Source organism: Mus caroli, unplaced genomic scaffold (genome assembly GCF_978045245.1).
Source record: "Mus caroli unplaced genomic scaffold, Mus_caroli_1 scaffold_3, whole genome shotgun sequence".
NCBI lineage: Eukaryota > Metazoa > Chordata > Mammalia > Rodentia > Muridae > Mus > Mus caroli.
Window position 1 is genome coordinate 98,169,402 of NW_028227258.1, and position 72,089 is coordinate 98,241,490.

General features: G+C 39.7%; 1 protein-coding gene and 2 pseudogenes across 1 annotated transcript; 1 reads left to right on the top strand and 2 right to left on the bottom strand.

The window, feature by feature from the left end:
• Window positions 1–2,402: 2,402 nt before the first annotated feature.
• LOC115030691 (U6 spliceosomal RNA) lies at window positions 2,403–2,503 on the bottom strand (annotated as a pseudogene).
• A 3,057-nt stretch (window positions 2,504–5,560) lies between these two features.
• Window positions 5,561–25,847, bottom strand: LOC110291550 (vomeronasal type-2 receptor 1). The gene is made up of 6 exons (XM_021158760.2): window positions 25,537–25,847; window positions 20,715–21,006; window positions 17,662–18,534; window positions 9,758–9,988; window positions 8,198–8,321; window positions 5,561–6,813 (listed from the first exon to the last, which is right to left on the bottom strand). Exons 1-6 carry the CDS (start codon window positions 25,770–25,772, stop codon window positions 5,831–5,833), a joined length of 2,739 nt encoding a protein of 912 aa, XP_021014419.2. The 5' UTR covers window positions 25,773–25,847; the 3' UTR covers window positions 5,561–5,830.
• A 4,432-nt stretch (window positions 25,848–30,279) lies between these two features.
• Window positions 30,280–50,639, top strand: LOC110291830 (vomeronasal type-2 receptor 1-like; annotated as a pseudogene).
• The last annotated feature ends 21,450 nt before the right edge of the window (window positions 50,640–72,089 follow it).

Here is a 72,089-nt window from a genome sequence, read left to right on the forward strand (position 1 = left end):
TCAGATTTTCTGCCTGGTGTTGAAAGATCCTGACAGAATGTAAAAGGTAACAGAAGCCCTGAAATTGGCAAGATAGATGTCACTGTTAGCAGAACTAGCTTCACTGATTTAGAAAAAGAGAGGTGCACAATGCTCTAGCCACTCCTTGAACCTGTGAGTCTGTCAATGTTCTGACCAGGTGTGTGCCCATTGCTGCACCTCACTGCCAGGTGTTCGTGATATTGGTTGCTGGGAAAGAGTCAGGAAATCTCCCCAGCAACCATAGTTGGGGCCAATCCGGAGTGCTGCACCTTCATTAGACTCTTTCTTTGTTTCCCTCCCATAGCCATTTCTTGAGGAATCAATCATTTTAGAATAGACATTGTTTAGATCTGGAAATCCCCTACTCCCCCCTGAGGGCCTATAAAAACTGGGTCCTCTTTCCCCTCGAGGTCGACACCTCTACCCCTGCGTGGGATGTGAGTCATCCCCCAGAGCTCTGGCTTTCCCTGAATAAAGCCTCATGTGGTTTGCATCAAGCTTGGTCTATCATGAGTTCTTGGGTGTCCGCTGTTGTCCTGAGGCCTGAGCAAGGGGCTCCTCTTGGAGTCTTTCAGTGTGACTCTCTCATCTGAAGCAGGAAAGAAGTCATAAAGAGAAGGAGAAAAGCAGGATCATGGCTGAGGCTCCTGAGCTCCTCAGCTCGGCTGGGGATATACTACCTTGGGAGCCACAATGCCTCTGCTGAGGAGTTTTCCTCTCAGCAGTGTGGTTCCTGTGCTCCTTCTTCTCATGATGCTCTTCCACTGGGACACTGTCCCACCCCAGAGATGTGTGGCTCCCAGGCACCTGTGTCTCAGGATGACCCAAGGACACTCACCTAATTCAGAGCTATGTGGTTCCTGGGCTCCTGTGTCTTAGGATGCCCTTCCACTGGGATATCTTTTCCTTCAGAGATATATGGTTCCTGGGATTCTGAGTCCCAGAACATCCACCCACTTGAGCAAAAAGTACATTAATGGTTTTAATTAGGATATTGGAACTTACTTGCAGTCAGAAATTTTATTAATATAAATTAGTTACACATTAATTAACAATATTAATGAGCAAAGAATTAATCTTTTGGTGAGGGAGTTAAGCTCCCTATGCTCTAAATGTTTATTTTTACTAAAAGAGCCCATACATGTCACATAATGCTGTCTTGACGGTTTTGTTACTTCTCATAACTTTGACACAATAACTTGAGATTATTTAGGCATCTCCCTAAGGCCCATCATAAGCAACAAGCAAATGTTCAGATACAGTGAGTAACATCAGTACCAAATTCTTGTTAAAATTTTCTTACAAAGCAATATTCGTGGATGAACAATGATTTCAGTCTCACTAGAAATAAATTTTAAAATAAAATATTTTATTAATTCTTTTAGAATATTATACATGCATACAATATACTTCAATCACATCCTCCATTCATTCCTCTAATCCTCCCAGACCTACAACCCACTCTTTTACCCCTCCCAACTTCATGTGTAATTTTTTTATAACCTGAGTCCACTTTGCCCTGCCCATGTATTAATGGGTGTGGGACCATCCTCTGGAGTATAACCAACCTATTAGGGTCTTCCCACTTAAAGAAATTTTCTTCCTCTTCCAGAATCCATCAGCTGTTCATAGCTCTTCAGCTAGGAATGGAGAATGGTGATCTGCTAGGGTCCAGCCCTAGAAGTCAGGCAGTTTCCAGCAGAGGAGATAGTGATTGGACAGAGGTGGGTAAGGGTAAATGAAGCAGAGACCACAGCTGACCTTTAATATTTAATCTTTAATTAAAAAGAAATCATAAGTTTGTGTTTTCTGTGGAATCTGCATACATAAAAACACCATGATTGATGATATTTCTTCAATCTTTGATGATAATATTTAATGACTAACTAGTATAGTTTTATATCTTTCTTTTTTTTTTTTTCTTTTTTAACTACTTTGTAGGTTCTTTGCAGGTGGTTCTTCTGTCACTAACAATATCTTCTCTGACTCAGTTCAGCTCCTCCTGTCTCAACTGTAACCAACTGTCTTTTCAATTTCAACTGTTTCTTATTTTCATTCTGCTCATTCTCTTCTTCTTTTCTCTCCTCTGCTCTCTTTTCTCTTCTCTCCTCTTCTCTAATCTCTTTTTGCATCAACTGTCTTCTCTGATCCTAATCTTCTGTTTCCTGGATGCTAAATCTGCCTACTCCATAATCTGCTATTCTCTGTCCTACCACTACTTCCTCCCAGCTCTCAGTCTCTGATTACTTTTTAGACCTCCTCTTCCCAGAAGTCCAAGACCCAACTGACACTTTAGAGCATAGGACCATTAAAAGGGCCGGGCACATAAAGTATTTCATAATACAGACTAACAATCATGATGTTTCTTTAAAAAAAAAAAAGTACATATGGAACTCTTCACAAATTTGTGTGTCATCCTTGCACAGAAGCCATGCTAATCGTCTCTGTAATCCTGATGTTTCTCTATGCATGCAGATTCCACAGAAGAGGCAAACTTATGATTTCAAAAGAAATACAGATAGCATTTTTGTTCCTGGACAAGTGTTAGAAGTACAGAGAGAATAGGTATTGTGATTCTCAAATCATTTTAGACTATGTGAGTATTTATGACATATGACATCCTATTCTTCAGGAAAGTAAAACATTAAACACTTAAAAAAATTTCTGAGTCAGTCTAGATAAGTTCCCAAGGCTTGAATACTACATTGTGTTGGAAGTATAGCTTGTAAGGTCACCTATTTTAAAAGTCTGAAAGGTCCCCCACACTGCCGGCTAACTAGTTCTATTAATTTGCTTTTTCTTGGTTTTTTAGTTAAAAGACTTCACTGTAATTTAATATGAGCCACTCTGCTTGTGATTGGAAAATTCTTATAGTTCTTTTATATTAATTTCAGGTCACCTATATGTATTATTAAAGGTTACTGTAGGCAAACTAACTTTGTTTCTAAAATTTTATTTTCATGGGACAATGTCCTATAAACTACATGAAGGAGGAAGCCTGTGATCTGATCTGTTGGCAAATCTATTGTTTCTGAGTTTGCTTAGGGGCAGGTATGCCAAGAGAACTCTGGGGCTACTTAACTTTTTGTGCTTTTCACAAGTAAGACTCCTGAGTGGCACCAGATAAGGTTACTTCTTTTAGAGCAGAAATAATTTTCTTGGAAAAGACATGAATGAATCATAATGTAAAAAGACTCCCACAAATGTGACACACATAAATCTGAAACCCAAAGTGAAACACAGCACAATGACAAAGTAAGCATCTGACTCATCTCTTCTAGACTGGGTCAAACAGATGTGCTATCTTCATGCCTCTCCTGCTTATCACTAGTCATGGCTGTGACCCTCTTTCCCCTACAGGCTGGAAGAGTGACTGGGTCTTAATGCTAGATATAATTTTTAAATGATATATTTATCTAAAAAATATTCTAATATTGTAGAAAATAATTTAATGTTTGATGTGTAATTAATTACAAAATTAAAACACTACAAATAAAACTAAAATCTTTTGATGATTAAATATTTTTATTTTAACTGCCATCAGCCATTACTATAACAATATTCTGTGCCTAAACCAATGCGATAACTAAAAATTGTTTCACATAAAAACTGTAAAAAGACATATACATTGTCAATAAGTGTGAAAGTCAAAACAATATTTTTTGTTTTATATCTGTGATTTACTGAACTTACTGATTATTAGGAAAGTACATTCAATATGCAACATCTCAGAAAAGGAATTGAGGACATTGAGATTAAAAAATTTGAGTAGAAAAGCAATCTACATCATTTCAAATATATGGTCATCTAGCTTTGTTTGAAAATGGAAAGATATTGTTAAGGTCTTCCAAATTGTGTGAACAATTGAAAAAGAAGTTGATTTGTGGATTTTTATTTTCTATATTGCTCTATAATTTGAAAATCATTTTCTCTTTTCCAGAGTATAGCCCTATGAATGACAAGCCAAGTAAATAGACAAACAGAATAAAGCAATGCTGTCCAAAGAAAGCAAGTGTCCTCCTCTTCATAGTTGTGATATAAACTTATCTAATGATTATAAGGGGTATGATGAAGAACAGCGGGAACATATTGTGCAATAAATAGGTGAGTAGATGCTCATATAGAAAACACTGGTATGCAGTGTCCCTCAAGCAAATGTGACAACTTTGAATTTTACCAATACTTTAAATAAACTTCTCATTCAAATTATGGGAACGTCATTCCTATATCTAGTCCAGAATAATTTTTTTTGTTAAATCAGTAAATAAGTTTCTGACTTTCCCTGCCTAGCTAGTCATCATGGTATCACTTTCTGCTCTGACACACCTACAGAAGAAATCTCTGCCAAGTTTGAGGAACTAAAAATCACAAATATTAAGCTCTTTTGTAAACATACCATTTTCTGGTCTTCTTTACTTCTGTAGTCAAATGAACACATGTAATTTATGCTGTCCACAGTTCTATAAGTTCTGTTTGCCACATATTTAACTCATGTGCTTATAAAAATATATAGGTCATTTTTATGTTTCATGTTAAGGAGACCAAAAATATATCTATAACATTTACATGTGGAAGGTAAAATTACAGTAACCATATAGTCAGAGGGCAATTATCTATCATTGTATGACATTAAAAAATAATTTTAAGAAGTCTTGCATACTGGGGCTGGAAAGATGGCTCAGCAGTTAAGAGCACTGACAGCTCTTCCAGGGATTCTGAGTTCAAACCTAAGCAACCACATGGGGGCTCACGACCACCTGTAATGAGATCCAATGCCCTCTTATGTTGTGTCTGAAGACAGTGACAGTGTACTCAAATGTATAAAATAAATCTTTAAGAAAAAATAATCTTGCATACTAAGCCTTGGTCTAGGTAAATGTTTGCCATAGATCTTTACCATATAATCTAATTAAGACTAGGCTGGCATAACAACTCCCTTTGTACTTATTTCTCAGAAGAATGATTTGAAACTCAGACACTTTAGCACATATTCTCTCCCAGAAAAGCCTGGAGCAGGATCATACCTTGTTAAAGAGATGCATATCTATCATCATTAATACCTTAAGAGGAAACTGGATTCTATAAGTGTTTCAAACCCCTCAGTCTCATGTCTTTGAAAGCACAGATTATGTTCCAAGAACTCTTAAACCTTCTGCTCCCAGGGAAGGCTTCAGAATAACAATTTTTCATTTCTTGTATTTTACATGTACTACTGTTCTGACTGTAATGCATTATTGTGAAACATGTAGAGGCCTGGCACCCAGAAGAGGGAATTGGTGCCCCTGGAACTGAGTTGCAAACAATTATGAGCCAGCATGTCGGACAGAAGAAACTAACCTGGGTCTGCTGTAAAACCTGCCAGGGCTCTTAACAACTCAGCCATTTCCCCAGACTTCAGAGCCATAATGTTAAAATATAGAACTATTTAAGACAGGTATCCACAGAATGAGAAAAGGACTCTCTGAAACTTGTATTCTATTTAAAGTAAACGTATTAAAAAGAAACTCAAAAAACACATATGAGCCAATTTAATACAATATCTGATTAATCGTGTTTATTTATATCCTCTGTTTTAAATCCTAATGAAATATTTTCCAATTTAAATCTTAAGTGACGTTCTAATGTATGTTTAATGACATGTCACAGAACAAGATACCATTTACCAGGTTAACCTTACATCAATACACCCACAACTAATAAATATAACCCTACAACATCAGCACCTGCTTCAGATGAAACATAAAAATGCAGGTTGAGCAAGGGTGTCATGCTAGGTGACATCCCTGCATGCCACATGGAGTTCATAGCTCTACTCATCCAGAACAGTGGACACTGTAGTGTTGTTAAGCTCACTGCTCACAGAAGCTGAGGTCAGCTGGATGCTCCTGTCAACAGTCGGGACTCTTCCACCAACAGTTTCATCAGTGTTCCTCTTTGGCCTCAGCAAGATAATGAAGCACTTGGGAAGAAATAGACAGCCTAACAGGCCATAGCTAGATGCCAAAATGGCAAATATTTCCACAGCCACTTTGAATTTGCCTTTGGTGCTCAAGTAAGCAGGGACAAAAGAGATCCAGACAATGAAAAAGACCAGCATTCCAAAAGTGATACATTTCCCTTCATAATAGTTATCTGGCAGCTGGCGAGCCACAAAGGTTGTAAGAAAACACAGCAGAGCCAGAAGAACATCAAACCCAAATATGGAGCACAGAAACTCTATAGAACCTTCATTGCATTCAAAGATGATCTTTACATTTTGAATTTCAATGTTCTTGAACATCCTTGGAGGCTCCAACACCAAGTAAGCTGCACATATACCAATCTCCCCTACAACGCAGATCAGTACAATTAATTTTCGAAAAATGGGGTGCATAGATATAAGACGGGTTTTAGATACGGAAATCCTATAGGCAAAAAAGAGTGAAATAGTCTTTCCAAGAATGGAAGACAGACAAAGGCAAAAGCCCAGTGCCAGAGTGATCTGGCGGGCCATGCAGGACCAGTTGCATGGCTTGCCTATGAACAGCAAGGATGACAGCACAGTGATGACCAGAGACATCTGAATGAGGAAGCTCAGCTCCCGGTCATTGGCTTTCACCAATGGAGTGTGTCTGTGGATTACATACACAACAGTTACTGCCAAGACCACAAGTGCCCCAAAGATGGACAGAATGACAAGAGTGAACCCCAGTGCCTCTTCATAAGCGAGGAATTCCACAAGCTTTGGCACACACTTGCTCTTCTCTGCATTGGACCAGTCATCTTCACTGCATGGATCACATTCCCTTTGTCCTATTGACAAACAAAAAAACAAAACAAAACAAACAAACAAAAAAAAAAACATAGAATTGACTTCAATGGAACCCAGTTGTCACCTTTAACTGTGAATAGTCTAGGAAAGTTAAAGACCTGGACAACGTTCACTGGAAATCTGTTATAAAATAGATATAATATCTTATATATAATAGTGGGAAATTATTCTTAGTGTCTATAGATGCAGTGATAGATGAGGGTTGTTTTCACCCTCAGCACTTGAGCATTTCCTCTCAACCCACACTTTTTTGAACTGGTTGTTTCTACTGAAGAGCTCCTTTCTTTCTCCTAGAACTGTCTATTGAAGGACAATATCTGGGTCTTTAATCAATTCCAGAACAACCCAGGAATGAGGAAGTCACAGCTTCTGATATGAAACAATGAAAATGAATGGTACACAGCTTGTCAGACCCTCTGTGTTTTCAGTCTTTCATTCAATATTTCTTCATGGAGGAGAATCATGCAAGTGCCCACTCAAATATCCCCAACTCTAGATGCTCATTTCAATGAGTGATTAGGATGATGATGGGAAGGAAAACAAAACCACCAGTCATGGTCCCAGAGGCTAAGATGCTAGGACTGGAGGAAGGCTCTAAAAGCCAGCATTGGTGAATAAGGAAAAGTTAGTTGAGGCAAGGTTATGGCAGGTGATGGGATGGGTCTATTCAGTGTTAATTTTAAAAATCAAGTAAAGAGTAGTGTTTACTTTCAACCACTCTGACTCCTGATCTGGACATCTCTGAGTAGAATTCTATGTGGGACCCCAGGGAACTGTTGCTAGGGAGTTGTGTAGTTTATGGGCTACTTATACTATCACAGACCATCTTATCATTTTTACTTGACTACTCTGAGGGACTATGTGAAAAAGGACAAGCACATTTGCTGTCCTTCAACAAAAATCCAAGTGGAAATATGAATAAACCTGGTCAACACTTTACACAAAACCAAGTCTGCCTAACTCACTTCCAGAGATTTGCAACTGAACAGGCTGTCATAACAGTTCATTCCACAGCAACTGTGCAATGCATGTACTTTCAGTGTTTAGAACCTTAAGACAATTGGATGATCTTTTCCCAACTAGTGCTGAATCAACTTAAAAAGCAAGTAATTTGAAGATTTTATGACTTGATTTATATTTCACATTTTGTTTATTTTGTTTGGTGTTTCTTTATGAACTTCATGGTGGTAGGTCTGGTCTTATATCAGAAGTGAAAATTCATATTTTTTTGGTCATACTGCACACAGGAAAATTTTGTGTTTCATGAATTATATACTCTTCTTATAAAGATTTATAGGAACTTCTCTTGACATCCCTTGGTTAATTGAACTGTACTACTACCAATGCAAAAATGGCCATCTCTACCTGGTTTCTCTGACACATATCCATCAGCACATGGGATGCAATCAAAGCAGCATATGGGTTGCCCCTGACGAATCCCCTTCCGGGTCCCTGGAGGACACACTTGTGTGCAGAATGAATCTGGACGCTAGCAAAGATAAAGATAGTAGATATTTTAAAAGCCTCAAAGCATTCCCACTTGTGAAATGTTGTAAGTGTTGGTTTGTATTTCCAAGCAGACATATGTTTTATTAATAAAAGATATCAGCCCAGGAGTCTGAGCAAAGATAGCAAACAAAGCTTGACAATATGGAGAGCCTAGAAAGAACTTTGGCTAAAGGACAATCTTTTGACTGACTCTGGAATTGCTGAACTAAGTGTAGTGACAGTTCTTTGTCATCTTGATGATCAAGAATAAACTAATACCATATGAGATATTGCAGATGGGAAAGTTTGCTTAGTCTGTTCCTGTTTAAAATAATTTAACACTCTAAACATCTTCCTGAAAACCTGAAATATATTTCCTCTCACATTAATCAACCCAACATAATATGAAATGTAAAGATGTTTCATGAATGGTTAAAAAAAAGAAAAATAATTAGGTCAGTTCTAGGGAGAAAATTTAAAAAAAAATAACAGAACTGCACAAGAGTAATATTCCAGAAATATTTTCTTGCTAAGTCAATTTATACATTTTCATGTCAAACACAACCCTCCTTTCATAGCATATAGATGTATACAAAGATGTATACTTTGAAATACTGAATAAAGGTAATATTCACAAATTGATTTATATCCTATTCTAGAAATCAGAAAGTACTTCTTTTTATTTAGATGTTTCATATAGTATATTTCGATGGTCTTTTTCTCCCTCTCTCATCTCTTCCTAAATCTTTCCCTTCTCGCTACCCATGTATCCTCATCTTCTTTCTTCTCTCCCTTTCATAAGAAAGGAAAAAAACAAAACATAAAAAATGCTAAAAGTAAAACAAGCAAACAAAATGTAATAAGACAAAATAAATCCCAAACCAAAATAACTGCCTGAACCCCCCCCCACACACACACACACACACACTGGAATTCATTTCATATTAGTCAACTATTTCTGGGCATGGGAGTTTCCCTGAAATGTGGTTGATATGTCCAGTAATATTCAATTGAAGAAAATCTTTTTGCCAGCAATTGCAAATAGTATTTTCATAAGTGGTGGACCTGGTAGCCACTTCCCTCTCCCAAAGATGGGATCTCACATGAGTTGAATCGGTGAAGCTCATATCATACATCCCCATGCACACTCCTCACCACTACATAAATAGAAAAATGAAATAAAACAAAGGAGGTCAAAAATGACTGTGGTCAGAGTACTTGAGAAGGTAACATACTGAAAGTAATGGTTAGTAACAAAATCCAAGAAAATATTCCAAAAGTTAAAAATATGAATCATGTTAAATTTTAAATAAGTTTTAGACAGGAAAACTGAATTGCAATTAGAATAATTTCTCAGAATTTCACATTTAATTGGTATCTTTAAAAATATATAAACTTCTATAAATATAAAGAAAATAACGTATCAGATCAACTCACCCTTGATGACTCAGTGTTCCAAAATATTGTAGAATTCGTTGGAATAACAAGCTCAAAGTTTGTAGACCTAAAGTTAAATCTCCCAACTGTCACAAAGGAAATTTCTCCCTTATCATCTAAGTGCCAGTTTAGGACATCATAGTGTCCATTTTTCAAATCTCCATTATCATCCAGTATTAGCCATTTATCCTCATGTGATTTAAATTTAATTTCTTTCATATAGTACATTAGCTAGAAAGCAACACAAAGTAAAAAACAATAGAAGAAAACATTTTGTAAAAATTCAATGGTCTTAAAAATAATTTTATATAGAAAAGCATTTCAAACACATATTTAATTCATGAAATTACAGGACTTGTTCTTAGTCTCTATTTTTTTTTATGTACCATGACAATTTCTATCCACATGTGTAAATGAAACTTCAAGCATGGTTGGCAATATGGTGATGCACTTTAAATGTAAATGCATTATAAAGATTTTACTCAGAAGTTTATTGCAAGGCTGTAGAAGCTGTTGTCATGTAGGCTAGTCAAAGTCAAAATAGGGGAAATGTAGGATGTAATGCTGATGCTTTGATCTGGAATTTGCATGTGAAACCCAATTGGTTCTTGGTAGATCAATCAATAAAAATTCTAGCTGTCGATGGCTGGGCAGAAGAGGTGGGACTTCCAGGTTCTGGCAGGCAGGCTAGGAGATGCAAGGAAAGAAAAATTTGCCATGCTTTGGAGAGAAAGAGAGCTAACAGCCATGTGAGATCTCTGGTGGAGTGACCTTTGGCCGCTTTGCCCCACTGGGTCTGAGGTAGCACACGGGAGATTAAAAAGAAAACTGAGCTAAGGGCAAATTTAGTGTGCTGAGCAAAGAGAAAGAAAAACCGGGTGTACTGGCTATTTTTGTGTCAACTTGACACAGCTGGAGTTATCACAGAGAAAGGAGCTTCAGTTGAGGAAATGCCTCCATGAGATCCAACTGTAAGGCATTTTCTCAATTAGTGATCAAGGGGGAAAGGCCCCTTGTGGGTGGGACCATTCCCTGGGCTGGTAGTCTTGGGTTCTATAAGAGAGTAGGCTGAGCAAGCCAGGGGAGGTAAGCCAGTAAAGAACATCCCTCCATGACTTCTGCATCAGCTCCTGCTTTCTGACCTGTTTGAGTTCCAGTCCTGACTTCCTTTGGTGATGAACAGCAGCATGGAAGTGTAAGCCGAATAAACCCTTTCCTCCCCAACTTGCTTCTTGGTCATGATGTTTGTGCAGGAATAGAAACCCTGACTAAGACAAATTGGTACCAGCAGAGTGGGGTATTCCTGTGACAACCTGACCATGTTTGGGGGAGGACTGTGGAAGGACTTTGGAACTTTGGGCTTGAATATCCATTCGTTGCTAAGAGCTCTGTCAGATGTTGTGTAGGAGCTTGGAAGATAATGCTGAGAACAGTGCAGAAGATGGAGGCCTGGTTTGTGAAATTTCAGGGGGAAAATTAAAGACTCTCTTCAGGGCCATTGCTGTTTTTATTGTGAAGATTTTGTAGTTCTGGTTAGCTGGGGCTGAAGAATCAGCTGTGATTAACAAGATACCAGAACTACTAAAGCAAAAACTTTGCATTACTGGGACTATTGATGCTGGTTAGCTGGAGCTAAGAAATTAGCGGTGATTAAGAAGAGACCAGCATCGTTGAGGTGACTTCTTCTGGGAAGTGTTTTCTGAAAGCACAAAGAGGCTGTGTTCCAGAGATAGGCAAGGTTGTACTCCTTCTGCAGTGGGACTTGGTAATGTGTAAGGGTCACCCAGGTGGTACTGGTTTTGAAGGCATGAAGGGGTCACACAGAGCAGCTGAGGCTCGGCACTGTGAGAGGCCATGGAACGCCATTGGTGAAGGTGCAGCCTCAGTTGCAATTGAAGGCCCAGGACTGAAGGGGTCATGCAGTGTTTTGGAGATGCCAGTACCACGAGATGACCACCAAGAGCAGCAGCAGCAGTGGAGTACAGGCATCTGGAGCCCAGAGGACGACGTGTGTGCTACAAAGGGCATGGCTGGAGAAGTGACCCAAGCCCTTGGAGGAGCCCAGAAGATCGTGAGTTGGATCCCAGACGTTGGACGGTTGGAGATTGATTTTTGCTTTGATTGTGACTGTGCCCTGATATTTTCCCTCTCGAAGGAAGAAACTGTTTTAGTGGAGCCCACAGTTAAGAGACTTTGGATTTTAAAAGAGATGGATATTTTAAAGAGATTGAAATTTTAAGAATATGTAAAGACTGTGGGACTTTTAAAGTTATTTAGATCTTGGGGATGAATAAGAATGTAAGGGTTGAGGCTTACTAGTGATGTGTTTGTGTGTCAAGTTGACAAGGGGTCAATTGTACTGGCTATTTTTGTGTCAACTTGACACAGCTGGAGTTATTACAGAGAAAGGAGCTTCAGTTGAGGAAATGCCTCCATGAGATCCAACTGTAAGGCATTTTCTCAATTAGTGATCAAGGGGGAAAGGCCCCTTGTGGGTGGGACCATTCCCTGGGCTGGTAGTCTTGGGTTCTATAAGAGAGTAGGCTGAGCAAGCCAGGGGAGGTAAGCCAGTAAAGAACATCCCTCCATGACTTCTGCATCAGCTCCTGCTTTCTGACCTGTTTGAGTTCCAGTCCTGACTTCCTTTGGTGATGAACAGCAGCATGGAAGTGTAAGCCGAATAAACCCTTTCCTCCCCAACTTGCTTCTTGGTCATGATGTTTGTGCAGGAATAGAAACCCTGACTAAGACACCGGGCAAATAAGTTGAGGGCAGATTTAGAGATGCTGAGCTAGGACTGAAGGTAACTGAGCAACTAAGGTGAGGGATAGAGGTGTTGAGCTGAGGATGAAGGTAAGGGCAGGTTAGCAGTGGGAGGCTTAGAAGTGCCTGGCCATTGAGTTAAAAAGCGTATTGAAAATAAGAGTGTCTCTCCTCTCTCTCTCTCCTCTCTCTGTCTCTCCTCTCTCTCTCTCTCTCTCTCTCTCTCTCTCTCTCTCTCTCTCTCTCTCTCTCTCTCTCTCTCTCTCTCTCTCTCTGTTTTATCCCCGCCCCCTGGGCGGTGGCTGGTAGCATGGGTCTGCCCAGAGCTTAAGGCAGGGTAGTAGAAATTGCATGCTACAGGGAAAAAGTAGACTTCAGACCAAAAACAAAAGGAAAGAAAGAGCTCAGAAATCCAGAGAGAAAAGGAAACCATAAGTAGAAGGTGTAAAGAAAAGAGATCTGTTGCAGGAAATATTAAAAAACTAAACAACAAGTTCCCGCGCTCCATCAAGCTACTCTCTGCCTGCAGGGCCGGAGCTCCTGAGTTCCCTTTGCTGCCACACCGGCCCCACACAAGACATTCCACCCTGCGGCCAGCCACCACAACACTCAGGAAACTTTTAGAAGCAAAACTCTAGAAGCTTATAATTAACAAGTCAGATTTATATATCAATAAATTCTGAATTCACAAGATACCCACACAATAATTGCAGAGCCAATTGATAATGATACAAGCTGCCCATCTAGGTCAGACAAGTTATCCCAATTATTCTATCCCTATATGATATTCATAACTACCTGTGGCTATTTAAACCCACAGGGATCAGGATCTTTTACTGTCTGTCTACCTCCATCTTGCCTTCTACCTCTCTCCTGTCCTCTCTGCTTCTCTCTCAACTCTTTGTACTGCCTCCCATTTCCCTGTCCAATCACTGGCATCCTGCTCACTAATATTTAAATACATTGGACAGGGAAAATCCTCCCAAAGAGATAAGCAAAAAAAAAAAAAAGTAAATCAAATGCAGCTTTGACTACAAAGTCACCTTGCATGAGAAGAAGCCACCTCTAAAGGGAGATGGGCAAAGAAGCCTGGAGCCCTACCCTGAGAACCAAGCTATAGCCTTTAAAAGCTCATTCCTCGTGGAGGAAGCTCTGGTGTATTATAATGTGTCACTCAGTACATATACTCTTTGGTCCAAACAGCTATACTTGGAAATGTTCATTGCAGTGAGTCATTGGTCTGGTGCAAGCCCTTTGGTTTCTAACAACACCACTGGAGAACAAGATGTAAAATTCGTAAAGAATCAATTTTAAAAATTGTGGGCAAAGTAAAAAAGCTCATTCCTCTAGCAAACAGGTCAGTGGTAGAGTGGAAGCCCACTCTGTCACTCTGTCTCAGAGGCTAGCTCTCCTAGGGGGTTGGAATTTGAATCACAGCACCCACATTAGGTGGTTTACAATCACCTGTAACTCTAATTTCAGCAGAGACTCAGACATCCACATATACATATACACATATTCACACAAACACACACACACATAGAAATTAAAATAAATCTTTTGAAAGTAGTGTTATGCAGCTATAAGGAACACTGAAATCAAGACTTTTTTGTAAAAGAAAAAAAAAGGCTTAGAAATTAAGTGAAATAAGCCAAAGTAAAAAAAAAATACATTTTCTATCATATGTGACAGCTAGATTTGTGTGTATCACTGACAGACAAACAGACAGACAGTCAGACAGACAGATGAATCTCGAGGAATATGAGAGTATAGCAGGTAACACTAAGGGAAAGGGGAAATGATAACGGAATTTCTGATACAAAATCAGAAACATCAAATGGGGAAGAAAGGAATAGTAGAGTAGAGAACACAAAGATGGAGAGTCGAGGGATGAATAAAGTATAATCCATAGAAATGAAATGCCATCCTGTTGCCCATTAGCCTGTATGCTAACTAGCATAGTATGTATGTTAACTCAGAAGGCTGTGGAATTCTGAAGGTTCTCTCTATTATATAGCTCTGGCTGTCCTGGATCTCCCTTTGTAGACCAGACTGGCCTTGAACTGGTTGAGATCCACCTGCTTCTGCCTCTGAAGTGCTGGGATTAAAGGCATGTACCACCATGCATAGACTAGATGATAAGTTATCAAAATTAAAATGCTTAGTTAAGAGTGTAAACTATCACTGGGTGGTGATGGCTCACACCTTTAATCCCAGCACCTATGAGACAAAGGCAGGTGAGTCTTTGAGTAGCAGGGCAGCCTAGTCTACAGAGCAAGTTCCAGGACAAACTAAAGAACAAACAAACAAACAAAAAATACTGTAAATGAATGTATTAGCATTTTCACAATGTATCTTACATTATAGTTATTGTGACATATTAAATGGTATTTTGATATACTAAGTTAAATAAATGAATAAATTTTAGTTTAATTTTTTAAGTAGGATGACTCAGAAATTTTTTATTTTGTTTATAATATATTCAAATTAAATAGTTTTGTTGAAATAAATCTGGTATATATTAAAGCATTGTGGTGCCCCATTTGTTCCACTTAATATAAGTACTGGTACAACTCATCAATATTCCCACATACATATATATCTCACCTTTCCCTGCATACAAGGTTTTAGGGATACAAAGATTAAAAAAACCTATTTCCTTTTCAAAACTCAATCTAATGGAGTGGTAGACAAACAGCTACTATCACTCAAACTAAATATTGTCTATGTTAGTACTGTGAAAAACAGTTGAAAAGACACAAGGGAGTATACAAAATGGAAATAACAATAGACATGCTAATTTGGAAGTAGGGAAAATTTCACTGTGTTCCATCCCTAGACAAAGACTATAGGCAATTAACAACTGATGGTAGAACTAGCCTTTCCCAGGGATGAGCACCCATATTAGTTGTCCAGTACAGATTGGTCAGTCCTGAAACCACACACACACACACACACACAAATGGCCTTACCATTATATATATATATACATACATACACACACACACACACACACACACACACACACACACATATATATATATATATATATATATATATATATATATATATATATATATATATTATATTCCATTGTATATTCTTGACCCAGGGATTGGCACTGGTAGGAGGTGTGGCCTTGGTGGGGTAGGTGTCTCACTGTGGGTGTTGGTAGGAGGTGTGGCCTTGTTGGGGTAGGTGTCTCACTGTGGGTGTTATCTTAAGACCCTCACCCTAGTGGCCCAGAAGTCAGTATTCTGCTATCAACCTTCAGATGAAGATGTGGAACTCTCAGCTCCTCCTGTACCGTACCTGCTTGGATGCTGCTGGATATTTATTCATACACATATAAGTGTGTATAAATGATTTATAAAGAAACTATCGATTTGTGAGTTGGGGGACAGGGAGGGTATCTGTGAGGGGCTAGAGGAGGGAAAGGGAAGGAATAAAATTATGTAATTCTACTTTAGTAAAATTTTTAAAACTGAAATTAAAAAGAGAAAGGACACAAGTGAAACAATGACTAACTGACATAGGAAACTGAAAATTCTAGATTTCCCAAAAAGTGGCCACCTGTGCTGGGCTTTTAAACTGTTAGTAGGAGCCCTGTGGAGGTGGCACATGCTGTTAATCCCAGCACTCAAGGGGCAGAGGCAGAAGCAGGCAGATCCTGAGCTCAAGGCCAGCCTGATCTGTAGAGTGATTTCCAGGGCGGTCAGGGCTACACACAGAAACCCTGTCACAAACCCCTCCCCCTAAAAAAAAATTAGTAGGAATCTGACTAACAAATGCTGACAAAATATACTGAGTCTCTGTATCCTTAAGTTCCATACTGTTTCAGGGGAAAGGGTGTACAGGAGAACCAGGGTCCAAGGCATCACAGTCCACAAGACTGATGACACACTTACAGGATAACCAATGGATAGTAACAAGAATTCTCCAAGGAGATAACACTTGCTGCACCTGACCAAATTTAGCAAGGCAGCATCATGCTTTCTTTAGTAGAAAGGTGACCCATTACACCAGGGTATATCATTGATCTTCCTCAGCACCACATACCATTCTTGAATGTTCCAACCAATGTTCCTAGTGCAGTCACTAACTCACAAGGGATCAGTAAGGCTGTACAACCTCATAGAAAGGGCTTGAATTAAAGTAGCTGATGATGGACATGGGAGTATTTTTTATTAGTTTGTTTTGCTCTGTTAAGTATTACGTTTCTGTTATTTGTGCCAAAAATGCACCAACTCGACCAAATCATAAAAAGTAGGTAAAGCCAAATAGAAAACAGTATAAAAATAGCTGACCAATCCTGATCAAAACTATCAAGTTCAAGAAAAAAAAAAAAAAAAAGAGGAAGGGAAAAATACCACAGAGTACTGAATAGTGAGATTTAAAGCAGGAAGTAATCAATTGAAAGTCAAAATCAAAAGGAAATTCAGAGGTCCCAGTCACTGTGGCTTCTGTTGGATTAACCACCCAGCCTACTCTAAGCCAACATGAATTGCTTAACATGAGACCAAGAACAGGAGGCACAGAAGTAAGTCTCCCAAGGACTGTCACAGAATCTTCACCCCTGGAAGATGCACCATTCTACCATTCTCACACTGCATAAAGATTCCGTCTTCTAGTCCCCTTCAAACTAGATAAGACCACATGACTAAAATGTGGCTATGTGAATGCAAGAATTGTATATGATTTCCAGAAATGGTCTTCATGCCCTTTTCCTTCTTGCTATTTAAAATATGAGCATTGAATTTTGAACCCAAGTAATCATGAAAGACTACAAAGTGAAGTCCCATTGTGTGGATAAGAACAGGCAAACTAGGAGAAATTGGAGACACTCTGCCAATTATTTAGTTCTAGAATGTTTGTATTTAGCTTTTATTTATGTTTTTAAAAATCAGCTTATCTAGTAGAGGAATTATTTTTCTGAGGGATATAGATTCTATTTACAACAAAACTAAAAATTCTGTTAATAAATTAGGACTTAAAACACACATTCAGGCCAAACAGGCAAACAATTTCTTTTAAATGGTCATGTAAGAAAGTAGTGGCTATCAAATACTTAAATAGCTGTGATGGCTATTTGTATGAATATGTATAAATGGCATGCTATATCATGAAGTAAAACAACTTACCTGCCAGAAATCAAAGGTAGGTATATATGCACATTCATGATTTGAACCAAATGGTCCCTGCCCTTCCTGACATCTGCTGAGATGATCCAGGCCATGAGCTATAGCATACACAGCTTGTTTGACATTGTTTGTAATTCTTAACTGTGATGTATCCAGATAGGTATTTTTCAGATCTTCTAGCTTCTCCTCTCCAGTGCAGAGCTGATCAGACATGTCATACAATCTATCTTCTTTACCAGTCATATTCACTCTGTGGTCCACATTGTAAGGCACACTGCTGTTGGGCCAGGTACAGTTAAAAGCAGTTTGCCAGAATTCAATGGTCAAGACATCATTTGGATCCTTGCTAGGGTGTACATCATAAAGAAATTCTTTTAATCCTGGTATAACACTTCTTGGTGTTGCAAATCCAATAGATCCACCAAAATAGGGGAAATACTCAGGCTTTGCAATGAGAGCTGAGGTAATCCAGGCTTCGGTGGCTATCCATGTCCTGTCAGTTATGTTATGATGAATCATTTCCAGCACAAACAGGCTGAGGTCAATGTCAGAAGTATAAAGCACAATGACTTTGGCAGTGGAAGTCTTTACTGCCTTAACAGCCTTCTGCATTTTCTCATTGGAGTAGACTTTTGGAATGGTTTCAGAGAAAGCAACACAGAGGTTGGCACTCTCCATTTTTTCCTTAAAAGTTTTTACTCCATATTTCCCATAATCATCATCAGCTGCAATAGCACCTACCCAGACCCAACCAAAGTGTTTGATGAGATTCACTATGGCCTCAGACTGGAGGTTATCACTGGGTAGGACACGAAGATAAGATGGAAACTGGAATTTGTCACTAAGAATTGAGCAGGAAGAAGTGTAGCCCACCTAAAATTAAAAATGTTTTTAGCTATTAGAAAGCTAGAGTCAAATCTTATATAAAAGCTTTCTAAATATTTTGAGATGGATGGAGCCAAATAGTTCTCAGTTTCCACACATTTTTCCCTGAAAAATAACTTTCTACTCTTACTCAGTGAGTGGGAACTGCTGATGGAAGTTCTTTGGTCTGTGCTGTCAACCCCAAGAGGGTTAGGGCAGCCAACAATTGATGAAATTCCATGGACTATTTTTCATGGATGATACTGACAGAGAGGTCATTTGCTCTTCCCTTTATCCTTCCTGGAAATATGGTGACTCCCCTGAGTCACAACATTCAGACTCTCCTTCACCCTTCAGTCTCTCATGCACAACGATGAAATGAGTCCACTCCCCATCCATTTAATAGCATTAGTTTCTCTTTCTTAAACTATCTCACTCCTTTCCCATCTCAATTAGTTTGGTTCTTTTCTTTCCTTTTTTAAAAATTTTTTTCTTTCATTATTTCCTTCTGGCAGGACTTCTGCATGAGTAGACGCTAAACTTTAGATTAACAAAGGTACTTCAAACCTCAGGTTTAAGCAATTTTCTACACCAAGATTCCTCAACACTCTCATCATATAGGCCCAAAAGTATGCACAAGAGCAAGTCTTTTGGTAATTTTCTCATTAATCCCCACATGCATTTCTCATGTTTAGAGACTTGATAATAGAACTTAGGTCACCCACCCTATATGGGTGACCATTTTTATGCATTTCTGTATCTTAAGTCTCCACATCACTCATTCACTTTGCTATTACTAATGCATCAGCAAGGTCTTCTCTATTACAATTCCACAGCTCCAGAGCTGTGAAGTCAATTTACTCCCATGTTCTCTTTCTTAGTCTTTTGTTTGATTCTTAATCCTTTGTCTAATATCTATACTCTTCTTTAGAATCATACAACCAGCAACAGCATAAAAGCTAACTACAGGAAAGAACTTAAAAAAAAAAAAAAAAAGACAGGGCTAAGGTAATGGATCTATGGGTAAAGTGCTTGCTACACAAACCTGATAACCTAAGTTTAATCCCCAAAATCTAAGCAAAAAAAAAAAAAAAAATGCAGTGGCATGTGTCTCAGTACTTCAGTAGCAAGATAGGAGGCAGAGACAGGGGAATTGGCCAGAAGCTCACAGGACACTTAGACTGGAGTATACAGCAGCAGTAACAAGAAAAATCCTGCCTTAACTAAGTGGAAGGCAAAAAATTTACTGTAAAATTGTCCTCTAACCTCCATATTTATGCCATGGCAGACATGTATGTCTATGGTTGCACATGTAAAATAACCTGTAAACTTGTTTCAACTTTTGATAGTATCCCAAATGATATCATTGTGTGAAACTCCCAGACCCATTTTAGATTGTGAGTATGATGACTTAGGCCATGATTAATAAGCATCAACAGAGAAAAAAAACACAATATATGCCTTGTTTCAGCTATTGATCAACCACCAAGAGTTAATCCAGTACTGTGGAGCATGGGGACTAGTGAGATGTATATAATTACTGCATCACAACTCAGTGCAAGAAGGATGTTCTGAATCAAGTAATCTGAAGTCACTTCTAAGTAAGCCCCAGATCTCATGGCTGGATCTTAGGTAGACAGTGTCACAAAGAACACCATCCCAGGCATCCTAGGCTTACTTATACAGTGTCACTAAGAACACCACTCCACCCATACTAGGCTTGCTTATAGTTTATATCAACTTCTTCTGCCTTTCTTATTTTCAACAACTTCTAAACACTGTATTTCTTTACATATTTTTGTTTAGTTCTTTGAGGCAGGGTTTCTTTGTATAAGCCTAGTTGTCTGAGAACTAGCTCGGTAGAGCAGACTAGCCTCTAACTCAGATCTGTGTGCCTCTGCTTCCTGAGTGGTGGGATAAAATGTGTGTGCCACCATTTTTATGTGTGTGTGCTTGCATAAGTTTATGGCACTGCATGAATAAGGAAGCCTATAAGAGCCAAAAATGGGGGGAGGGGGCTTTCAGATCCCCATACCTGGAGTTTCAGATGGTTGTGAACTACCCGATCAGTTCTGGGGATTGAAACTAAATACTCTACAAGAACAAGTACTCTTAACCTCTTAGTCATCTCTCCTGGTCATATTTCTATTTCTTTACAAATAAGTACTCAGCACAATATTCTGACATACCTGAGGCATATAATACAACCCTAGAATTCGTGAAGCAGCAACTGACAAAGATGATCCCCCTGATCCAACCAGTGCTGCCAGAGTTGATCCAGTGCTATTTCTAAAATTGGGTTTGAATTCTTCCTGCCCCGTAAGAAACACCAAAGATGACTCCATTGCTTTGGAGATGGTATAGCAGGAATCAAAGATCTGGTAGCCCAGAGTATGGTTGGGCAAAATGTCCTTCCTCTCATTAATCTCGTTGATGGTGTGGATCATGGTTTTCATCCAGCGGAAACCCCGGAAATTAAACCTGGAAAGGAAAAGCTTTTGTGAGCCACTGGCTATTGCAGTTGGGGTGGGGCTTTTCAGGAAAGGAGTTTCAGTTAAATGAGGGATTGCAGCTTTTTGTAGAAGCAGAAGCAGGTATCTTAGTTGTCTATACACATCAATTTTTCACAAATAACAATGCAAATTTAACATATTCAAGTGAATCATATTCACTATTGATTAGTAATCTTGGGAAGCAACTTTTGGATTTTTTTACCATATAGATATAGGTATAGATATATAATTTGCTATGATTTTCTTAAGTGGCCAATTATCTCTTTGTTACAAAAACATTCTTCTAGTCAGAATATTCTTCACCAGCAGATACACAACAGCCTCTTTGAACATGTTTTTCCCATTCACTGGAAGTCATTGGGGCCATATGATTCTTCTCCTTACATTGACCCATGTTCTTCTGAATATTAATTGTAATTTTAAAAATCCTAAAATACACTGAGGGACTTAAAGCAGGAATACAGTAAAGCATTACAAGAATTGTGTATAATAAAACTGTAATTGCATAACCATATCTGAGATTTTAGTTTCAATATTAAGAAGTATTTATTGATTCTCACATACAAATAGAAACATGATGTCATTAAAATCAATATTGCAGTTCAATACCACAATTTTTTTCAATTCCCCCTATATTTGTCAACTAATTCTATTGTCTTCTTTCTCTCTTCAATGTTAAAGCACATTTTAACTTACTAAGACAAGTACCCCAAAATGACCTTATGCCTTAAAATCTTCTATAGATATTTAACTTTGTCTTCTGTTCAGTAATTTTTTTATTAAATATCCAACAACAAGACACTGGAGAGGTGGCTCAACATTTGCTTTTGCAGAGGATCCAGATTTAATTTCCAGATCCCACATGGATGTTCACAATTATCCCTAACTACAGATTCAGAGTAGCTGATCTCATCTTCTGGCCTCCACACACTCCAAGCATGTACACGGTACACATAGATAGATAACTGAAGGCAGAATAATAAAAATTTATGTGTAGTCCTTCCTGTCTGAGCCGGTGCCCTGAGCAGCCCTTGGGCTCGAACTCCTCAGCGAGACGCACAACACTCAGAGTAAGATCCAATCCCAGGCACTCTAACACTTCTAGGATCATAGGACCAGAAGTGAGGAGGACACAACATCTGAGCCTACACTAGAACACTAGAAGTAACTGGGACCCGTGGGACCCAGGTACCCAGGAACTCCGCCCGACCAGAGGCACGAGTTCCTTCTGGTCTGGGCCAATGCCCTGAGCAGACCTTGGGCGCAAACTCTGCAGCCAGTCCCACAACACCCAGAAGAAGCTCCACTCCCAGGCACTCTAACACGTCCAAAACTACAGGATCCTAAGAGATTGGTCACACCAGGATCTCAGGGTCCAGGAGGCAACTTGACTTCCAGGAGCAATGACATACCCAGGATCTCAGGATCACAGGATCACAGGATCACAGCATCACAGGATCCTAGAATCACAGATTCACAGAAATAGCTGAACTCTGAGGAGTTCTGACACAACCAGGATCCCAGGAACAACAGGCTCCAGTCAGATATAGTGAGGCCAAGTAGCACTAGAGATAATCAGATGGCTGGAGGCAAGCATAAGAATATAATCAACAGAAACCAAGGTTACTTGGCATCATCAGAACCCAATTTTTCCACAATAGCAAGTCCTGGATAAACCATCACACCGGAAAAGCAAGATTTGGATCTAAAATCAGTTCTCATGATGGCGATAGAGAACTTTAAAGACATAAATAACTCCCTTAAATAAATACAGGAGAACACAGATAAACAACTAGAAGCTCTTAAAGAGGAAACACAAAAATCCCTTAAAGAATTACAGGAAAACACAATCAAACAGGCAAAGGAAATGAACAAAACCATCCAAGATCTAAAAGTAGAAATAGAAACAATAAAGAAATCACAAAGGTAGATAACCCTGGATATATATATATATATATATATATATATATATATATATATATATGAAAGAGATCAGGAGTCATAGAGGCAAGCATCACAACAGAATACAATCTCAGAATTAGTGAAGAAGATGCCATAGAAAACATTGACACAACAGTCAAAGAAAAAGCAAAAAGCAAAGAGCTCCTAACCCAAAACATCCAGAAAATCCAAGACACAATGAGAAGACAAAACCTAAGGATAATAGGTATATAAGAGAGCCAAGATTTTCAACTTAAAGGGCCAGTAAAGATCTTCAACAAAATTATGGAAGAAAACTTCCCTAACCTAAAGAAAGAGGTGCCCATAACATACAAGAAGCCTACAGAACACCAAATAGACTGGACCAGAAAAGAAATTCCTTTTGTCATATAGTAATCAAAACACCAAATGCACTAAAGCAAAGAAAAAATATTAAAAGCAGTAAGGGGAAAAGGTCAAATGACATATTAAGGAAGACCTATCAGAATTATACCAGCAGTAAGAAAACAATTGTAAGTTAAATGGGCAGTAAAAGACTCTCTATAATTAATGCTACATATGAAGCATTTTAAGGGTTAGTGGGGAAGTTACTTTAAATCATCACAAAATAACTACTAAAAAGATGGCATTTGGAATAAATTTTCCTTCATTGATTAATTTTTATTATGAGGTTCACGATATTTCATAATATCTAAACCTCTTTTTATTACTATCAAATAACACATAAAATACTCCTTTTTTCCATTTCATTATTTTTCTCTATTTGAGAAATATTTTCAAAATAATATAAAGTCTTCCTGTTTCATGTACTTTTAACAGGTGGACAGCTAAAATTAGTATTGCATTAAAGTTATTTGTTTCAAAACAAACTTTATTCAAACCCCCAGTTGAGGTTCTGAGTCAGTGATTTAAAGTTTATGATTAAAAAATTAAATTAATATTGCTTAGTTAGACTTTGGATCCTGAACACTACATAGACCTTTAGAAGGAGAAGTTGAATTACATGGAAGAATAATAAGAGTCTTGAAAGCAAGACTCTTATTGGGGTTGAATAGATAGAAGAAAATATTGATGAATATTGATGAAAATACACATAAAGAACTAATTTTAAAGAAATGTATTTTTTAACATTATAAGACCAAGATGTAGCTACTCAAATCCTAATTTCAATAATTAAACAAATCCCAAAATAACCCTAACTAGGGAATTATTTTAAATAGGACATATTTACTTCTCTCCACTTCTTCAACTATAATGTAATAAGACATTATTTCTAAGGAAGTGAAAAATGATATTTTGAAATCTATGTACTAGCCTTTACAGTATAACATTGCTGGGAGAGAAATTTTCAGAAGTTCCAATGCAGGGCGTAGAACAAATGAAGTAATCCCTTTCCTAAACTATCAGTGTGTTACATTTCAATGTGCTCTAAGTTCTCATTTCCAGTTGTTTGGAATTAAAGAGGTAAAAACTCCTGTGGTAAATAACACTTGGCTCTACAGTAATCTAGTTGTAAGTAAAGCCCCATATCTTCCTCCTCCATTGCCTCTGCTTCACTGTAAGAGTGAGAAACAGTCATAGAATTAAGGGCAGAATTCTTCATGAAACTTTGTATTTTCTGAAGATGTAGAGATGATTAGCACCCTTCACACAAGGACATCTCAAATATGGAGCATGAAACATATTAAAGGAAAGTTGTGATTGGTGAAATGTGAGCTAGCAGAAACTGCTGAATATACAGTGTGCACTGACAACAGTAATGGCCATGAAGCTTCAGGGATATGCCTGCTGTGTTAGGTCACATTTCCAGCTAAAACCGTGTTTGTGTTACAGTTGCAACTATTTAAAGGCGTGTGTGTGTGTGTGTGTGTGTGTGTGTGTGTGTGTGTGTGAATATAAGAATATGACTATATATACATATATATGAATACAAGAGATAATACAGAGAGAAAAACATTGCTTTCCAATAACAACAAACTTATTGATACTTTGCTTTGCTTTCATTAATTTGTGGCATTCTTGTGTGTGTGTGTGTGTGTGTGTGTGTGTGTGGTGTACAGATAGTTATCCTATCCATGCTTTGCATTTCCCACAACAGATTACTGGCAAATTCTAGTATCAGGCATGGATCTTATTTTCTGAAGTGGCAATGTGGAGACACAACACTATGGGCAACAACCTGCCAGGGTAGGTCTTGCTCAGATAAATCAGTACTCCCCCGCAGTGTGCTTCTCTTATAAAGAGTTTTAGTCTCTGCTATTAAACAGTAAAGCTCAATGCTACATTATTCTGCATAACAGGTTTCAGAAGAACAGCTTCTGAAACCTCAGTACATTCATGAAGCAACAGGAGTCTTCTAAAAACAGATTCTGATTCTGCAAGTCTGAGTAGCAGCCCGTGACTGTACATGCCTAGAAACCTCTTAGCTGCTGCTGCACCACAGAGCACTCTATGAGGAGCAGATGCTCTCTACAGCATCAAGACTCCAGCTGGAGACACAAGCCCCTGCTCACCAGTTCTCCCACCACCTGAATTAACAAGAAAGAAGATGGCTTACCCTTCACACATGGGTGATACCGGCTCCAAAATAGCTTCATCTACTGGGATGATTCTGGAGTGGATAGGAAACAGTCCTGCAATAACAAGTGAATGATTTTTGGCATCTACATATCCAGACAAATTAAACTTGGCCATCAATCTGCATTGTACTTCCTCTGTTTTGTTTTGAGCACCCAATACAGCCCACAAAAATGCAAGAAATCCTAAAGCTAAGCATATCTGTCTGCTGGCCATTTTAATAAAGCAAGTTTTAAGAAACTGACTAGTGTGGAAATCACACACGTTTTAGTGAAGCACCTTGATTGAGTGGAAATGTGTGTGTCCCAGTGGACTTGGCTTGTCACTACTTGCTACATAATTTTCATGTCTCAATCAGGGGCCTTGAAATCACTTGCAATTTGTGGATCTGGACTGGGAGCCGAGTAACCCTTTGAGAACAAACTTCAGAAAAATCCTCACATGCTTTGAAACAATAAATGATAAAAATGTGGATTCTAAGTTTAAAACTCATTTTAATTTGTAGAAACCATCCTTCTTGTTTAGAATTGAGTCTCACTACATGTAAATCCATGGTCTTCTCTACTACAAAGGTAAGGAACAGTATCCTGCTTCATCATAAAGTATCAAAAGAGGTGACAGCTGTCTCATTACCTCATTGATGAGTAGGATACTAACAAAATACCGTAGAAAAATACTGTAAGGCCCATATATATTTAATGAACTTTTTCACACATACCATTTTTGTTATACTTTAATAACAGAACAACTACTACTCTCAGAATACACTCTATAATTTCAGGCTTATATCTCTAGTCTCTTCTAAAAAATTCTTCCTCACTTCCTTTCTTCCTTCCTCCTTCCCTCCAATCTCTCCACTCTCTTCCTTCCCTCCTCCATCCTCTCTCTCTCTCTCTCTCTCTCTCTCTCTCTCTCTCTCTCTCTCTCTCTCTCCCTCTCCCTCTCCCTCTCCCTCTCCCTCTCCCTCTCCCTCTCCCTCTCCCTCTCCCTCTCCCTCTCCCTCTCCCTCTCCCTCTCCCCTTCTCCCTCCCCCTCCCCCTCCCCTTTGTCCACTCTCCCTTCTCATCTCTAACCTCACCACACCCCCATGCTAGTGCCTAGCCACACACTTCTAGTCCATGTGCTTCCATTCTTACTAGACTCACCTCCGAGACAAACATCACTTAGAAGATCAATCTACTGTTCTTTCAGTTCTCTCCAGTTGCCCTCTCATCCCCATTTCAAACATCTCTCCTTGGAGTATAAAATTCATAATATTTTCAGAAAACAGCCCTGCCAGCATATTAGATCTTGATATCAGTGTAGACCCTTTTATCTTGCACCTTGCCACCAAAGCCTTTTCCTCATAGAAGCAATAGAAACTTACCAAAAATTGATGTACACTGGAAATGAATACAGCTTTCATTGTCATCCTAAGCATAGAATAAGCAAAAAGTACAAAATAAGGCAATTTTGAGTTATTTATGGTTTAGTCACATTATGGAATGCAAAGCCTTTTAGGTCTTATTCTTAAGAACAAAAATATACATAGGCAGCTGGAGAGATGGGTCAGTACCCACATTGAGTGGCTTACAACAGATTTCAGTTTTAGTTCCAAGGGAGCTGACACCCTCTTCTGGCTTAGCTGGCATCTATATGCACAGGACCCACATAGTTTGCCTATAGGAAAACACATATTCACTATTAATTTTTAATTAACCTTTAAAAATACAAGAGAAAATCTCACAGTGTACATAAAGTTAGCACATATGGAATTATATTCTAAGGTTGTAGAATTTACCAGTAAATTGTAACTCTTTTCCCTGTGTATTTCCTTCTTAAAAGTAAGACAGAACTGCCAAATACAAATCAGAAGAAACATAACATCCCCCTTGCCATTCTATTTTAACAGACCAATCATTTTCATGATACCATGCTCATTTATAGCCCCAGTCAGTACTCATGCAGTATTATTAAGTTACTGTGTGTGGGTTTTAACTTTCCCCTTTATATACTTTCCTATTCAAACTCAAGAGTGTGGGACTGGGGAGATGGTTCAGTGGTTAAAGCTATTGTTCTGAAAGTAGGTGTATTGGCTATTTTTGTGTCAACTTGACACAGCTGGAGTTATCACAAAGAAAGTGCTTCAGTTGGGGAAATGCCTCCATGAGATTCAGCTGTAAGGCATTTTCTCAATTAGTGGTGAATGGGGGGAGGTCCCCTTGGTGGTGGTGCTATCTCTGGGCTGGTAGTCTTGGTTCTATAAGAGAGCAGCCTAAGCAAGGCAGGGAAGCAAGCCAGTAAAGAACATCCCTCCATGGCCTCTGCATCAGCTCCTGCTTCCTTCCCTGCTTGAGTTCCAGTCCTGACTTCCTTTGGTGATGAACAGCAATGTGGAAGTGTAAGCTGAATAAACCCTTTCCTCCCCAACTTGCTTCTTGGTCATGATATTTTGTCCAGGAATAGAAACCCTGACTAGGACAGTAGGAGAAACAGAGTTTTTATCCTCAGCACTCACAGAAATGTAGAGAAAGCATGCATGACAGACAGCCTGTAGGCAGAAGCAGCATACCAAAGACAAACCAGAAATTCACCCTAGACAAATTGGCTCTTAGTTCAGGTGCAATACTGCCATAATTTATAAAATGTGGCACAGGCAAGGAAGGCAGCCAGTATCAATTTTTGCCTTTTAAACCACAGGCACACATGTATGTGTACATGGTCCTGCCCACACATGCACAAAAAACACACCGCACACACATCTTCCATAAAATAATATATACATATTGTATGTGTAATACATACATATGTGTGTATGTATGTGTATATATGTATACATATATATATAATACACAAAAATATACAAATAGAAATGTTTTCTATTACATACATGCTTTCTCAACTATAATCCTCAGCATATTTTGTATATGATACTATCATTATTACTAGTCACCTGGGCCACACTTCATCCCTAATATAGGATTTCTCAGTTGTTGGCTAAGTATAGTCTTCCACTGTCCCAGGGGCAACTCCGAGAGTCTCTCATTCCTAGTTCACTGGTGAACTATGGGAGCAATTCTCATTTTACCACAGAAGGCTCAGCCTTCACAAGTGACCACAAACGTGATTTCCTGACCCTGACCAGTTGCCCGTCAAACTTCTCACTAGTGTTCTCTTATGACGTGTGGATGGTACACATATTCTCTTCTCATACTTCCCAATGCTGGAGACCAGATTTAGTGAATAGACAGATTCTCAGAAGATGCTTCCTAAATGGCTTCAAAGTTTGGCTTTATCCAAACAGATTGTTTGTTGAAACACTATATGAATAGGCATTCCTCACTGCTAACAGCATAATAATCCCTACTGAGTTTAAGTAAGGCTTACTTCACAACTTTCTCAGAATGTACTTTCTCATGTTTGCCCTCCCTTGTCTTACCTTGGCAACTATTTCTGAAAAATTATCCTTTAGTTGCCAAGGCTACCTCTTGGAAAAGGTAGGCGTATCATTCTGGAAGATTAATCTAATTCTTTGAGGAAATGCTATACTGGAGACCATAGAATCATTAGTATACTTTGTTATGTTAGTATTTAATATTTCTTGAAAATTTATTTTTAATTGTGTGTAGGTGTGTGTTTGCATGTCGATATGTATACACGAGTGCAGGTGTCCTTAGAAGCCAAAGACATTGGTTCTCCTGGAGAGGAAGACAGATGGTTGTGAGCAGCCGGACATGGGTTCTGGAACCCAAACTCAGGTCCTCTGGAAGTGTATCAAGTTCTCTTAACTGCTGAGTCAACTCCTCAGCTTTTATATTAATATTTTGAAACTACAATTTTATACTTGCAAATGGTCTCTGCATTCCCTAACCTTACTCACATAATGAATTAGATTCCGGTTGAGGAGGCTTCTGATTTGTGCACCAGCATCTGGTATCCAGTTTGAGAACCTTCAGAATACTGGTCAATTTCAGAATACTGCTCTATTTCAACCAGTGATTGCTTTCTCCAAATGCCCAGAATTCAACAAAGATCAAGCAAAGGTGATACACCAGGGAGGCGTTTTAAGAAATGCACACTGGTGGGTGTTCAATGCCTCCTTTGCCAAAACACCACCTCACGTGACTTTTTTGGTTTTCTTCATTTCACAAATGAACAGATATAAGCTCCCATGGCAAATACATGCTGATATACAGGCACCAAAACCCATAATTTACTTTAGACCTTGTGGAAAGAAACTATGTCAGTACCTGGGCATACATTATTGCAGGTTTTTCTCAGAAACTGAGGACTTAATGAAGCAGTTTTGTTCTGATTGTGGGTGAATCTTTCTAAGGCTCAAACAGAAGGGCACTTTAATAGCAGCGTTGCCATTACTTGCAGTGGTGGAGTTTCTTTTATGGTACTTTGAGGCAAAATATAATTTCCACACAATTTTGATTTCAGGAACTCTTAGTTCAGAACAATGTGAATGACCGTGGGTGTTTGATCACATGTGCAGAGCCCAGACTCCTGGGTCAACACAGTGACTATTTTCTGTGCTCTCTAGCCTTCTTTGATCCTTGAAGGACTGAGGCAGACAGGCCTCTTTCAGAAATAGTGACAGATTCTGCCTAGACTTGTCTTTGCTTCCAAGCAAAGAAAACACCTGAGCCCAGTAAGGCTCTGAAAAACTAACCACCTTACTAACACCTCACTAACTGTGCTTGACACCGTTTGAATGTGAAATGTCCACTATAAGCTTATGACTGATTCCCCAATTGGTGCTGCTGACAAGGTAAGTCATGGAACCTTTAGGAAGCAAGGCCTAGCTATAGGAAGTCAGTAACTGGGGAAGAGTCTTACATCCAGAACCTACTTTCTGTCCTTTATTTGCCTCCTGTCTGCTATCACAATTGTAGCCAAGCACAAAACTACAAACTTAGTCAAGAGCTCCAACCATTATGCTTCCCCAGCATGAAAATGATCTAAAATGAATAAAACTCACTCTAACTTAGTTTGTCAGACTGTGTTGGTGTTCTGTACCTATATCAGAAAACAATACTGAATTAAATAGGTCTACATGAGTGATATTATGGTATACATAAGTGATCCCAAAAATTCTATCAGAAAACTCCTACATCTGATAAATACCTTCAGCAAGGTGACTGGATATAAAATTAACTCAAGAAAATCAGTAGCTCTCCTTTATACAAATGACAAACAAGCCAAGAAAAAAGTTAGGGAGAAAATAATTTTCCCAATTGCCACAAATATAAAATATCTTTATATGACTCTAACCAAGCAAGTGAAAGACATATATGACAAGAATTTCAAGTCCCTGAAGAAAGAAACTGAAAAAGATATCAGAAGATGGAAAGATCTCCCATGTTCATGAACTGGTAGAAATAACATAATGGAAATGGACATTTTACAAAAAGCAATCTACAGATTATATGCAATTCCCATAAAAATTCTGACATAATTTTTAAGGTACTTGAAAGAACAATTCTCAACTTCATATTCAAACAACTTCATATTCAAATAAGAAATCCAGGATATCCAAAAACAATCCTATACAATAAAATAAATTGTAAAGTTATCATCATTCCTACATCCAAGTTGTACTACAGAATAATAGTAATAAAAACTGCATACTATTGATATAAAAATAGACAGGCTGATCAATGGAATAAAATCAAAGACCCAAAAATAAACCAACACACCTACAGACACTTGACTTTTTTACAAAGAAGTAAAAACCATGCAATGGAAAAGGGAGAGTGTATTAAACAACTGATGCTGGTCTAATGCTATGTCTGCATGTAGAATAATGCATTATGTCAATATTTATCTATATTTTATCAATATTACTCTGGACAAAACCCAAATCCAAGTGGATCAAAGACATCCATATAAAACCAGATACAGTAAATCTAATAAAATAGATAGTGGAGAATAGTCTTGAACTCAGGAGATAACTTCATGAAGAGAACACCACCAATGGTTCAGGCTCTAAGATCAACAATGGATAAATGGGACCTCAGGTCCTCATGAAACTGATAAGCAAAGTATATTATCAAGAAAATGACAGCCTACAGATTGGGAAAATATCTTCATCAACCCCACATCTTGCAGATGGCTAATATACAAAATACATAAAGAGCTCAAGAAATTAGACACAAACAATTCATATAACCGAACTTTAAAAATGGGGAATAAAATTAACTCAAACAAATTTATGACCTCTCTCTACACAAAGGATAAACAGGCTGAGAAAGTAATTAGGGAAACAACAACCTTCAAAATAATATAAAATACCTTGGTGTGATTCTAATTAAGGAAGTGAAAGATCTGTATGATAAGAACTTCAAGTCTTTGAAGAAAGATATCAAAGAAGATCTCAGAAGATGAATAGATCTCCCATGCTCATGGATTGGCAGAATTAATATAGTCAAAATGACTATATTGCCAAAAGCAATCTACAGATTCAATACAATCCCCATCAAAATTCCAACTCAATTCTTCACCGAGTTAGAAAGGGCAATTTGTAAATTCATATGAAATAACAAAACCCTAGGATAGCAAAAAACTATTCTCAACAATAAAAGAACCTCTGGTGGAATCATCATGCCTGCCCCCAAGCTATACTACAGAGCAATTGTGATAAAAACTACATGTTACAGGTACAACGACAGGCAGGTAGATTAATGGAATAGAATTGAAGACCCAGAAATGAACTCACACACCTATGGTCACTTGATTTTTGACAAAGGAGCTAAGACCATCCAGTGGAAAGAAGACAGCATCTTCAACAAATGGTGCTGGGTCAACTGGAAGTTTTCATGTACAAGAATGTGACTTGATCCATCCTTATCTCCTTGTACAAAGCTCAAATCTAAGTGGATCAAAGAACTCCACATAAAACCAGAGACTCTGAAACTTATAGAGGAGAACGTGGGGAAAAGCCTCAAAGATATGGGCACAGGGGAAAGATTCTTGAACAGAACACTAATGGCTTGTGCTGAAAGATCAAGAATGGACAAATGGGACCTCATAAAATTGAAAAGCTTCTGAAAGGCAAAGGACACTGTCAATAAGACCAAAAGGCAACCTACAGATTGGGAAACGAGCTTAAACAATCCTAAATCTGAAAGGGGGCTAATATGCAATATATATAAAGAACTCAAGAAGTTGTACTCCAGAAAACCAAATAACCCTATTAAAAATGGGGTACAGAGCTAAACAAAGAATTCTCAACTGCGGAATACCAATTGGCTGAGAAGCATTAAAAAAATGTTCAACATCCTTAATCATTAGGGAAATGCAAATCAAAACAACCCTGAGATTCTACCTCACAGCAGTCGGAATATCTAAGATCAAAAATTCAGGCGACAGCTGCTGCTGGCAAGGATGAGGAGAAAGAGGAACACTCCTCCATTGTTGGTGGGATTGCAAGCTTGTGCAACCTGGTGGAAATCAGTCTGGAAATCAGTCTGTCGGATCCTCAGAAAATTGGACATAGTTCTACCAGAATAACCAACAATATCTCTCCTGGGCATATACCCAGAAGATGTTCCAACATGTAATAAGGACACATGCTCCACTATGTTCATAGCAGCCTTATTTATAATAGGTAGAAGCTGGAAAGAACCCAGATGTCCCTCAACAGAAGAATGGATTCAGAAAATGTGGTACATTTACACAATGGGGTACTATGCAGCTATTAAAAACAATGAGTTTATGAAATTCTTAGACAAATAGATGGATCTGGAGGATATGATCTTGAGTGGGGGAACTCAATCACAAAAGAACACACATGATATGCACCGACTGACAAGTGAATATTATCCCAGAAGCTTAGAATTCTTCTTATAAGAGGGAACAAAATAACCATGGAAGGAATTACAGAGACAAAGTTGAGAGCAGAGACTGAAGGAATGACCATTCATAGACTGCCCCTCTTGGGGATCCATCCCATAAACAATAAGCAAACCCAGACATATGGCAGATGCCAAAAAGAGCCCGCTCACAGGAGCCTGATATAACCCTGATATAACTGTCTTCTCAGGGCCTTTAGCAGTGCCTGGCAAAAACAGAAGTGGATGCTCACAATCATCCATTGGATGGAGCACAAGGTCCCCAATGAAGGAGACAGAGAAAGTACCCAAGGAGCTGAAGGGGTCTGAAATCCCATAGGAGGATCATCAAAATGAACTAACCAGTACCACCCAGAGCTCCTTGGAACAAAACCACCAATCAAAGAAAGCACATGGTGGGATATGTGGCCCCAGCTGTATATGTAGCTGAGGATGGCGTAGTCGGTCATTAATAGGAGGAGAGACCCTAGGTCCTGTGAAGGGTCTATGCCCCAGTATTGGAGAAGGCCAGGTCTAGGAATGGAAGTGGGTGTGTTGGGGAGCAGGGGGAGGGGGGAGGGGGATAGAGGATTTTCAGAGGAGAATCTAGGAAAGGGGAACACTTGAAATGTAAATAAAGAAAATATCTAATAATTTTTTTTAAAATGGGGTACAGAGCTAAACAGAGAATTCTCAATAGAGGAATCTCTAATGGATGAGAAACACTTAAAGAAATGTTGAATGTCCTTAGTCATCAGGGAGAAACAAATCAAAACGACTCTCAGATTCTACCTTACACCAATCAGAATGGCTAAGAACAAAAACTCAATGATAGCACATGGTGTCAAGGATGTAGAGCAAGGGAAATACTCCCATGTTGCAGCTAGGAGTGCAAGCTTGTACAAGGATTCTGGAAATCAGTTTAGTGGTTTCTCGGAAAACTGAGAATAGTTCTGAACCTCAAGACCCAGCTATACCACTCCTGGTCTTATGTCCAAAAGATTCTTCATCATCTTACAAAGACACTTGTTCAACTATGTTCATTGCAGCTTTATTCATAATAGCTAGAAACTGGAAACAACCTAGATGTTCCTCAACTGAAGAATGGATAAAGGAAATGTGGTTCATTTACACAGTGGAATACTAGTCATGTTTTTTTTTTAAACAAGGACATCATGAACTTTGCAGGCAAGTGGGTAGAACTAGAAAATATCATCCTGAGTGAGTAAACCCAGACCCAAAAGGCCATGCTGATATGTACTCACTGATATGGCTAAGGGGATATTAGCCATAAAGTACAGGATAACTAAGCTACAATCTTCAGAGCCAAAGAAGCCAAATACCAAGGAGGGACAAAGGGGAGATGGTTGAAACCTTTCTTTAAAAGGAAATAAAATAGTTATTAGAGGTAGTAGAGAGAGGGAACTAACTGGGTAGGAGAGGGGATAAGGAGGGGAGCAGTGAAGTGGGGGAATCAGGTGTAGGGAGAGCAGGAGAAAGAGAATGGAAATTCACAGAAGGGGGATCTCTAGGATGTGCCAGAAACCTGGGATGAGATGGGGGACTCCAAGGGTGTCTATGGGTGTGACTCTAGCTGAGACTCTTGCAGTGGGGCTTATGGATACTGAAGTGGCCACTTTCTAACCAGGCAGGACTCCCAGTGGAGGGATAAGGACAGGAACCCACCCACAAAACTTTTGACTAAAATTGTGTCCTGTCTACAAGTTGTGCAAAGGCAAAGATGGAACAGAGCTGGTGGAAATGGGTAATCAATGACTGCCCCAAATTGAGATTCATCCCATGGGTAAGAACAAATCCCTGACCCTATTAATGATACTCTGTTATGCTTTCAGACAGAGCCTACCATAAAAGTCCTCAGAGAGGCTCCTCCCAGCAGCCAGAATTCATATACCCTATCCATTTACAATTTTTACACCTATGCTAAATATTGTTTTTAACTTATAGCATACTTCTTAGTAGCTTTTCTGTTTTTAGTTTAATGGCCAACGATGATGGATAACTGGGTTGCAATCGCTGTCATGCATTATTTCTAGAACTTTCATGAGTTTATTGTTGTTACAACAGAAAGAATTCTCCTTACTGAGTGTTACTGAGGACAAAGCTTCATCAGAACCTCTGACAATGAAAGGATTCTGAAATAAAATCAGAAGACACATTCAAACCACAACACAAAACCTATGAGATGGTTCTCTGGGGAGTGGTATGGAATGCTGACTTCCAGGCTCAAAGTAGCTAATTAGACCTTTTAATTCACATATTATTTGCACTCTCTTTCTATATATATATATATATATATATATATATATATATATATATATATATATATGTGTGTGTGTGTGTGTGTGTGTGTGTGCAATAAAAATGTCACCCCCTATAATAAAAAGGAAAGAGGATCATGGATCATGAAACCCCAGTCCCTCCCAGAGAGGTATATACTATTGATGGTTGGTAGGGGAATAGGGAAAAGAGGCATAGTCTTCAGTAATCTATCAGTGGAACAGACACACACACCTACACACAAACACACAGCAAAGACAACAAATATAAAGTAGGGAGGAGGGGTAAGAGAAGATAATCAGGTGAATATCATTGGACATGCATAAAAACGTCAAAATGTAACATATTACATGTACATATTATAATAGTAAATATATCTGTTTAACTTAAATGAAATAAAATGTGGTCATGCAGTAATTTAAATTAACAGAAATAAAATAGGGTTTGCTGGGCATTGATAAATCACCCCTTTATCCTAGTCACTAAGGCAAAGACAAGTGAATCTCTGAGTCCAAGCCCAGACTAGTTCAGCACAGGAGGCTGCCAACTCACTCCCTATCTATTCAATATAGTACTCAAAGTTCTAGCCTGAACAATTAGACAACAAATGGAGGTCAAAGGGAATCAAATTGGAAAGGAAAAAGTCAAGACTTTTGTGGGGGAGAGGGGTATCAGTCTTGTTTGGCTTTGTCCTAGGTCTCTAAGCTAGCCATGCTCTGGATCCTGGCGGTTCAGGCAGTATCAGGTGTCAGATTCCTCTTGTAGCATGAGTCTCAGTCAGGACCAGCAATTTTTTGGCCACTCCCACAATTTCTGTGCAGCCTTTAACCCAGCACAAATTATAGGTAGGACAAATTGTAGCTTCAAAGTTATGTGTCTAGTTTGGTGTCCTAATACCTCCACTAGAAGTCTTTCCTGGTGAAGGGAAATTATCCATTAACTTCACAATCCCAACCTCTAGAAGTTTTAGCTATAATCACCCTCTTAGATTCCTTGGAGTTTCCATTACACTGGGTATCTAGCTTGTTCTCAAAATGGACCACATTTCTATTTGTTTGTCCCTATATTCTCTCCTTCCATCCTCCCCTAACCTAATTAGTACTGTTCCCATTACACACCCTGTCCCACAAATCAGGAGTCTTTTCTATTTCTCCTTCCCAAGCAGATTCATAGACACCCCTTTGAGCTCTCCTTCTGTCACCTCTCTGTATCTTTGGATTGTAACATTATTACTTTACAGCCAATAGTCCGTACATAGCATGAATGTGTTTTTTCTTGGTTTACCACACTCAGCATGATTTTTTTTGAGACCCATCCAATTACAAATTTTATTAAGTCATTGTATTTTTTAATAAATTATTTTATATATTTACATTCCAAAAGTTGCCCCTTTACATGGTCCCCCCTCGATGAGTTCCTCAATTAATCTCCCATCTCTTTTGCTTCTCAGAGGGGGCTCCCCACCCACCCCACTTCACACCTGCCAGTATCCTTCTTTCCTTGGGCATCAAGTTTCTACAGGATTAATTGTATCCTCTCTCATTCAGGACAGACAAAGCAGTCCTCTGCTACAAATGTTCAATAGCTAATCAATACATTGTATAGACTTACCACATTTTCTTAATCCATTCTTTAGTTGAGGAATATCTATATTTTTTCCAGTTACTGGCTATTTCGAATGAAGCTACTATAAACACAATTGAGCAATGTCCTACTTTTATGGAGAATGCATTTTGTAAGGCCATTTTTACCCTCTTGATCCATGAACATAGCAGAACTTTCCATCTTCTGATATCTTCTTGTATTTGTTTTTATACAGACTTCATATTCTTGTCCTACTTATCTTCGATTGGCTTAGAGTTCTGTGAAAATATTTTATGGTATTTGTGGCTATTTAAAGGGTATTATTTCCTGAGTTCTTCCTCAACCCTTTGGCTTTTATATATATGACGGCTACTGATTTTGGTTTTTTTTTTTTTAAGTTATCTTCTATCCAGATATTTTAAATAAGGTGTTTATCAGCTGTAGGTGTTCTCTGGTAGAATTTTTGGTGTCACTAATATATAATAACATATCATCTTCAAATAACAATACTTTGACTTCTTCTATTCTAAGTTGTATTCTCTTGATCTCTTTTGGTTGTATTATTGCTCTGGATAGAACTTTAAGCACTATATTAAATTTATGTAGGGAGACTATACAGTCTTGTGTGACTCCTCATCAGAGCACATCAAATACACCATTTTAGAAGGATTATTTTTAGTTTCTCTCCACTTAATTTGATGCTAGGTATCAGTTTGCTCTATATTGACTTCAGTAGTTTAGGTTTGTCCCTGTATCCTTTATCTCTCCAAGATATTTTTCATGAAGGTGTGTTGGGCTCTTTCAAAGATCTTTTCAGCATCTAATGAGATGATCATGTTGTGTTGTTTTTTCTTTTGTTTCTTTACATGATGGATTACATTGGCAGACTTGCACATGTTAAAATTTATCTTCATCCCTGAGATGAATCCAACTTGATCTTCATGAATGGTGTATTTGATGTGCTCTTAAATTTGGTTGAAATATTTTAATATCTATATTCACATAGTTTCATAAGGAATATTGGTGTGTACTTCTTTCTTTGTGAGTCTCTTTTTTTGTTTTGTTTTTGGTAACAGAGTAGTTGTGGTTTCCATTTTCAATTTTGTGGAATAATTTCAGGGGTGAACATTAGCTCTTCTTTGAAACTCAAGAAGGATTTTGTGCTAAAATATTTTGGCCCTGAGGTTTGTCTTCTTCCTTCCTTCCTTCCTCCCTTCCTTCCTTCCTTCCTTCCTTCCTCCCTGCCTCCCTCCCTCCCTCCCTCCCTCCCTCCCTCCCTCCCTTCCTTCCTTCCTTCCTTCCTTCCTTCCTTCCTTCCTTCCTTCTTCCCTCCCTCCTTCCTTCCTTCTTTCTTTCTCTCTCTTTTTTCCTTTCTTCCTTCCTTCCTTTCTCTCTTTCTCTCTCTTTCTTTCTTTCTTTCTTTCTTTCTTTCTTTCTTTCTTTCTTTCTTTCTTTCTTTCTTCCTTCCTTCCTTCCTTCCTTCCTTCCTTCCTTCCTTCCTTCCTTCCTTCTTTCTTTCTTTCTTTCTTTCTTTCTTTCTTTCTTTCTTTCTTTCTTTCTTTCTTTCTTTCTTTCTCTCTTCCTTTCTTTCTCTTTACCTGATGGAAAACCATTAATGATTGTGTCTATTTCCTTAAGAGCTATGGATCTATTTAAATTGATTATCTGGTCTTGATTTAACTGTGGAAAGTGATATCAATCAAGAAATTTATGCATTTCTTTTAGAAGTTCTAATTCTATGGAGTACAGATTTTCAAAGTATGATATAAGGATCAGTGAATTTTCAAAGTGCTTCTATGTCTCCTTTTTCATTCTGACATTGTTCTCTCTCTAACTTTTGTTAGTTTGGATAAAGATTTGTCTGTCTTGTGTACTTTCTCAAAGACCTAACCCTTTTTTTCATTGATTCATTGTGTTGATCTCTTTGTTTCTGTTTTATTGATTTCAGCCCTCAGATTATTTCTGCCTTCTACTCTTTTGGGGTATATTTGCTTCTTTTTGTGCTAGAGTTTTCATGTATGTTGCTAATTTAGCAGCATGGCATCTTTCTAATTCTTTATGAAGGCACTTGTGCTATGAGATTTCTTCTTACCACTTGTGTTCCATGGGTTTGGGCTATGTTGGGCATTCTTCTTCACTGAGTTCTATCAAGTCTTTAATGTCTTTATTTCTGCCTTGACCCAGTGGTCATTCAGTAGAGTGTTGCTCAGTTTTCTTGACGTTATAGGCTTTCTGTTGTTTCTATTTTGGTTGAAATCCTGCATTAATTCATGTTGGTGTGATAAGATACATTTGGTTATTTCAATATTCTCAAATTTTTGGAAATTTGCTTTGTGAACAACTGTGCATTCAATTTTGGAGAATGTAATATGGTTTTCTAAGAAGAAGGTGTATCCTTTTGTGTTTAGATGAAACGTTCTGCAAATATCTCTAAGGGCAATGTTGTCAGAGCATCTATTAGTTTCATTATTTTAGCATTTAGTTTCACTATGGATGATTTATCCATTGGTGACAAAATTATTGATGTTAATGACTCACACTGTTAATGTGTGGGATTCACTGTATAATTAAGCTTTAGAAATGTTTCTTTCTCAAATGTGGGTGCCCTTGCATTTGAGGCATGCATATATTTTCATTCTGATGTCTTGTGTTTTCCTATATTTCTTTTGATTTATTCATTTATGTATTTATTTATACATGCATGTCCATATGTATTTATTTATTCATTTACGTATTTGTTCATTTTACATCTGAATCATAGCACCCCCTAATGTCTTATATACCCCTAAACTTAAACACTCCCACCATCCCCTGTTCCTTTCTCCTCTGATAAAAGGTACCTGGATACAAACACAAATGGCTCATCAAAGTACTTCAGGATTATGCACATCCTCTCCCACTGAGTCTGGATAAGGTAGCTCAGTTAGGGGAATAGATTCTATAGGGAATCATCAGAGTCAGGAAAGGCCTTACTCCAGTTGTTGTGAGATCTGAATAAAGAACAATCTGCACATCTTCTCCATATGTGAGGAAGTCCTAGGTCCAGCTTATGTATGCTCTTTGGCTAGTGGTTAAGTCTCTTGTAGTCCACAAGAGTTCTCCATTTTCCTGGGTTTCCTTAAGGGATTTATTTCCTGTGTAAGAACTAGTATTAAATTTGATTTAAAATATAAAGCATTTCCTTTGACACATTTTCAGCTGTGTCAAAATATCCAGGGTTCACTGGAAAAGTATAGGTGGTCTCTGGGGCTACCATACTACCCTAGGTGTTCTTGTCTGTTTCTTACAATGGCCTACATTCATCTGGGTTTGGAGAAAGGATAAGGTCATGTGCCACTTTTGACTTTTATCTTCTTGGGAGAATTATTTTTTCTTGCTTTATTTCTTCTCTTATCTTCTGGCTTGAACACCCTGTGATTGTGGTAATCAGAGTCTTTCGTCTAGTAGTATCTATCCACTGGGGTTTTGGTGACCTGTGTAACTTCTGAAGTTTTGGGTTTGGGGTTCCTGTTTCCTGTGAGGTTCTAGAAATTAGCAAAGTCTTGAGAGTTCTGGATACTGGTTTGGTTTATGGGGTTACTGGTATCTCATTATCCTGAGGTTTTTAATGCTGGCATATTATATGCTAGAGGAGGAGTCTTTTTCAATCATTGTCTTCAGGCTATGGATTTCAGGAGAGGACTAAATTGGGGTTATATTCATATGACATAGCTGATTTATATAAAATACAAACAAATTTAAAATTCATAAACAGCACAAAAATGTATATTATGTCTTAATCGGTTTATGGCATTGTACATGTCACTGCTCTAGTTTTTTATTTTGAATTCAGTTCTTGTTTCTTTGGTTTTGTTTTTGTTTTCAGAGCTGAGGTCTTACTAGGTTGTTGAAGCTGTCACTAAGTGTGCATCACAAAAGGTATTTTTTTGTGTTTGTAAATACTTATCCCCCCAGATCGATATGTGAACACCTAGTTTATTCTGAATTTCAATTGCACATCCATGTAGAATATGAAAATACAAAGATGTCTATACTTGCTATTGAAATTTCTTTTTTTTTTATTTTTAATATTTTTATTACATATTTTCCTCAATTACATTTCCAATGCTATCCCAAAAGTCCCCCATAGCGCCCCCCACTTCCCTACCCACCCATTCCCATTCTTTTGGCCCTGGCATTCCCCTATATTGGGGCATATAAAGTTTGCAAGTCCAATGGGCCTCTCTTTTCATTGATGGCCGACTAGGCCATCTTTCGATACATATGCAGCTAGAGACAAGAGCTCCGGGGTTCTGGTTAGTACATCATGTTGTTCCAACAATAGGGTTGCAGATCCCTTTAGCTCCTTGGGTACTTTCTCTAGCTTCTCCATTGGGAGCCCTGTGATACATCCAATAGCTGACTGTGAACATCCACTCCTGTGTTTGCTAGGCCCCGGCATCATCTCACAAGAGACAGCTATATTTGGGTCCTTTCAGCAAAATCTTGCTAGTGTATGCAATGGTGTCAGCGTTTAGAAGATGATTATGGGACGGATCCCTGGATACAGCAGTCTCTAAATGGTCCATCATTTCATCACAGCTACGAACTTTGTCTCTGTAACTCCTTCCCTGGGTGTTTTGTTCCCAATTCTAAGAAGGGGCACAGTGTCCACACTTTGGTCTTCATTCTTCTTGAGTTTCATGCATTTATCAAATTGTATCTTATATCTTGGGTATCCTAAGTTTTGGGCTAATATCCACTTATCAATGAATACATATTGTGTGAGTTCTTTTGTGATTGTGTTACTTCACTCAAGATGATGCCCTCCAGGTCCATCCATTTGCCTAGGAATTTCATAAATTCATTCTTTTTAATAGCTGAGTAGTACTCCATTGTGTAAATGTACCATAATTTCTGTATCCATTCCTCTGTTGAGGGACATCTGGGTTCTTTCCAGCTTCTGGCTATTATAAATAGGGCTGCTATGAACATAGTGGAGCATGTGTCCTTTTTACCGGTTGGGACATCTGGATATATGCCCAGGAGAGGTATTGCCGGATCCTCCGGTAGTACTATGTCCAATTTTCTGAGGAACCGCCAGACTGATTTCCAGAGTGGTTGTACAAGCTTGCAATCCCACCAACAATGGAGGAGTGTTCCTCTTTCTCCACATCCTCGCCAGCATCTGCTGTCACCTGAATTTTTGATCTTAGCCATTCTGACTGGTGTGAGGTGGAATTTCAGGGTTGTTTTGATTTGCATTTTCCTGATGATTAAGGATGTTGAAAATTTTTTCAGGTGCTTCTCTGCCATTCAGTATTCCTCAGGTGAGAATTCTTTGTTCAGTTCTGAGCCCCATTTTTTAATGGGGTTATTTGATTTTCTGGAGTCCACCTTCTTGAGTTCTTTATATATATTGGATATTAGTCCTCTATCTGATTTAGGATAGGTAAAGATCCTTTCCCAATCTGTCTTTCTGTCTTATTGATGGTGTGTTTTGCCTTGCAGAAGCTTTGCAGTTTCATGAGGTCCCATTTGTCAATCCTAGATCTTATGGCACAAGCCATTGCTGTTCTATTCAGGAATTTTTCCCCTGTGCCCATATCTTCAAGGCTTTTCCCCACTTTCTCCTCTATAAGTTTCAGTGTCTCTGGTTTTATGTGAAGTTCCTTGATCCACTTGAATCCACTTGATTCGCATTCTTCTACATGTTAACAACCAGTTGTGCCAGCACCATTTGTTGAAAATGCTATCTTTCTTCCACTGGATGTTTTTAGCTCCCTTGTCGAAGATCAAGTGACCGTAGGTGTGTGGGTTCATTTCTGGGTCTTCAATTCTATTCCATTGGTCTATTTGTCTGTCACTATACCAGTACCATGCAGTTTTTATCACAATTGCTCTGTAGTAGAGCTTTAGGTCCGGCATGGTGATTCCACCAGAGGTTCTTTTATCCTTGAGAAGAGTTTTTGCTATCCTAGGTTTTTTGTTATTCCAGATGAACTTGCAGATTGCACTTTCTAATTCGTTGAAGAATTGATTTGGAATTTTGATGGGGATTGCATTGAATCTGTAGATTGCTTTTGGCAAGATAGCCATTTTTACAATGTTGATCCTGCCAATCCATGAGCATGGGAGATCTTTCCATCTTCTGAGATCTTCTATAATTTCTTTCTTCAGAGACTTGAAGTTTTTATTATACAGATCTTTCACTTCCTTAGTTAGAGTCACGCCAAGATATTTTATATTATTTGTGACTATTGAGAAGGGTGTTGTTTCCCTAATTTCTTTCTCAGCCTGTTTATTCTTTGTGTAGAGAAAGGCCATTGATTTGTTTGAGTTAATTTTATATCCAGCTACTTCACCGAAGCTGTTTATCAGGCTTAGGAGTTCTCTGGTGGAATTTTTAGGGTCACTTAGATATACTATCATATCATCTGCAAAAAGTGATATTTTGACTTCATCTTTTCCAATTTGTATCCCTTTGATCTCCTTTTATTGTCGAATTGCTCTGGCTAGGACTTCAAGTACAATGTTGAATAGGTATGGAGAAAGTGGACAGCCTTGTCTAGTCCCTGATTTTAGAGGGATTGCTTCAAGCTTCTCACCATTTACTTTGATGTTGGCTACTGGTTTGCTGTAGATTGCTTTTATCATGTTTAGGTATGGGCCTTGAATTCCTGATCTTTCCAAGACTTTTATCATGAATGGGTGTTGGATCTTGTCAAATGCTTTTTCCGCATCTAACGAGATGACCATGTGGTTTTTGTCTTTGAGTTTGTTTATATACTGGATTACGTTGATGGATTTCCGTATATTGAACCATCCCTGCATCCCTGGGATGAAACCTACTTGGTCAGGATGGATGATTGTTTTGATGTGTTCTTGGATTCGGTTAGCAAGAACTTTATTGAGGATTTTTGCATCAATATTCATAAGGGATATTGGTCTGAAGTTTTCTATCTTTGTTGGGTCTTTTTGTGGTTTAGGTATCAGAGTAATTGTGGCTTCATAGAATGAGTTGGGTAGAGTACCTTCTGTTTCTATTTTGTGGAATAGTTTGTGAAGAACTGGGATTAGATCTTCTTTGAAGGTCTGATAGAACTCTGCACTAAACCCATCTGGTCCTGGGCTTTTTTTAGTTGGGAGACTATTAATGACTGCTTCTATTTCTTTGGGGGATATAGGGCTGTTTAGATCATTAACCTGATCTTGATTCAACTTTGGTACCTGGTATCTGTTTAGGAACTTCTCCATTTCATCCAGGTTCTCCAGTTTTTTTGAGTATAGCCTTTGGTAGAAGGATCTGATGGTGTTTTGGATGTCTTCAGGATCTGTTGTTATGTCTCCTTTTTCATTTCTGATTTTGTTAATTAGGATGCTTTCCCTGTGCCCTCTAGTGAGTCTGGCTAAGGGTTTATCTATCTTGTTGATTTTCTCAAAGAACCAGCTCCTTGATTGGTTGATTCTTTGAATAGTTTTTCTTGTTTCCACTTGGTTGATTTCGCCCCTGAGTTTGATTATTTCCTGCCGTCTACTCCTCTTGGGTGAATTTGCTTCCTTTTGTTCTAGTGCTTTTAGGTGTGTTGTCAAGCTGCTAATGTGTGCTCTCTCTAGTTTCCTTTTGGAGGCACTCAGAGCTATGAGTTTTCCTCTTAGAAATGCTTTCATTGTGTCCCATAAGTTTGGGTATGTTGTGGCTTCATTTTCATTGAACTCTAAAACGTCCTTAATTTCTTTCTTTATTCCTTCCTTGACCAAGGTATCATTGAGAAGAGTGTTGTTCAGTTTCCACGTGAAGGTTGGCTTTCTATTATTTATTTTGTTATTGAAGATCAGCCTTAGTCCATGGTGATCTGATAGGATGCATGGGACAATTTCAATATTTTTGTATCTGTTGAGGCCTGTTTTGTGACCAATTATGTGGTCAATTTTGGAGAAGGTACCATGAGGTGCTGAGAAGAAGGTATATCCTTTTGTTTTAGGATAGAATGTTCTGTAGATATCTGCCAGATCCATTTGATTCATAATTTCTCTTAGTTTCTCTGTGTCCCTGTTTAGTTTCTGTTTCCATGATCTGTCCATTGGTGAAAGTGGTGTGTTGAAGTCTCCCACTATTATTGTATGAGGTGCAATGTGTGCTTTGAGATTTACTAAAGTTTCTTTAATGAATGTGGCTGCCTTTGTATTTGGAGCATAGATATTCAGGATTGATAGTTCCTCTTGGAGGATTTTACCTTTGATGAGTATGAAGTGTCCCTCCCTGTCTTTTTTAATGACTTTGGGTTGGAAGTCAATCTTATCAGATATTAGAATGGCTACTCCAGCTTGTTTCTTCATGCCATTTGCTTGGAAAATTGTTTTCCAGCCTGTCATTCTGAGGTAGTGTCTATCCTTTTCTCTGAGATGAGTTTCCTGTAAGCAGCAAAATGTTGGGTCTTGTTTGTGTAGCCAGTTTGTTAGTCTATGTCTTTTTATCGGGGAGTTGAGTCCATTGATATTAAGAGATATTAAGGAAAAGTAATTGTTGTTTCCTGTTATTTTTGTTGTTAAAGTTGGCATTCTGTTCTTGTGGCTGTCTTCTTTTAGGTTTGTTGAGGAATTACCTTCTTGTTGTTTCTAGGGCGTGGTTCCTGTCCTTGTATTGGTTTTTTTCTGTTATTATCCTTTGAAGGGCTGGATTCGTGGAGAGATAATGTGTGAATTTGGTTTTGTCGTGGAATACTTTGGTTTCCCCATCTATGTTAATTGAGAGTTTGGCTGGGTATAGTAGCCTGGGCTGGAATTTGTGTTCTTTTAGTGTCTGTATAACATCCGTCCAGGATCTTCTCGCTTTCATAGTCTGTGGTGGAAAATCTGGTGTAATTCTGATAGGCTTGCCTTTATATGTTACTTGGCCTTTTTCTCTTACTGCTTTTAGTATTCTATCTTTATTTAGATCATTTGTTGTTCTGATTATTATGTGTTGGGAGGTATTTCTTTTCTGGTCCAGTCTATTTGGAGTTCTGTAGGCTTCTTGTATGTTCATGGGCATCTCTTTCTTTAGATTTGGGAAGTTTTCTTCTATAGTTTTGTTGAAGATGTTTGCTGGTCCTTTGAGTTGAAAATCTTCATTCTCATCCACTCCTATTATCCGTAGGTTTGGTCTTCTCATTGTGTCCTGTATTTCTTGGATGTTTTGAGTTAGGATCTTTTTGCATTTTACATTTTCCTTGATTGTTGTGCCGAAGTTCTCTATGGAATCTTCTGCACCTGAGATTCTCTCTTCCATCTCTTGTATTCTGTTGCTGATGCTCGTATCTATGGTTCCAGATTTCTTTCCTAGGGTTTCTATCTCCAGTGTTGCCTCATTTTGGGTTTTCTTTATTGTGTCTACTTCCCTTTTTAGGTCTAGTATGGTTTTGTTCATTTCCATCATCTGTTTGGATGTGTTTTCCTGTTTTTCTGTAAGGACTTCTACCTGTTTGATTATGTTATCCTGTTTTTCTTTAAGGATTTGTAACTCTTTAGCAGTGTTCTCCTGCAATTCTTTAAGGGATTTTTGTGCTTCCTCTTTACTGTCTTCTGCCTGTTTAGCAGTGTTCTCCTGTATTTCTTTAAGTGTGTTATTAAAGTCCTTCTTGAAGTCCTCTACCATCATCAGGAGATATGCTTTTAGATCCGTGTCTAGCTTTTCCGGTGTGTTGGGGTGCCCTGGACTGGGCGAAGTGGGGGTGCTGGGTTCTGATGATGGTGAGTGGTCTTGGTTTCTGTTAGTAAGATTACCTTTCGCCATCTGGTAATCTCTGGGGTTAGTTGTTATCGTTGTCACTGTTTAAAGATTGGAGCAGAAGCTGTGTTCCACTCACCAGCAGTCTCTAAATCCTGCGGCGGGGGTCGTGGGTAGCTGGCGGGTGTCAGGCAACCCTGTGCTCCAGCTACCCCGGCGCTGATCGGCCGGATGAGGCCTGTGGCCCTACTCAGGCCGGTTTCTGCTTCCCTAACTAATGCAGTCTCAGGTCCCGCGCGCAATTGGATTGGAGCAGAAGCTGTGCTCCACTCACTAGAAGTCTTAAGATCCTGTGGCGGGTGTTGTGGGTAGCTGGCGAGTGTCAGCCGACCCTGCGCCCCAGCTGCCCCGGTGCTTTTTTGACTGGAAGAGGCTTGTGGCCCTATGTAGGCCGGATTTCTCTCTCCCCAACCAGAGCAGTCTCAGGTCCCGCGTGATTGGACTGGAGCAGAAGCTGTGTTCCACTCACCAGCAGTCCCAAAATCCTGCGGAGGGGGTCGTGGGTAGCTGGCAGGTGTCAGGCAACCCAGCGCTCCAGCTACCCCAGCGCTGATCTGGCCTGATGAGGCCTGTGGCCCTACTCAGGCCGGTTTCTGCTTCCCTAACTAATGCAGTCTCAGGTCCCGCGCGCAATTGGATTGGAGCAGCGCTATTGAAATTTCTAAATGTAGTGAGCAACAAAACATGCCAAGCTAAGCTTTCTCTACATTTTCTGTTTCTATTAATAGTTCACACAGAACACATGGTTTATTTACTGCCATTAAGTGAGGATAGATGTCTACATATAACAAAAAAATATATCTTGGGATGCTGTTGCTGAAGTTATTGGTGTCACAGGTCTCACCAATCCAATCTTAACAATTTGTCTAACTAAAGCATCTCATGTGATAGTAGTTTGGTCTTGATGACCAAGGTGAAGAACTGTCTTTACAGATAGTTTGGCATTTCCATAGTCAATCACAGTCTGTACTTTAGATGAAGTTCTTTGCAGGCTCTCCATATTATCATGCTTTGTCTGCTATCTTTGCTTATTATCTTGAACTCATCTCCTTCATAATGAGACCCATGTTTCCATGGATATACAAATGAAATCTTTCTCCATTTCAAAAGTGGAAATGTTTCAGGACTTGTTACATTCACCTACTGTGTTTTCTCTAGCTTCCAGATTCAGTCTGCACAAAAGTATGTCCTCCAGAGATCCAGAAGGGATTTCTCCCAGGACAACCCCTGTGCTGCTTTGATTGTATCCCATGTGAGGATGGATATGTGTCAGAGAAACCAGGTAGAGATGGCCACTTTTTTCATGAATAGTAATGCAATTAGATTAAACATTTTCTGACAAAGACATCTTTTAAATCATTTTCTATAAAAGATATAAGCAATGTATGACAAAATAATTAACATCTATCAAATTATTAAATGTTCTTTGCAGTGTGAATGAAGGATAATATTGTTTTCCCTATTACAGTTAGAAAAGACCTACAACCATGTGGATAAGGAAACACCAAAGAAAACACATAAAATGTGAAATATGAATTAAGTCATAAAATTTTCTAAGTACTTGTTTTTAAACTAGACTGAACACTAAGTCAGAGAAAATCCTCAAATTGTCCTAAGTTTCTAAGCACTGAAGGCACATGCATTGCACAGTGGCTGAGGCTTGGACTGCTGTGACAGCCTGCTCAGTTACTGCTCAGTGGAGGTGACAAAAATAGGTTTGATTTCTAGAAATATATTAGAGCAGCTTGATTTATATTATTATTTTGTTGTTGTTGTTGTTCTTGTTGAAGAAACTAAAATCCTCTTGTCCTTTGTCCCATAGCCCACAAGAGTAATCATGTAAAATGATAAATAGGTCTGTGATGGAAAGAAGCACCCTGTAAGCAACACAACTCCCTTGCTAAAGGTCCCAAAGTCTCCACAAAGAATCCATCCAGGGCTGTTCAGACCAGGAGTCAGAGCAGTTGAAAGAAAATGTCTGTTTTACCTGCATTTTTAAATTAACACTGAGTCAAAACATTCCATCATCTGCTATAATCTCACCTCAGCTAGATTTTCCTTGTTCACCAATGCTTGCTCTTGGAGCTTCTCTCCAGGCATAGACTTCTTAGTCTCAGGGACCATGATTGGTGGTTTTGTTTTCCTTCCCATCATCATTCTCATCAATGAATGAGCAGCTAGAGTTGGGTACTTTTGAGTAGGCAAATACATGATTCTCCTCCATGAGGGGAGATTACATGATACAATGAAAACAAATGGGTTTAACCAGCTGTGTGCCAGTGGTTTTGACTCTTTCCTATCAGAAGGTATGACTTCCTCATTCCTGGGCTGTTCTGCAATTGATAAAGACACAGTCCAATTTATTCAACAAATAGAGGAGAAAGAAAGGACCTCATCAATAGAAAAAAAAAAAAAGAAAGAGTTGACAAGTGATTATTTCCTGATATTGAAAACAACTCTGAATGTGTCATATCATCTACACCAAGGCCACTTACATAATCTTAATTTTAAGATATCATATAGATTTTATAATAGATTTCTAGTAAACCCCACTCCAGTCTTTAACTGTGCCAGACTGTTCATAGTTAAATTGACAAATTTGTTGAAGTCAATAGTCAATTTTCCAGTTTTTTTTTTTTTTTTTTTTTTTTTACAATAGGTCAAAGACTCTGTAATCCATGCAGTGAAGATGACTGGTCCAATGCAGAGAAAAACAATTGTGTGCCAAAGCATGTGGCACACATGCTTAATAGGAGGCCCTGGGATTCACCCTTTTCATTCTTTCCATATTTGGGGCACTTGTGGTCTTGGCAGTCACTATTGTATCTGTGACCCACAGACATAGTCCATTAGTGAAATGACCAGGAGCTGAGCTTCCTCATTCAGATGTCTCTGGTTATCACAGTGTTGTCAACCATGCTGTTCATAGGCAAGCCATGCAACTGGTCCTGCATGGTCTGCCAGGTCACTCTGGCACTGGGATTTTGCCTTTGTCTATCTTCCATTCTTGGAAAGACTCTTTCACTCTTTTTTGCATACAGAATTTCTATACCCAAAACCCGGCTTATATCCATGCACCCCATTTTTAGTAAACTCATTGTCCTGATCTGTGTTGTTGGCGAGATTGGCATATGTGCATCGTACTTGGTTTTGAAGCCTCCCAGCATGTTCAAGAACATTGAACATCAGAATATAAAGATCATCTTTGAGTGCAATGAAGGTTCTGTAGAGTTTCTGTGCTCCATATTTGGGTTTGATGTTCTTCTGGCTCTGCTGTGTTTTCTTACATTCTTTGTGGCTCACCAGCTTCCAGGTAACTATTATGAGAGGAAATGTATCACTTTTGGAATGCTGGTCTTTTTCATTGTCTGGATCTCTTTTGTCCCTGCTTACTTGAGCATCAAAGGCAAATTCAAAGTGGATGTTGAAATATTTGTCATATTGGCATCTAGCTATGGCTTGTTCGGCTGTGTAGTTCTTTCCAAGTGCTTCATTATCTTGCTGAGGCCAAAGAGGAACACTGATGAAAATGTTGGTGGAAGAGTCCCCACTTTTGACAGGAGCATCCAGCTGGCCTCAGCCTCTGTGAGCAATGAGCTTAATCGCACCACAGTATTGACTGCTCAGGATGAGTAGAAGTTGTGAACTACATATAACATGCAAATCTGGATAAAGTGATAGCTCGGTCTTCTCCTTAACATTGTTTTACAAGCAGCTGCTGATGCTAGGTGATAATATTTGGGATTTGGCCTTTTATAATGTAATCTTAGCATAGCAAATAAAATCCTATTAAAATGCCATTTGGCAATTATTATAATATGACTTCATTGAAATTGGAAACTATTTCATTACAATATTTTATGGTGATTTTAGAGTAGAGGATATGACAGATATTACTTATCTGAAATGATAAGAAAAAGCTCAGGAAGATATTTTTAAAACTTATTTTCTTTCTTAAGATGTAACAGGAATAGAAACTTTTCAAAGGGATGCTGCCTGCCCTGAGATTTTCTAGGAAATCCTATGTGTTCCATTTTTTCCCATTAGTGGAAAATTGTCAGTTTCAAGATATTCTTCTAAGAAACAAAAACAAAGGGAATTAAGATGTCAGCATAGCAATTAAGAATATTCTATCCAAAGGATCTTGAGTTCAAAGGAATCTTACAGTTAGTTACCCAGGACATGTAAAAAGATACTAGTAGAGAAAAATTCAGGGATATTTAACGTGAAATTTTGCAAATTAAAGTAGAATTTAATCGCATTATGGAATGTTATAAAATGTTTTAAATCTCATATTCATCTAGATAACTGGCTTATAGATATAGATATATAATAGATGACAGATAGATACATAGATAGAATGATAGATGATAGATACAAGAGTTTAAAAATACATTTTCTATAAGTACTAACCAACCAAAATTACAGGGGAATATTTGAGTTGAGAATTTCAAGAGTAACAGATTATCAATTGATAATCTGTTTATCTATTATATCACCACAAATAATGGAACTGTTTTCATGTATAACTTTAGAGTCTTAGAGTAAAATTCTTATCTAAAATAGAATCAATCTAACCTTTGTTGATTAAACGTTTATGCATTGCTATAAAACAGTCTTATAACAGATGAAATAAAAATATCTTCCTGAAAATATGATTATAGCTTCTTTTTTCTTGGATATTTTATGTATTTATATTTAACCAGTTTCCCCTTCAGAAGCCTCCTATCCTATTTCCCCTCCCCCTGTTTCTATGAGGATTCTCCCCTCCCACCCACCCACTCCCATTCACCCACTCCCATCTCACCACCCTGGCATTCGCCTACACTGGGGCGAATCAAGGCTTCACTAGACCAAGGGATTCTAGCCTAATTTATAGTCTTATTTTACTATTTGAAATCCATGACTTACAAAACATGTGAATTAAGCATTGATATATATTTTCTTTTTGGGAAAAATTCTAAGTAAGTTTTCTTGTAAAAAGAATCTCAGTAATTGTGGGTGAGCATTTGTGTGGACATTCAGTCAGCACTGGGGAGCAGATTAGAATTAATTTCAACAGACTGGATCAAAATTATGTGGTGGTTGTCTTGAGAAGTAGTAGTATAAAGATTAATCACATGACAAACAAAATTGCAAAACATCTTTCTTAGGGCAGATCAAATATATACAGGATACAGTTTTTGTTTTCTGTTGTACACTGTTCTGTTCTGTTCTGTTCTTTTCTGTTCTGTTCTGTTCTGTTCTGTTCTGTTCTGTTCTGTTCTGTTCTGTTCTGTTCTGTTTGGTACTGTTCTATTCCATTCCTTTCCTTTCCCATTCAGTTTGGATTGTTTGAGCTATTTAAACCCACAGAAGATATATTCCATGTTAATTAGTCTTCTTGGCTCATTCTTTTGTAGTTACTTCTTATATGAAAACCCTTATATGAAACAAATATACCAATGAAAAGGTGAAACATCTTCCATGAGCCTCCTTAAACCAACCCTAGTCTCATCTCTTCTCTGCTTCTCACCTTCCAATGGATCTTCCTCATCAATGAAAACATCAGCTGGCATAAGCAGATGTTAAACACCCTCCTATTGCGTTAAATCTCCTACCCAAATAAATGTGGGCAATGAAAACACAACTTAATATGAATACATGCTGTGCAGCTAGATTGGGCAGATCAACCACTATACTACCATGTTCCCCATATAAGAGACCCCTTTTACCTTGACGTTTCTCAAAGCCAGGTGGTTCTGCTCCACTTTCCTTCTTCCTCCTCCTCTGTTGTACTCTCCCCCCCCTCTTTCTCTCCTAAAACTTCAGCTCCACCTTCCCCTCTTTCTCTAACTAATCACTGGCTCTAGTCTTTATTTATAAATTAAGGTGGGAAGTAGTTTTACAGGAAATCACCTGAGTGTTGACTCATTCCTTATTCCCCTCACATGAGAACAGAATTAACATCAAATACAACTAGCCCCAGGGCTATCTACAACACCCTCCAAACTATTTCCTGTTTTCAATAGTTGCCCTTTTATACTCAAAACCATTTCACACAACCCAACTCTACTTCTACAACTCTCAAACATTCCTATCATTTACTTGTTTGCTAGTTTGTTTCTCTGTTGTGGTTAAAAATAAATGACCAGTGTTGCCTGGTCATCATCTTGAGTGAAGTAACACAATCACAAAAGAACTCACACAATATGTATTCATTGATAAGTGGATATTAGCCCAAAACTTAGGATACCCAAGATATAAGATACAATTTGATAAACGCATGAAACTCAAGAAGAATGAAGACCAAAGTGTGGACACTGTGCACCTTCTTAGAATTGGGAACAAAACACCCAGGGAAGGAGTTACAGAGACAAAGTTCGTAGCTGTGATGAAAGGATGGACCATTTAGAGACTGCTGTATCCAGGGATCCGTCCCATAATCAGCTTCTAAACGCTGACACCATTGCATACACTAGCAAGATTTTGCTGAAAGGACCCAAATATAGCTGTCTCTTGTGAGACGATGCCGGGGCCTAGCAAACACAGGAGTGGATGTTCACAGTCAGCTATTGGATGTATCACAGGGCTCCCAATGGAGAAGCTAGAGAAAGTACCCAAGGAGCTAAAGGGATCTGCAACCCTATTGTTGGAACAACATGATGTACTAACCAGAACCCTGGAGCTCTTGTCTCTAGCTGCATATGTATCGAAAGATGGCCTAGTCGGCCATCAATGGAAAGAGAGGCCCATTGGACTTGCAAACTTTATATGCCCCAATATAGGGGAATGCCAGGGCCAAAAGAATGGGAATGGGTGGGTAGGGAAGTGGGGGGCGCTATGGGGGACTTTTGGGATAGTATTGGAAATGTAATTGAGGAAAATATGTAATAAAAATATTAAAAATAAAATAAAATAAAATAAATGACCAGACACAACTTTGGGCGGACAGGCTTTAACTGTACCTAACAGCTGCCAGGTAACACTCCATCATTGAGGATTTCAAGTCAGGAGTGCACAGGAATCTAGAGTCAGGAAGGGATGCAGAGAACATGAAGGAATTCATTATGGCCCCTCCTGGCACTGAGGATGCTACTGTTTTCTATTTACCTATTCTCTGTCTCCTAATTCTACCCTGTGACCTCAGAGGCTTTAGGACGATTTATGTTCTCAACTTGACAGAATCTAGAACTAACTCTGAGGATAACTTTAAGAGATGACTACACAATGTTTATTTACATATTATTTGTTTATGTAACAAGCTAAGCTTTGGAATTAAAACTGAAAATTTATCCTTCTTAAAAAAAAAAAGAAAATCAATAAGACAGATTAAATCCTTAGCCAGACTAACCAGATGGCACAGAGAGTATCCAAATTAAGAAAATCAGAAATGAAAAGGGAGACATACAACTGAAACTATGAAAATTCAAAAAAATCTTCAGATTCTACTATAAAAGCTTATAATGAACAAAATTGGAATATCTAACAATTTTCTAGACACTACCTGTACCAAAGTTAAAACAGGATCAGATAAACCATCTAAATGGTCACATAACTCCTAAAGAAATAGAAGCAAAGATTAATAGTCTCCCAACCAGAACAAGCTGAGGACCAGAAGAGTTTAGTGCAGAATTCTATTAGACATTCAAAGAAGACCTAATACCAGTACTCTTCAAACTATTCCACAAAATACAAACAGAAAGAACACTACCCAGTTCTATGATGTCACAAGTACACTTATACCTAAAGCACGCAAAGACCCAACAAAGAAAGAGAACTCCAGAACAGTTTCCCTTATGAATATTGATGCAATAATACTCAATAAAAGTCTCACAAATTGAATGCAAGAACAAATGCAAGAATTTTCAACTGAGGAATCTCAAATGGCCAGGAAGCACCTAAAGAAATGTTCAACATCCTTAGTCATCAGGGAAATGCAAATCAAAACAACCCTGAGATTTAACCTTACACAAATGAGAATGGCTAAGATCAAAAACTCAGATGACAGAAGATGCTACTGAAGATGTGGAGAAAGAGGAACACAACACCATTGTTAGTGGAGTTGCAAGATGGTACAACCACTCTGAAAATCAGTTTGACTGTTCTTCAGAAAATTGGACATAATATTCCCTTAGGATCCTGCTTATACCACTCCTTGGCATATACCCAAAAATGTTTCAACATATAAAAAGGACATATGCACCACTATGTTCATAGCAGCCTTATTTATAAAAGCCAGAAGCTGGAGGGAACCCAGATATCCTTCAACATAGGAATGGATACAGAAAATGTGGTACATTTACATGATGGATAACTACAAAACTATTAAGAACGATGAATTCATGTAATTCCTAGGCAAATGGATGGAACTAGAAAATAATCATCCTGAGTGAGTTAACCCAATTACAAAAGAACACACATGGAATGCACTCACTGATAAGTGGATGTTAGCTCAGAATACCCAAGATACAATTCACAGACCACATGAAGCTCAAGAACAAGGAAAACCAAAGTGTGGATGCTTCAGTCATTCTTAGAAAGGGGAACAAAATATTAAAGGGGGCAAATATGGAGACAAAGGGTAGAGCAGTGAATGAAGGAAAGGACATCCAGTGTCTATCCCACCTAGGGCTTCATCGCATATACAATCACCAAACCCAGACACTATTGTGGATGCCAACAACTGCTTGCTGAAAGGTACCTTCTGAGAGGCCCTGCCAGAACCTTACAAAATCAGAGGTGGATGCTCACAGTCAACCATTGAACTGAGAATGGGGACCCCAATGGAGGAGTTAGAAAAAGGACTGAAGGAGCTGAAGGGATTTGCAACCCCATAGGAAGAACAACAATATCAACCAGCCAGAGCCCCCAGAGATCCCATGGACTAAACCACCAACCAAGGAGTACACATGGCTCCAAGTGCATATGTAGCAGAGGATGGCCTAGTCAGACATCACTGGGAACAGAGGTCCGTGGTCCTATGAGCCCAATAGGTGCTCCAGTGTAGGGGAATGGAGGGCTGGGAGGGGGAAGGGGGTGAGTGAGTGGAGGAATAGACTCATAGAAGTAGGGGGAAGAGGCTTCTGGGAGCAGGGAAACCAGGAAAGGGTAAAACATTTGAAATGTAAATAAAGAAAACATTCAAAAAATAAAGAAAATATCCTATAAATAAATAAATAAATAAATAAATAAATAAATAAGTGATGAGAGAGAGAGAGAGAGAGAGAGAGAGAGGGAGAGAGAGAGAGAGAGAGAGAGATTGTTCTCTCTGCATTAATTGAGATAGAAAATTCTGTCCACCATGGAAGATACCTTTCCCTTCTGGGATGTAATGGGAAGAATAGGTATGATTATTTTAAAAAAGGAAAAAGAAAAAAGTAGCATCACTTTATAGATTCTGATATTACTATCTGATATCACATACATTCCTGGTTCCTCTTTGCAAATGCATTAGACCTTGTTGTTAAGAAACTACCAAGGGCCACCCCCACCATCTTCCTTCTGGCCCAGAGGAGGCCAATAGGGGCTCCAGAGCACTCTCCATGCCGCAGGTCCTCGGGATCACCCCCACCATCTTCCTTCTGGCCCAGAGGAGGCCAATAGGGGCTCCAGAGCACTCTCCATGCCGCAGGTCCTCGGGATCACCTCTGGATCACAGGTGAGTGGAACACAACATCAGCTCCAAAGAATTGCGGAGGGCCTTGTGCCAGCAGGAACAGGGACAGGGTAACCCCACCCGACCAGAAGCTAGGATCCCTTCTGTTTGAGGCCATCCCCGCCATCTTCCTTCTGAACCCGGTGGATTCCGATGGGGGCCCTAGAGTACTCTCCACACCGAGGGTCCTCAGGACAGCCTCAGGATTGCAGGTGGGTGGATCGCAACATCAGCTCCAGAGAGTCAAGGAGGGTCTTGTGCCAGTGGGGGCGGGGACAGAGAAGCCCCACCCAACCAGAGGCTGGGATCCGATCAGATCCCGGCAGGTCCAGCCATCTTCTGCGTGAACCTGGCCGACAGCATCTGGGGCTCTCCATGCCACAGGACCCCTAGGACACCCAGGACCTCATGATCACCTGAGAGCACATGGGCGATAGAAGCAACAGAGCTTCTTGGTCAGGGCCCCTTCAGGACTTCATCCTCAGCCAGAAGGCAGAGCTGAGACCCAGATCCCTGGGCACCTTCCTTGCCAGTGAAGAGTTGGCCTACAGGGAGGGCTATGACCCCAGGACTCAGGAGGTAGATCAGAGCTCCAGACTTCTGGACAAGAGGAGAGCTTGCCTGCAGAGAGTGCTCTGACCACTGAACTCAGGTGAGAGTTGGACTCCGAGGAGTGCTGACAGAGGCTAACAGAATCACAGGAGGATCAAGTTCCAGCCAGAGACAGCTTGAACATTAACACCAGAGATTACCAGATGGCAAAAGGCAAATGTAAGAATCTTACTAACAGAAACCAAGAGCACTGGACATCAACATCATCAGAACCCAGTATGCCCACCACAGCGAGTCCTGGATACCCCAACACACCCGAAAAGCAAGATGCAGATTTAAAATCATATCTCATGTGTTTGGAGTCCATATCGTGAGAAAGTAAGCCTTTCGCAGTTTCCCACCCTAACAAGCTAAATGGCCTTCTGTTAAGGAGCCTGTCGCCTCCTCCTCCCTATTCCCTCCCTGGCACCTAAGACCCTAAAAGTTTGAATTATAGTCCCCTCTTCCTTATCTCTTCCTGGCTCCCAAGACTTCTAAGGACATGAGTTATGCGCTGAGCCCAGCCTGACACCCAAGGCTTTTAAGAAGGAATCTACATTCTGGAGATAAGACTCAGGATGCCTCCCCCCTGCAGTCTGAATTCGGCCTTCATGTCCCCAGATGCACACTTCTTTGTTCTTTGTTAATCCCCCCTCAGCCCCTCCCTATTTTCTTTCACTGTGTGCTTATAATCAGGCTCCTAGCCTTCATTAAACAGACCTTGACAACTCTTTGCTTGGTCTTGCTTCATTTTCTCGATCATTTCTCTTGCAGGTTTGCGGCCGCCCTCGTACCAACAAATAACTGTGTCCTGCTGGACGGGACAAGTGGTGCCTCAACGTGGAGCTGAGGTTCAGGCCATTTACCTTAGGTGGAGATTACAGAGTTTGACTCCCCCAGAGAAGTTCGTCGCGACCCCAAGAAAAAATAAGTAGTGAAGGACCACTCACACAGCTCACAGGAGAAAGTAGCCCTCCGTAAGTGATTATCTCCACTGAGAAATGGAAACTAAGCTTTTGAAAGAGGCAGCCTTTATAAAAGGCTTAAAGATGTCTCTCAGGGAAAGAGGAGTTAGAGTTAAAAAGAAAGATTTGATAAACTTTTTTATTTTCATAGATCAGGCATGTCCATCGTTTATTATAGATGGAGCAGAGATACAACACAAGAAATGGAGAAGAGTAGGTAGAGAATTAAATGAAATTTTGGCAAAGCAGATCCCCGATGCTATTCCTGCAAATATATTTACTTATTGGAGTCTAATCCGTGATTTGGTAGAGAGTGCAGTCAATGATCTGGAGAAACAGCAGCTTTTGTCAGTAGCAGAATACTGCCTCCGTCCCCTGTCTCAAAAGGCCTCCAATAGCTGCAGACAGGCCCGAAGTTCCACAGGCTGCTCTCTACCCCCATTTCCTGGTAAGCACATCACCTACTGATCTGCCACTGACCCAGTCTTTAAAAAACCTTTGGCCGAAGGCTCTTTAGTTTCTGGGGACGCAGACACTTTAGAAGAAGAGGTAGTCCAGGCAAGTGACTGCCGAGCGCTTCAGCTCCTCCTTGCAGCGCCCCGCCTTATCTGCCACCTAAGTGCTCCCACTCGGCGGCCCCAGGCATTACCGGTCCCTACTCTCATTGATGCTAAAGACAAGCTCGCTTCTCAGGTAGCAGGATTACAAGAAGTTTTAGAGCTCCAGCAACAATACGCCCATCTTTCTACAGAGCTCGCTTCACTCCAAAATTCTTTAAAAGAGACTATCCTTGCCCCTCCCCCAGTCGCAGCCTTGGGCGGCATAAAAAGGAAAGCTCCCCAGGCTGTGGAAACTAAAACATTGGCTTTCCCCCTTAATCACTCGAGCAGCTAGCTACGACCTGACCACTTCTACAGCAGAGGAACAGCCCCCAGTCACCCATGCCAAATCTGCTTCTGCAGAAATTGGGTCTTTAGAAACGCCCCAGGCCAACTTCTCCTCGGACACTAACAGCGAGGGCGGAGAGGATAGCGAGGGCGGAGAGGATAATGAGAGTGAAAACGAAGTGTAACGTGAGCCAGAGGGACAAATATTTGCTCCTGTCCAGCAGACAGAATTCCGCAGACTCTACGTTTCAAAGACTTAAAAGAGCTTAACTCTGCGGTTCGAGCTTATGGCCCATCTGCCCCCTACACGCTTTCGCTTCTAGAAGCTCTTCCAGGAGGTGGACATATGCTCCCCAGTGAGTGGATTAAAGTAGTCCAAACTGTGTTAACACGCGGGCAATTTCTCTCATGGAAAGCCGATTTCCACAATCGGTGTCAGGCAATTGCAGTGGCTAATCAGAAAACTCCTCGGGAGCCATCTGCTGGCTGGACCTTTGAAAAGCTTTCTGGTCAAGGTATATATACATGGCAGAAGCCAGGCAGAAACACTTCCCTGTGGGTCTTTTGGCTCAGACTGTTAATGTAGCCCTGGGTGCTTGGCGCACTATCCCTATAAAAGGTTCGGTTATTACACCTCTAACCAAAGTTATCCAAGGGGCCCAAGAGGATTATAGTGAATTTGTGAGTCATTTGCTTGAGGCTGCAGAGAGGACCTTGGGGCATGAGGATGCCGATAACAAACTAATTAAACAATTGGCTTATGAGAATGCTAATTCGGCCTGTAAGGCTGTTTTTCGCGGTAAATTTAGAGACAAAGATCTTAATGAAATGGTAAATTTAGAGACAAAGATCTTAATGAAATGATTCATCTCTGCCGTGATGTAGATACTTTTACTCATAAGATGTCTCAAACAGTTAATCTTGCGATGGGTGAAGCCTTCCAGCCTGTCATGGCAATCAGCACAGCTCTTCAGCAGGCAGGCCCACAGAAAAGTTGCTTTAAGTGTGGCCAGCCTGGACACTTCGCATGACAGTGTCCCACTATGCCTTCCCTTAACGGTGCCCCAGCGACGTCTACTGGCCATTCTTCTCAGCCCTACACGGCCCAATTTTCTTTGTCCACGCTGCAAAAAAGGCAGACATTGGGCCAACACATGCCAATCCCCAACAGATGTTTCTGGGAATTTCTTGCCTCCCTTTCAGGGAAACAGTTATGGGGGACAGCCCCGAGTCCTCAAGACCATCCCATTTCTTCCGGCCACGGGGAACAGCCAGCAGACAAACCAGCCACTGGTCTCTCCAGAGCTACTGCACGTAGTGCAGGATTGGACTTGTGTTCCACCGCCGACTCAATTTTAACACCCGAGGATGGCGTTCTTATCCTTCCCACATGGGTCTTTGGGCCTCCTCCACCCAATACTTATTTTCTAATATTAGGGCGTGCTCCCACCACTTTAAAAGGGCTTACTGTCCATCCCTCATTAGTAGATAATGACTACACTGACTACACTGGAAAAATTAAAATTTTAGTTAGTGCCTCCCAAGGTCCAATATCTATGTTCAAAGGGCAACATCTAGCACAAGCCTTGCCTCTACCTTTAGACACTTCCTATCCAGCAATGGGCACTCGTTGTGGCTCTTCACAGCCAGGGTCATCAGACCTTTCCTGGGTCCAAGCAATTACCAAAGATTGCCCTACACTCTGCCTTAAGATAAATGGCAAGAGCTTTGAGGGCCTCTTAGACTCAGGTGCTGATTCCACTGTAATCTCACGAAGTGCCTGGCCCGCTGCCTGGCCGTTAAAGGCCTCTTTAACTCATTTACAGGGGATTGGACAATCAAAAAATACTCTCCAGAGTTCACAGCTATTGATTTGGGAAGATGATGAGGGAAACTCTGGCTCTATTCAGCCTTATGTTGTCCCGGGTCTGCCTGTTAATTTGTGGGGGAGAGATATTCTCTCTCAATTGAGAGTCATTATGTGCAGTCCCAATGAAGTCGTTATTCAACAAATGCTTGCCCAGGGTTATCTCCCTGGACAGGGACTAGGTAAATTTGGACAAGGGAGGCCTGAGCCAATAGAGATCCCTCCCAAGGTCGATCATGCAGGCTTAGGTTACAACTCCCATTTTTCATAAGGACCATTGCTCTCCCTGCACGCCAGGCAGATAAAATTACATGGAAAGACGACACCCCTGTCTGGCTTGACCAACGGTTCCTTCCTGCAGAAAAATTGTCAGCAGCCATAGAGTTAGTGCAGGAACAGTTGGCAGCTGGACACATTGAATCTTCCACTTTGCCTTGGAACACCCCTATCTTTGTTATAAGAAAACGAAATGGTAAATAGAGGCTGTTACAAGATCTTAGAGCAGTTAATAAGACCATGGTCCCCATGGGGGCCCTACAACCTGGAATCCCATCTCCAGTGGCTATTCCTAGGGAATATGTCAAATTAGTAATTGATTTAAAAGACTGTTTCTTTTCCATTCCTCTCCATCCTGAAGATTGTAAATGCTTTGCATTTACCCTCCCAGTAGTTAATTAATTATATAGGGCCTTCTCCTTGCTTCCAATGGAGGGTCCTTCCTCAAGGCATGGCCAACAGTCCCACCCTTTGTCAGAAAAATGTGGCACAAATTATTGATTCATTCAGAATATCTTACCCTGATCTATATGTTGTCCACTACATGGATGACATTTTGATTGCTAGCTCTGATGAGGACCAATTATTTATTGCTGGTCAAAAACTTGTTAATGCCCTTCAGAGTCAAGGACTCCAGGTTTCTCCAGAGAAAATTCAGATCCACCCTCCTCACTTGTTTTTGGGTTTTGAATTATTTCCTAACAAAATTCTCTCTCAAAAGGTTCAGGTAAGTCAAGATTCCTTGCAGACTCTTAATGATTTTCAACGTTTGTTAGGAGATATTAATTGGCTCCGCCCTTATCTGAAACTTACAACAGGAAAGTTAAAGCCTTTGTTTGACATTCTGTGAGGGGACTCAGATCCGTCCTCTCCACGCATGCTAACTCAAGAGGCACGAGTGTTACTAGCTAGAGTAGACCAAGCAATCAATGAACAAAATATTGGATATTTCTCCCCAGAACTCCCCCTCCAGTTCCTTGTCTTCCCTACTCCCTTTTCACCCACAGGTCTGCTGTGGCAACTTAAACCTTTGTTTTGGGTCCACCTGCCAGCCTCTCCCTCTAGAGTGCTGCCCACATATCCTCAGTTGGTTTCTAAAGTTCTGTGCCTGGGCAGAGAAGCTGCTTTTAAGCTTTTTGGCAGAGATCCAAATATTTTGTTCTCCCCTATGATACTTCCCAGGTTCAGTGGTTAATCAAAAATAGTGATGATTGGGCCGTTAATTGTATCTCCTTTCAAGGTGTAATTGACAATTACCCTGCTGATAAACTGGTTCAGTTTCTACATAGGACACCTGTAGTTTTCCCTAAGAGAACAAAGCCAAACCTGATTCCTGGGGCTATGTTAGTTTTTACTGATGGGTCCTCCTCAGGTATGGCTGCTTTTAATATTGGTGGGGAGGTCTCACCTCTTATGACAGACTTTTCCTCAGCACAGCTTGTTGAACTGGCAGCTATTGTTAAAGTGTTTGAACTCCTGCCAAAAACCCTTTCAATTTGTATACAGACAGAGCCTATGTGGCCACCTCTGTTCCTCTTTTAGAAATCGTTCCATATATTCGCCCTTCTACCATGCATCTCCAATGTTTGCTAACTTCAGAACCTTATTCTTGCTCATAATTTTCCATTTTTATTGGCCATATCCGTGCTCATTCTGGCCTGCCTGGACCTTTGTCTGAAGGCAACGATAGAGTTGATCAGGCCACTCAGGTCATAGCTTCGGCTTTGTCTATTACCCCTCTTGCTGCTGCCCAACAGGCCCATGATTTGCATCATCTTAATGCCCATACCCTGAGGCTTAAATTTTCCATCACCTGTGAACAGGCTCGACAAATTGTTCGGCAGTGTAAGGGCTGCCTGACCCTTTTACCTGAGCCACATGTGGGAGTTAACCCCCGAGGAGTAATCCCTGGTGAACTCTCGCAAATGGATGTCACCCACTACACCCACTTTGGAAAGCTAAAATATATTCATGTCTCTGTTGATACCTTTAGTGATTTTATCTGTGCATCTTTACAAATGGGAGAGGCCACCAAACATGTTATCAGCCATGTTCTCTCCAGCTTGGTGGCTGTGCCACAGCCTAAGATCCTCAAGACAGACAATGGCCCAGGATATGCTAGTGCCAGCTTTAAACAGTTTTGTGCTCAAATGGGCATTAAACATATTACTGGCATTCCCTATAATTCCCAAGGCCAAGGTATTGTAGAAAGAACTCATCAAACCCTTAAGAACATGCTTTTCAAATTACAGCCTAGGGGGAAAATTCTATATCCTCAGTCTGGTAACTTCAAGACACTTTTAAATCATACATTATTTGTCTTAAACTTTCTTACATATGACAATGCAGGCAAGTCTGCTGCAGATTGCCTCTGGCATCCTTCTACTGCTAATAACTATGCACAAGCCATGTGGAGAGACCCTTTGTCCAATAAATGGCAGGGTCCAGACCCAGTCCTTATATGGGGCAAAGGACATGCTTGCATCTATGATTCAAGAACACAAAATGCTAGATGGCTCCCTGAGTGCCTAATAAAACCATATAACTGTCCAGGGAAGAAAAACCCTGAGGAAGTTTCTAAATGTGCTTCTTTGCAGAAAAATAAAAGTGCCTCAAAAGAAACCACTCCTGATCATCGAGATTTGGCTGTGTCTTTGCCTGATGAGAAGCATATCGCCAGTGGTAGGCCAAGCTAAGAAAAGTCCTTACCAACTCTATAATTACATCTGGCTGATCATTAACAAGCTTGGTGACATAGTTAATGCCACCTCCATAACTGAAGGTTCTATCCCATGGCCTATCCTGAGGGTCGATCTTTGTAAATTAGCTCTAGGAGGCCATAATGACTGGGGAACCCACTCAGTATTTATGCTGCAAGAACAAGCTGTTGATGATCCAGGACAAGTTACCATTACCGCCCCTGGTGTGCTAGCTTAAGTCGAAGGAGAACACTCACCAGTGTTTTAAAAGGACAGGGCATGTATATTTGTCCTGGCCCCAGTCACAGGAGTCACACTCTTAATTATAAATGTGGTTTCGCCCCAGATTATTTCTGTGCTTCCTGGGGCTGTGAGACCACAGGAGACGCCTATTGGAAATCCACCTCTAACTGGTACCTAATAAAGGTCCAAGGCAGGCCCGATCATGCTGCCCATGATAGTTCCAACCAAACTTCCCCAGGGTGATGTAACACCTTAGAGATCTCCTTTACTGACTCAGGGAAACAATTTAATTGGAAAAAATACACGAGGGGCTGAGTAGGGTTTACGCATCTATAAAGAAGAAAGAGATTTCCAGTGACTTTTAAAATCCAGTTAATTAAGAACACCCCATCCTTAAGGTCGGCCGCTATAGGGCCCAATCCTATTCTACATCCCTCATCACCAAAAAGACCAAGTCCCCCACAGGCTGTTACCCTGGGTTCACCTGGGACTACTATATTCCAGCCTTTACCTGCTGGATCTCCCTCCTCCTCAGAATTGATTTTATCCTTGGTAAATGCATCAATTGCTACTATGCATGTAGCTAATGCTACCCAATATGAAAAATGTTGGGTGTGCTTTTCTCCTCAACCCCCCTTTTACGAAGGAGTGGCAAGATTTGGATCAATTATTGCAATCAATGATTCCAGCAGACTTAAATGGCACCCTGAGAACCATGACGGGCTGACTCTGAGTCAGGTGTCCGGCCTAGGGTTATGCCTTTTGGGGCCTTCCATGCTTCCCCCTCAGGCCTTGTTAGAGGTTTGCAATCAGACTATTATGCAAGCGCCACCTCTTGATACCTTGGGGCACCTAATGGTACTTATTTAGCATGTTCTACTGGACTTACAACCTATGTGCTTACCCAGACCTTTTTAGCTGACAGAGATTATTGTGCTCTGGTTCAGCTTCTCCTAAAACTGACAATACACCATGCAGAGGACCTCCTCCAATTCTGGGAGAGAAGCACAGACCTACCCCATGATAAGAGAGAGCCTATTTCTGCAGTGACTTTAGCAGTAATCCTGAGCTTAGGAGCCAAAGGTCCAGGAACTGGCATTGCCTCTTTGGTCACCTCCCAACAGCAATACACCCAGCTTAGCCTTGCTGTGGACAGATATATACAAGAGCTACAAAAGGGCTTGAAATTTTTAAAAGACTCCCTGGTCTCTCTGTCTGAGGTAGTGTTACAGAACAGACAAGGCCTTGATTTAATGTTCCTACAAGAGGGAGGGCTATGTGCAGCCCTCAAAGAAGAATGTTGTTTTTATTCTGAGAAAACTGGATTAGTTCAAGATAGCATAGACAAAGTTAGAATTAGTTTAGAAGAGAGAAAATGCAACACAGAGAAACAAGAATATTAGCATCAAAATTGGTTTTCTACTTCTCCTTGGCTCACTACCCTACTTCCCAGCCTTTTGGGACCTTTTGTGGGTATTTTGCTACTTTTGTCTTTTGGCCCTTGGGCCTTTAATAGATTAACCAGTTTTGTTAAGTCACAGATTGAAGCTGCTTTAAGCAAGCCGGTTGCAGTTCTCTACCATTGGCTGGATATCCGAGACTCAGACAAAGATCTCCCTTCCACCAATACAGAAAGAGCAGCTGTTGGCCTCCAGTTTTCCACCCTTGCTGCAAATGCAGAGTCCCCTTGGTTCCTCAAGCTGTGGAGACAATAGAGATGGGGAAAGTGACCTCCAGTTCCTAATATAGCCTGAGAGCCACAAATTGTGGTGTTACGATTGGCATAATTCTTGTGGGTACAGTCCACAGAGGCCTTGCTGAATCTGAGGTTGACAATTCTCCTTTACGAGCTGCATAGGACTCAGACCTGTGTATACTGGTTCATGATAATACGAACCCAGTATGGGCACCAGCATGGGGACAAGGCTAAGGACTGCAGGGGAAGGTCCAATTAGAACGTTTCTGAGTTCCCTGAGACACAACCGGTTTTCACGGAGGTTGGTATCTAGTTCTAGTTACAACCAAAGAATCTTTCTAAGGCTCTGCCTCCCCTCCCCAAAAGATAACAAGAGCCATGAGTGTGGGTCGTGACAGCACCCACGGGAAGAATTGGGTCAATGCTCCCCTAGCAATGGTTAATGTCCACTTATCCAATGATGAGGAGATCATTTGATCACCTTAGTTAAGTGTGGCCTTATTAAATTTAATTCAAAGGGGGGAGATGTTGGAGACCATATCGTGAGAAAGTAAGCCTTTCGCAGTTCCCCACCCTAACAAGCTAAATGGCCTTCTGTTAAGGAGCAGGTCGCCTCCTCCTCCCTATTCCCTTCCTGGCGCCTAAGACCCTAAAAGTTTGAATTATAGTCCCCTATCCCTTATCTCTTCCTGACTCCCAAGACTTCTAAGGACATGAGTTATGCGCTGAGCCCAGCCTGACACCCAAGGCTTTTAAGAAGGAATCTACATTCTGGAGATAAGACTCAGGATGCCTCCCACCTACAGTCTGAATTCGGCCTTCATGACCCCAGATGCCCACTTCTTTGTTCTTTGTTAATTCCCCCTCAGCCCCTCCCTATTTTCTCTCACTGTGTGCTTATAATCAGGCTCCTAGCCTTCATTAAACAGAACTTGACAACTCTTTGCTTGGTCTTGCTTCATTTGCTCAATCATTTCTCTTGCAGGTTTGCGGTCCCCCTCATACCCAGAAATAACTGGGTCCTGCTGGATGGGACACTCATGATGGTGGTAGAAGATTTTAAGAAGAGTATTAATAACTCACTTAAAGAAATATAGAAGAACACTGCTAAACAGATAAAAGACCTTAAAGAGGAAACACAAAAATCCATTAAAGAATTACAGGAAAACACAACCAAACAGGGGATGGCATTGGAAAAAAAAAAAAAAAAAAAAAACCATCCAAGATCTAAAAAATGGAAGTAGAAACAATGAAGGAAACCCAAAGGGAAACAACTCTGGAAATAGAAACCCTAGGAAAGAAATCAGGAACCATCAGCAACTCAGCAACAGAATACAAGAGATGGAAGAGAGAATCTCAGGGTCAGAAGATTCCATAGGGAACATGAACACAGCAATCAAAGAAAATGCAAAATGAAAAAACTATCCTAAATCAAAACATCCAGGAAACCTATAGGTGGAACAACATTAGGAACTAACCAGTACCCCGGAGCTCTTGACTCTAGCTGCATATGTATCAAAAGATGGCCTAGTCAGCCATCACTGGAAAGGCCCATTGGACTTGCAAACTTTATATGCCCCAGTACAGGGGAACGCCAGGGCCAAAAAGTGGGAGTGGGTGGGTAGGGGAGTGGGGGGGGGAGGGAAAAAATCCAAGAAATCCAGGACATAATGAGAAGACCAAATCTACAAAGAATAGGAGTAGATGAGAATGAAGATTTTCAACTTAAAGGGCCATCAAATATCTTCAAAAAAAATTATAGAGGAAAATTCCCCATACCTAAAGAAAGGCATACCCATGAACATAAAAAAAAGCCTACAGAACTCCAAATAGACTGGACCAGAAAAGAAATTCCTCCCGACACATAATAATCAGAACAACAAATACACTAAATAAAGACAGAATATTAAAAGCAGTAAGGTAAAAAGGTCAAGTAACATATAAAGACAGGCCTATTAGAATTACTCCAGACTTCTCACCAGAGACTATGAAAGCCAGAAGACCCTGGACAGATATTAAACAGACACTAAGAGAACACAAATGCCAATGCAGGCTACTTTACCCAGCAAAACTCTCAATTACCATAGATGGAGAAACCAATTTATTCCATGATAGAACCAAATTCACACAATATCTTTCCACGAATTTAGCCCTTCAAAAGATAATAAAAGGAAAACACCAACACAGAGATGGAAAATACACCCTAGAAAAAGCAAGAAAATAATCTTTCAACAAACTAAAAGAAGACAGCCACAAGAACAGAATCCCAACTATAACAACAAAAATAACCGGAAGCAACAAATTCTTTTCTTTGATTTCTTTTAACATCATTGGACTCAACTCCCCCCAAAAAAGGCATAGACTAATAGACTGACTACACAAACAGAACCGAACATTTTGCTGCTTACAGGAAACCCATCTCAGGGACAAAGACAGACACTACCTTAGGGTAAGAGTCTGGAAAACAATTTTCCAAGCAAATGGTCTGAAGAAACAAACTGGAGTAGCCATTCTAATGTCGAATTAAATTGACTTCCAACCCAAAGTTATCAAAAAAGAAAAGGAGAGGCACTTCATACTCATCAAAGAAAAAATCTACCAAGAAAAAACTCTCAGTTCCAAATATCTATGCTCCAAATGCAAGGGCAGCCACATTCATTAAAGAAATTTTAGTAAAGCTCAAAGCACATAATGAACCTCACACAATAATAGGGGGAGACTTCAACACCCCACTCTCACCAATGGACAGATCCTGGAAATAGAAACTAAACAGAGACACATGGCCACTAACAGAAGTGATGAAACAAGTAGATTTAACAGATATCTACAGAAGGTTTTATCCTAAAACAAAAGGATATACCTTCTTCCCAGCACCTCATGGTACCTCCTCCAAAATTGACCATATAATTGTTTACAAAACAAGCCTCAACATATACAAAATATTGAAATTATCCCATGCATCCTATCAGATCACCATGGACTAAGGCTGATCGTCAAAACAGCATAAATAATAGAAAGCCAACATTCACATGGAAACTGAACAACATAATACTCAATGATACCTTGGTCAAGGAATAAATAAAGAAATTAAAGACTTTTTAGAGTTTAATAAAAAACCACAACATACCCAAATTATGGGACACAATGAAAGCAGTCCTAAGAGGAAAACTCATAGCCCAGAGTGCCTCCAAAAAGAAACTAGAGGGAGCATTCTCTAGCAGTCTGACAGCACACCTAGAAGCTCTAGAACGAAAGGAAGCAAATTCACCCTAGAGGGGTAGATGGCAGGAAATAATCAAACTTAGGACTGAAATCAACCAAGTGGAAACAAAAAGAACTATACAAAGAATCAACCAAACCAGGAGCTGGTTCTTTGAGAAAATCAACAAGATAGATAAACCGTTAGCCAGATTAACTAGAGGGCACAGGGACAGTATCCTAATTGACAAAATCAGCCATGAAAAGGGAGACATAACAACAGATCCTGAGGAAATACAAAACATCATCAGATCCTACTACAAAAGGCTTTACTCAAAAAAAAAAAAAAACTGGAAAATCTGGATGAAATGAACAATTTCCTAGACAGATACCAGGTACCAAATTTAAATCAGGATAAAGATTAACAATCTTAACATTCCCATTTCCCCTAAAGAAATAGAAGCAGTCATTAATAGTCTCCCAACCAAAAAAAGCCCAGGACCAGAAGGGATTAGTGCAGAGTTCTATCAGCCCTTCAAAGAAGACCTAATTCCAACTATCCTCAAACAATTCCACAAAATAGAAACAGAAGGTACTCTACCCAATTCATTCTATGAAGCCACAGTTACTCTGATACCTAAACCATACACAGATCCAACAAAGAAAGAGAACTTTAGACCAATTTCTCTTATGAATATAGATGCAAAAATACTCAATAAAATCCTCGCAAACCGAATCTAAGAACACATCAAAACGATCATCCATCATGACCAAGGAGGCTTCATCCCAGGGATGCAGGGGTGGTTTAATATATGGAAATCCATCAATGTAATCTACTATATAAACAAACTCAAAGACAAAAACCATATGATCATCTTGTCAGATGCTGAGAAAGCATTTGACAAAATCTAACACCCATCTATGATAAAAGTCATGGAAATATCAGGAATTCAAGACCCACCCCTAAACATGATAAAAAGCAATCTACAGCAAACCAGTAGCCAACATCAAAGTAAATGGATAGAGTTGGAAGAAATCACACTAAAATCAGGGACTTTCTCCCTACCTATCAATATAATACTTGAAGTCCTAGCCAGAGCAATTCGACAACAAAAGGAGAACAAGGGGATACAAATTGGAAAGGAAGAAGTCAAAATATCACTATTTGCAGATGATATGATAGTATATATGTGACCTTAAAAATTCCACCAGAAAACTCCTAAACCTGATACAGCTTCAGTGCAGGAGCTGGATGTAAAATTAACTCAAGCAAGTCAATGGCCTTTCTCTACATAAAGGATAAGCAGGATGAGAGGAAATTAGGGAAACAACACCCTTCTCAATAGTCACAAATAATATAAAACACGTTGTGACTCTAACTAAGGAAGTAAAAGATCTGTATGTTAAGTACTTCAAGTCTCTGAAGAAAAAAAAAAATCAAAGAAGATCTCAGAAGATGGAAAGATCTCCCAGGCTCATGAATTGGCAGGATCAATATAGTCAAAATGGCTATCCTGCCGGAAGCAATCTACAGATTCAATGCGATCCCCATCAAAATTCCAACTCTATTGTTCACAAAGTTAGAAAGGGCAATTTGTAAATTCATCTGGAATAACAAAAATCCTAGGATAGCAAAAACTATTCTCAACAATAAAAGAACCTCTGGTGGAATCATCATACCTGATCTCAAGCTGTACTACAGAGCAATTGTGATAAAAACTGCATGGTGCTGGTAAAGCAACAGACAGGTAGATCAATGGAATAGAATTGAAGACCCAGAAATGAACCCACACACCTATGGTCACTTGATCTTTGACAAGGGACCCAAACCCATCCAGTGGAAAAAAGACAGCATTTTCAACAAATGATGCTGGTGGTTAGCATATAGAAGAATTCGAATTGATCCATTCTTACCTCCTTGTAAAAACATTAAGTCTAAGTGGATCAAAGACCTCCACATAAAAACAGAGACACTGAAATTTATAGAGAAAATGTGGAAAATCCTCGAAGATATGGGCACAGGGGGAAATTTCCTAAACAGAACAGCAATGGCCTGTGCTGTAAGATCAAGAATCGACAAATGGGACCTCATAGAATTGCAAAGCTTCTGTAGGGCAAAAGATACTGTCAATAAGACAAAAAGGCCACCAACAGATTGGGAAAAATTTTTACCAATCCTAAATCTAATAGGGGACTACTATCCAATATATACAAAGAGCTCAAGAAGCTGAACTCCAGAAATTCAAATAACCCCATTAAAAAGTAGAGTACAGAGCTAAACAAAGAATTCTCACGTGAGGAATACCGAAGGGCTGAGAAGCACTTGATAAAATATTCAACATCCTTAATCATTAGGGAAATGCAAATCAAAAAACCCCTGAGATTCCACCTCACACCAGTCAGAATGGGTAGGATCAAAAATTCGGGTGACAGCAGATGCTGGCGAGGATATGCCATACATCTTATAGACAGGACACATTTAGTGGTTTCTCGGGAAAATGGGAATAGTTCTAAACCTCAAGATCCAGCTATACCACTCCTGGGTTTATAACCAAAATATTCTTCATCATCTCACAAACACACTTCCTCAACTATGTTCATTGCAGCTTTATTCATAATAGCTAGAAACTGGAAACAACCAGATGTTCCTCAACTGAAGAATGGATAAAGGATATGTGGTTCATTTACACAATGGAATACTAGTCATTTTTTAAAACAAGGACATCATGAAATTTGCAGGCAAGTGGATAGAACTAGAAAATATCATCCTGAGTGAGTAAACCCAGACCCAAAAGGCCATGCTGATATGTACTCACTGATATGGCTAAGGGGATATTAGCCATAAAGTACAGGATAACTAAGCTACAATCTTCAGAGCCAAAGAAGCCAAATACCAAGGAGGGCCAAAGGGGGGATGGTTGAAACCTTTCTTAAAAAGGAAATAAAATAGTTATTGGAGGTAGTAGAGAGAGGGAACTAACTGGGTAGGAGAGGGGATAAGGAGGGGAGCAGCGAGGTGGGGGAATC

Excerpts from the sequence above, each read along its gene's own strand:
- LOC110291550 (XM_021158760.2), bottom strand. The coding sequence starts at position 25,772 with ATGGCCAGCAGACAGATATGCTTAGCTTTAGGATTTCTTGCATTTTTG. Across the intron at positions 18,535-20,714 it reads GGTTGTATTATATGCCTCAG|GTGGGCTACACTTCTTCCTG; the intron begins GTATGTCAGAAT and ends TTTTAATTTTAG. Across the intron at positions 8,322-9,757 it reads GGAACACTGAGTCATCAAGG|CGTCCAGATTCATTCTGCAC; the intron begins GTGAGTTGATCT and ends TATCTTTGCTAG.